A 72,089-nucleotide genomic window follows, 5' to 3' on the forward strand; every position below is an offset into this window, starting at 1 on the left:
CTATGGGGTGGAGTGTTGTGTTGGGGAACGTAGTAATTTCAAAAAAATTCCTACGCACACGCAAGATCATGGTGATGCATAGCAACGAGAGAGGAGAGTGTGTCCACGTACCCTTGTAGACCAAAAGCGGAAGCGTTAGCACAACGCGGTTGATGTAGTCATACGTCTTCATGATCTGACCGATCAAGCACCGAACGCATGGCAACTCTGAGTTCTGCACACGTTCAACTCGATGACGTCCCTCGAAATCCGATCCAGCCGAGCTTTGAGGGAGAGTTTCGTCAGCATGACGGCGTGGTGACAATGATGATGTTCTACCAATGCAGGGCTTCCCCTAAGCACCGCTATGATATGACCGAGGTGGATTATGGTGGAGGGGGGCACCGCACATGGCTAAAAGATCTAAGAGATCAATTGTTGTGTCTATGTGGTGCCCCCTCCTCCGTATATAAAGGGAGGAGGAGGAGGGGGCCGGCCAAGAGGAGGAGGCGTGCCCAAGGGGGGGGCAATCCTACTCCAAGTAGGTTTTGCCCCCTTTCCTATTCCAACTAGGAGAAGGGGGAAAGAGGAGGTGGAGAGAAGGAAGGAGAAGGGGGCCGCCGCCCCTTCCCTTTCCCAATTCGGATTGCGGCAAGGGGGGCCGCGCGCCATCTCCCGCTGCCTCTCCTCTTCCACCACTTTGGGCCCATGAGGCCCAATAACCCCCCCCCCCCCCCCCCCCCCCCCCCCCGAGGGGGGGGGGTTCCGGTAACTCCCACGGTACTCCAGCATATATCTGATAACCCCCGGAACCATTCCGGTGTCCGAATATAGTCGTCCAATATATCAATCTTCATGTCTCGACCATTTCGAGACTCCTTGTCATGTCCGTGATCACATCCGGGACTCCGAACTACCTTCGGTACATCAAAACACATAAACTCATAATATAACTGTCATCGAACTTTAAGCATGCGGACCCTATGGGTTCGAGAACTATGTAGTCATGACCGAGACACATGTCCGATCAATAACCAATAGCGGAACCTGGACGCTCATATTGGCTCCTACATATTCTACGAAGATCTTTATCGGTCAAACCGCATAACAACATACGTTGTTCCCTTTGTCATCGGTATGTTACTTGCCCGAGATTTGATCGTCGATATCTCAATTCCTAGTTCAATATCGTTACCGGCAAGTCTCTTTACTCGTTCTGTAATACATCATCCCGCAACTAACTCATTAGTTGCAATGCTTGCAAGGATTAAGTGATGTGTATTACCGAGTGGGCCCAGAGATACCTCTCCGACAATCGGAGTGACAAATCCTAATCTTGAAATACGTCAACCCAACAAGTACCTTTGGAGACACCTGTAGAGCACCTTTATAATCACCCAGTTACGTTGTGACATTTGGTAGCACACAAAGTGTTCCTCCGATAAATGGGAGTTGCATAATCTCATAGTCACAGGAACATGTATAAGTCATGAAGAAAGCAATAGCAACAAACTAAACGATCAAGTGCTAAGCTAACAGAATGGGTCAAGTCAATCACATCATTCTCCTAATGATGTGATCCCATTAATCAAATGACAACTCTTTGTCTCTGGTTAGGAAACATAACCATCTTTGATTCAACAAGCTAGTCAAGTAGAGGCATACTAGTGACACTCTGTTTTGTCTATGTATTCACACATGTATCATGTTTCCGGTTAATACAATCCTAGCATGAATAATAAACATTTATCATGATATAAGGAAATAAATAATAACTTTATTATTGCCTCTAGGGCATATTTCCTTCAGTCTCCCACCTGCACTAGAGTCAATAATCTAGATTACACAGTAATGATTCTAACACCCATGGAGCCTTGGTGCTGATCATGTTTTGCTCGTGGAAGAGGCTTAGTCAATGGGTCTGCAACATTTAGATCCGTATGTATCTTGCAAATCTCTATATCTCCCACCTGGACTTGATCCCGGATGGAGTTGAAGCGTCTCTTGATGTGCTTGGTTCTCTTGTGAATTCTGGATTCCTTTGCTAGAGCAATTGCACCAATATTGTCACAAAAGATTTTCATTGGACCCGATGCACTAGATATGACACCTAGATCAGATATGAACTCCTTCATCCAGACTCCTTCATTTGCTGCTTCCGAAGCAGCTATGTACTCCGCTTCACATGTAGATCCCACTACGACGCTTTGTTTAGAATTGCACCAACTGACAGTTGCTACTTCTTGAGCACTGCGTTGGTTTTCCCTTGAAGAGGAAAGGGTGATGCAGCAAAGTAGTGTAAGTATTTCCCTCAGTTTTGAGAACCAAGGTATTGATCCAGTAGGAGGCTACGCGCGAGTCCCTCGTACCCGCACAAAAAAAATAAATCCTCACAACCAACGCGATAGGGGTTGTCAATCCCTACACGGCCACTTACGAGAGTGAGATCAGATAGATATGATAAGATAATATTTTTGGTATTTTTATGATAAAGATGCAAAGTAAAATAAAAGCAAAGTAAAAAGCAAAGGAAATAACTAAGTATTGGAATATTAATATGATGAAGATAGACCCGTGGGCCATAGGTTTCACTAGTGGCTTCTCTCAAGAGCATAAGTATTTTACGGTGGGTGAACGAATTACTATTGAGCAATTGACAGAATTGAGCATAGCTATGAGAATATCTAGGTATGATCATGTATATAGGCATCACATCCGAGACAAGTAGACCGACTCTTGCCTGCATCTACTACTATTACTCCACTCATCGACCGCTATCCAACATGCATCTAGAGTATTAAGTTCATGAAAACAGAGTAACGCCTTAAGCAAGATGACATGATGTAGAGGGATAAACTCATGCAATATGATGAAAATCCCATCTTGTTATCCTTGATGGCAACAATACAACACGTGCCTTGCTGCCCCTACTATCACTGGGAAAGGACACCGCAAGATTGAATCCAAAGCTAAGCACTTCTCCCATTGCAAGAAAGATCAATCTAGTAGGCCAAACCAAACTGATAATTCGAAGAGACTTGCAAAGATAACCAATCATACATAAAATAATTCAGAGAAGATTCAAATATTGTTCATAGATCGACTTGATCATAAACCCACAATTCATCGGTCTCAACAAACACACCGCAAAAAGAAGATTACATCGAATAGATCTCCACAAGAGAGGGGGAGAACATTGTATTGAGATCCAGAAAGAGATAAGAAGCCATCTAGCTAATAACTATGGACCCGTAGGTCTGAGGTAAACTACTCACACTTCATCGGAGGGGCTATGGTGATGATGTAGAAGCCCTTTGTGATGGATACCCCCTCCAGCGGAGCTACGGAACAGGCTCCAAGATGGGATCTCGTGGATACAGAAAGTTACGGTGGTGGAATTAGGGTTTTGGCTCCGTATCTGGTCGTTTGGGGGTACGTATGTATATATAGGAGGAAGGAGTACGTCGGTGGAGCAACAGGGGGCCCACGAGGGTGGAGAGCGCGCCTGGGGGTGGGGGGGTAGGCGCGCCCCCTACCTCGTGGCCTCCTCCTTTGTTTCTTGACGTAGGGTCCAAGTCTCCTGGATCATGTTCGGTGATAAAATCACGTTCCCGAAGGTTTCATTCCGTTTGGACTCCGTTTGATATTCCTTTTCTTCGAAACCCTAAAATAGGCAAAAAAACAGCAATTCTAGGCTGGGCCTCTGGTTAATAGGTTAGTCCCAAAAATAATATAAAAGTGGATAATAAAGTCCAATAATGTCCAAAACATTAGATAATATAGCATGGAGCAACAAAAAATTATAGATACGTTGGAGACGTATCAAGCATCTCCAAGCTTAATTCCTGCTCGTCCTCGAGTAGGTAAATGATAAAAACATAATTTTTGATGCGGAGTGCTACTTGGCATAATTTTAATGTAATTCTTCTTAATTGTGGTATGAATATTCAGATCTGAAAGATTCAAGATAAAAGTTCATATTGACATAAAAATAATAATACTTCAAGCATACTAAGTAAGAAATTATGTCCTCTCAAAATAACATGGCCAAAGAAAGTTCATCCCTACAAAATCATATAGTTTAGTCATGCTCCATTTTCGTCACACAAGAATGCCCTCATCATGCACAACCCCGATGACAAGCCAAGCAATTGTTTCATACTTTAGTAATCTCAAACCTATAAACTTTCACGCAATATATGAGCGCGAGCCATGGATGTAGCACTATGGGTGGAATAGAATATGATGATGGGGGTTATGTGGAGAAGACAAAAAAGGAGAAAGTCTCACATCAACGAGGTTAATCAATGGGCTATGGAGATGCCCAACGATTGATGTTAATGCAAGGAGTAGGGATTGCCATGCAACAGATGCACTAGAGCTATAAATGTATGAAAGCTCAACAAAACAAACTAAGTGGGTGTGCATCCAACTTGCTTGCTCATGAAGACCTAGGGCACTTGAGGAGGCCCGTTGTTGGAATATACAAGCCAAGTTCTATAATGAAAAATTCCCACTAGTATATGAAAGTGACAAAACAAAAGACTCTCTATCATGAAGATTATGGTGCTACTTTGAAGCATAGTGTGGAAAAAGGATAGTAGCATTGTCCCTTCTTTATATTTTTTTATTTGACCTTTATTTTTCTTTTCTTTTTGGCCTTTCTATTTTTTTGGGACAATGCTCTATTAATGATAATCATCACACTTCTATTTATTTACAACTCAATGATTACAACTCGATACATAGAACAAGATATGACTCTATATGAATGCCTCCGGCGGTGTACCAGGTTATGCAATGAACCAAGAGTGACATGTATGAAAGAATTATGAATGGTGTCTTTGCCACAAATACTATGTCAACTACATGATCATGCTAAGCAATATGACAATGATGAATGTGTCATGATCAACGGAATGGAGGAAAGTTGCATGGCAATATATCTCGGAATGGCTATGGAAATGCCATAATAGGTAGGTATGGTGGCTGTTTTGAGGAAGATATAAGGAGGTATATGTGTGAAAGAGCATATCATATCACGGGGTTTGGATGCACCAGCGAAGTTTGCACCAACTCTCAATGTGAGAAAGGGCAATGCACGGTACCGAAGAGGCTAGCAATGATGGGAGGGTGAGAGTGCGTATAATCCATGGACTCAACATTAGTCATAAAGAACTCACATACTTATTGCAAAAATCTACAAGTCATCAAAAACCAAAGCACTACGCGCATGCTCCTAGGGGGATAGATTGGTAGGAAAAGACCATCGCTCGTCCCCGACTGCCACTCATAAGGAAGACAATCAAATAACACCTCATGTTTCAAATTTGTTACATAACGTTTACCATACGTGCATGCTACGGGACTTGCAAACTTCAACACAAGAATTTCTCAAATTCACAACTACTCAACTAGCATGACTTTTATATTATTACCTCCATATCTCAAAACAACCATCAAGCATCAAACTTCTCTTAGTATTCAAAACACTCATAAGATTTTTTTTACTAATCTTGAATACCTAGCATATTAGGATTATTTAAGCAAATTACCATGCTATTTAAGACTCCCAAAATAATATAAGTGAAGCATGAGAGATCAATAGTATCTATAAAACAAATCCACCACCGTGCTCTAAAATGATATAAGTGAAGCACTAGAGCAAAACTATATAACTCAAAAAGATATAAGTGAAGCACATACAGTATTCTAACAAATTCCAAATCATGTAGGGCTCTCTCAAAAGGTGTGTACAGAAAGGATGATTGTGGTAAACTAAAAAGCAAAGACTCAAGTCATACAAGACGCTCCAAGCAAAACACATATCATGTGGTGAATAAAAATATAGCTCCAAGTAAAGTTACCGATAGAAGTAGACGAAAAGAGGGGATGCCTTCCGGGGCATCCCCAAGCTTTGGCTTTTAGGTGCCATGGGCATACCCAAGCTTAGGCTCTTGCCACTCCTTATTCCATAATCCATCTAATCTTTACCCAAAACTTGAAAACTTCACAACACAAAACTTAAAGTAGAAAACTCGTGAGCTCCGTTAGCGAAAGAAAACAAAAGACCACTTCAAGTTACTGTAATGAACTCATTATTTATTTATATTGGTGTTAAACCTACTGTATTCCAACTTCTCTATGGTTTATAAACTATTTTACTAGCCATAGATTCATCAAAATAAGCAAACAACACACGAAAACAGAATCTGTCAAAAACAGAATAGTCTGTAGTAATCTGTAGCTAGCGCAATATATGGAACCCCAAAAATTCTAAAATAACTTGATTGACGTGATTAATTTATCTATTAATCGTCTGCAAAAAGAATTAACTAAATAGCACCTTCCAAATAAAAATGGCAGCAGTTCTCGTGAGCGCTAAAGTTTCTGTTTTTTATAGCAAGATATCAAGACTTTCCCCATGTCTTCCCAACGGTTCTACTTGGCACAAACACTAATTAAATAGAAAAAACACAACCTAAATAGAGGCTAGATAAATTATTTATTACTAAATAGGAGCAAAAAGCAAGGAATAAAAATAAAATTGGGTCGCCTCCCAACAAGCGCTATCATTTAACGCCCCTAGCTAGGCATAAAAAGCAAGGATAAATCTAGGTATTGCCATCTTTGGTTGGCAATTCTTCAATGAGGCATCTACCATATTTAGGAATTTCTTTCTTTTTATTTTTTTATCAAACTTTTAGGCACAAGATCGAAAAATTCATTTGTAACAAATGGTTCCTTAATGATAGCAAAAAGATTGGGATGAATACTTATAGATTTGAGATCCGCAGTTTTCTTACTAGAGGATTCACCCTTATTTTTAGGAACATACATAAGCTTGGAAATTTTAGTGGGAGGACTTGGAGTATTCTTTATGGAAGAAAAAGCAGTTCCCAAGTTGGTAATAATATCCTCAAGTTTATCAATCCTAGTGGAATCGTGATTTATTTTCTCATTAACTATGGGTTCCTTTTCTTCAATATTTTTCAAAGTGACTCCTAATAAATCCATATTGAGAGATTCGGTTGTGGATCTTTTTATCCAAATTTTCAATTAACTCTACGGTAGCAACCTTATTTTCAATAATTTCGATCCTTTGCATTACATGCTCCAAAGTTAATACAGTTCCATTAACCAAAAGAGGGGGTGAGCCAAACAAATCTATCATAGCATTATAGGAATCAAAAGTATGGCTACCCAAGAAGTTCCCTCCGATAATAGTATCAAGGACATATCTGTGCCAAGGAGTAGCGCCTACATAAAAATTGCGAAGAAGAACGGAAGTAGATTGCTTTCTAGTAGATCTATTTTGAGCATTGCAAATTCTATACCAAGCGTCTTTTAGATTTTCTCCCTCCCTTTGCTTAAAATTTAGAATTTCATTCTTGGGAGACAACGGAGAAGATGAGGGACTAGCCATAACGACAAGCAAACAGAAAAGAGGCGAACGAAAAAAGAGAGGGAGGATAGAGAGAGAGGGAGAATAAAACGGCAAGGGTGAAGTGGGGGAGAGGAAAACGAGAGGCAAATGGCAAATAATGTAATGCGGGAGATAAGGATTGTGATGGGTACTTGGTATATTGACTTTTGCGTAGACTCCCCGGCAACGGCGCCAGAAATCCTTCTTGCTACCTCTTGAGCACTGCGTTGGTTTTCCCTTGAAGAGGAAAGGGTGATGCAGCAAAGTAGCGTAAGTATTTCCCTCAGTTTTGAGAACCAAGGTATCAATCCAGTAGGAGGCTACGCGCGAGTCCCTCGTACCTGCACAAAACAAATAAATCCTCGCAACCAACATGATAAGGGGTTGTCAATCCCTACACGGCCACTTACGAGAGTGAGATCTAATAGATATGGTAAGATAATATTTTTGGTATTTTTATGATAAAGATGCAAAGTAAAATAAAAGCAAAGTAAAAAACAAAGGAAATAACTAAGTATTGGAAGATTAATATGATGAAGATAGACCCGGGGGCCATAGGTTTCACTAGTGGCTTCTCTCAAGAGCATAAGTATTTTACGGTGGGTGAACGAATTACCGTTGAGCAATTGACAGAATTGAGCATAATTATGAGAATATCTAGGTGTCGGCGTTCTGGGAACGGGGGTCCCCAGACTTGCCTGCCTGCGGCCTGCGGCGTGGCTCAAAAGGGGGCCCAGCACGGCCCATCTTCATCAACACAGACTCAAGACCCTCACGAGGGGCCAAGCCTCACGGGGCGGCCGACACGGAGCTTCCTCAGGCACGGCCTCATCAGGCTAGCTCGCGAGGAGGCGGAGAGATCAAGGCGGGGTACCTCACGAGGTGCCCGTGACGCAAGCCATGACGACCAAGGGCGCCAGTCTGCGCAGTGTCCTCCTTTCCTCTTTGGTGCAAAGGGAGCAAGCGCAGGCGGGAGCATCAAGCAAAGGCGCCCGTTTCGGTGCAATGAGACCAAGACCAGTCCAACGGCAGGGAGGAAGTCATTGTGGAGCCCAAGCCAGCGTCACCACCAGAGTCTTTGGCAGGCGAGGACCAACTTTAGTCAGGATAAGTGTACCAGATGTTCCCCTTCAAAATGGCCAATTGTTGGCGCCCTTCCCGCTCAATATTTGGGAAGAGGCCCAGGGCCATTGCCTATAAATAGGACTAGCCACCCCCAGGGTAGGGGGGATCTAGAATCGGCCAACCCTGAAACAAGCTAAGACCAAAATTGGAGAGAGAATCGAGAAGAGAGAGAGAGAGAGAGAGAGAGAGAGAGAGAGAAGGGTGACTGAACTCCTCCTAGCAGTTCATCCCCCCAGCCAAGAACAGACCCTCGCGAGGCTGTTCTTCCTTGTATTGTTCATCATCATTAGCCCAAGAGGCAATCCACCACACCACACACTGGAGTAGGGTATTACACCACAACGGTGGCCCGAACCAGTATAAACCCTGTGTCTCTTGTGTTGTTCTTTCCATAGCTTAGATCTTAGCGAGGCAGAGGGGTGCAGGTAGGTAGAAGGCGAAATCTCCGCGCGCACCCTAGTGTTCGAACCTCAAGGGTCTGCCAGAACCCGAAATCCGACATTTGGTGCGCCAGGTAGGGGTGCGCCGGAATTCGTCTTCCACCACCCCGTTCTCCTCCGACCATTGCGTCCATGTCTGACGCTCGTCGGGCCCACGCCGAGCGCCGGGCCGCTCTTGCTTCCCGCGTCGCCCAGACGGCTCCTGTCGGCGGGCGTCCTCGCCGTTCCCCGTCACCTGCCGTCAACGCCGCCACCAGCCCGGCGGGGGACGAGAAGCAAGCATCGTCTCAGCATCCGTCCGTGCGGCAGGACGGCTGCACCGCTACTCCCTCGCTCACCCCAGCTGGTTCTTCGTCCCGCGCGCTCCTCGCACCCATGGAGGCTCGAGCTGCGCTCATCGCGGCAAACGAGCTCCTGCGCTACCGTCCCGTCGACGACGTCTACGAAGAATGGCTCGACCGCGTCGCCGAGCTCGTCCGCGCCACAGGGGGCTCTCCTGCGCCGTCCCTTCCACTGCACCGCACCCCGCCCCGCGCGGGCGACGAAGCTCCGGTGGCGCCTCGGCCTCCTCCTCCTCAAGAAGGCACCATGGCTCCAAGGCGCGTGGCCCCTGGGCGGAACCCGCTCCGTGAGGTGCCAGCGCGGCAAGAGCAGAGCTGCCAAGAAGTCCCTCGCCCGCAAGAAGCTGCCCGGGCGCTCCCTGCTCCAGCACGTCACGACCATGCTCCTGCTCCTGCACGTCAAGACCCCGCGCTGCTCCCAGCTGCAGCGCGTGGGGACGTGCAAGACCAAGCTCTCCGTCACCCAAGGCCTCCCGTGGCCACAGCAGGCTGCCGTGCCTTCACCACCGAGCTACGCAGCATCGTGTGGCCCGGCAAGTTCAAGCCAGACCTGCCTCCTCGTTACGATGGCACGACCGACCCTACGGAGTTCCTCCAGCTCTATGAGCTGGGCATTGAAGCTGCCAACGGAGATGAGAAGGTCATGGCGAACTGGTTTCCCATGGCGCTCAAGGACGGGGCCCGCACCTGGCTCCTGAACCTGGCTCTAGGCATGATCTCCTCCTGGGACGAGATGCGCACCCGCTTCATCGCCAACTTCCAAGGTACTCGCGACCGGCCACCCGCCATGAGCGACATGCGCCGCATCAAGCAACAACCCGGAGAGACCCTGCAGAAGTACATCCAACGCTTCAACAGCGCACGCCTCAAGATTCCCAAGGTGACCGAGGAGGCCATCATCTCAACCTTCTCCGACGGCGTGCGCGATGTCAAGATGAAGGAGGAGCTGGCGATGCATGAAGACCTGTGCACTTCCTTGGAGCTGTTCAACTTGGCAACCAAGTGCGCCAGGGCTGAGGAAGGGCGTCTCTCCCTCCTCGAGCTGCCTGCCGTAGACCCAGAAGAAAAGAAGCCCAAGGCCAAGGATGTGAAGCGCAAGGGGGCTGCCGTGCTCGCGGCAGAACCAGACACCAAGCGGGGCAGAGATCAGCCCGAACCTTCCAAGGGCAGTCGGTACTGTGTGTACCACAACCTCCACACCCACAACACCAACGAATGTCAAGAGCTCCAAGCCGTGCGAGAAGGAAGGATCGGCCGTCGCCCCGACCGTGGTGACCGGGGCTACGGTCGAGGAGGAGGAAGGAATGCAGGACGCTGGGAAGACCACTGCCCGCGCCAAGGGTGGCGTGATCGACCTCGTGAGGATCGCTGGCAAGACCCACCTCGCGAGGGAGACTGGAGGGATCAGCCTCACGAGGATCGCCTGCAAGGCAACGCAGGCCTCCCTCCGCTGCCGCTGCAGCCAAGGAGAAATGAGGACTGCCATCAGGACGAGGGGGCTGGGGGCTTCCAGGAGCCGCGCGCGATCGCCTGCATCTTGGGCGGGGCTCAAGCCCCAGCCTCTCAACGCATCTTCAAGCAGTTCGCCCGCGAAGTGAATGTAGTCCTCCCCAAGCTCGAAGCCACGCGCCCTCTCAGGTGGTCGGCGTGCGCCATCACGTTCAGCTCAGCAGATCAGCTCAAGTGTGCGGCTACAGCCGGAGCCCTCCCGATGCTTTGTTCCCCAATCATCAACAATGTGGTGGTCACCAGGACCATCATCGATGGCGGGGCAGGGCTCAACGTCCTGTCGGTGGAAACATTCAACAATCTCCAAGTGCCCTACAGCCAGCTTCAGCCAACCAAGCCTTTCTCCGGAGTCACCGACGGTTCCACGGTCCCGATTGGGCAGGTCCGCCTCCCTGCCACCTTCGGGGCACGCGACAACTACCGCACCGAGCTCATCGACTTCGACGTCGCTCACATTCGCCTGCCGTACAATGCCATCCTTGGGTACCCAGCACTGGCCAAGTTCATGGCCGTAACTCACCACGGCTACAACGTCCTCAAGATGCCAGGAAGTGGCGGAGTCATCACGGTGCCCTGTGAAGAGAAGGACGCGGTGTGTTCCCTGGAACGAGCCTTTTAGGCCGCGTCACTGGAAGACCCGGATCGCGGAAGCAGGAGGCTTCCCGAGGCCGCCCCCAAGAAGAAGAAGACATCGTCAGGCGTGGCCCCTCAGGAGGCAGGCCCCTCAGGGCCCGCGCCTGCCCAGGGGGAACCTCCTTCCATTGCATAGGAAAGCGCGCCCGGCGCCCTCCTCAGGCAGGGCTCGGGGGCTCTCCCCTGGAGGGCCACCGACCTGGCTAAGGTCACGAGGGAAGCGCTTGGGCACCACAGGGAGGCGTGTTTCGAAGCACATTTCCCTCAAGAAGGAGCAAGGCAAGGAGATCCAGACCCTCAGGAGTTCATCAGCAAGGCCATTCAGGAGCTACAGGAGTCAAGAGTCATGAAAGGCGGCTGCCGCCTACCAGCTGTGGCTTCCCATCCAGGCGAGGATGGAGGGCTGCGCGTCTGCATTGACATACCAGGGCTCAATCGAGTCGCCTCTCTGGAGCGCCTCTGGCCCTCGCGAGTGGGGCGCTGCGAAGGTCCACCCCACAGCTACGTTCGCATGCCTCACGGCTTGCTGAACGCGGCTGCCACGTACCAGTGCCTCATGAGGGGCATCATGGAGGCACAAGAGGCCAGGCGTTTCGCAGCCCTGGCGGAGATGGAGATGGTCCGCGAGGAGCCACCAGCACCTCCGGAGCCTCCCGGGGCCCCTAGGCCTGGGGGCTCGTGAGGATCGGCTTCCGCAGCCCACCGAGTCTGCTACACCAACGCTCCTTCGTCCTCAACATCATCAGGTGACATCTTTCAAGTTTCATTTCCAGCTGGGAGCGCCCCCCCAGGGCTGCATTATTCCCAGGCTGCGTGGGTCCGTCCCTGCGGCATGTATCCCTTTTATTTCATGTTGTTAGCTTACCTTGTTGGGGGCGCCCCACGGGCTGTATCATCCCCAAGTCACTCGGGCCTGACCCAGTGATGTCCGCCTTCCCAGCATCTATTTGAATGAATCCACTCCTTCGCGGCTAATGTGTTTTACCTAGTTGCTCGCTCCACTGATGCCAACTGACGGAACTGCTCCCAAACGGCACGACGCTTGCGCATGGGTCCGTCCCTGCAACGCCGACAAACCTGAATGGCTGAGCTCTGGCCGCGGCAGCCCCGCATGGCGCCACCTCGTCAAGCCTTCACTGCCTCATCGCCCCTCGGAAGCAACCAACGGCTTACTGTCAATTTTCATGGCAACCCCTCGTTCTTTCTATGATGGGTCCACAGGATCTCCTAAAGGAGCTGCGTCAGGCGAGGCCCTTGCAGTGTCTCCTTCATTCTCATCCGCGCGAACCGCTTGCACGTTAAAGGGGGGTTCCTGAGCATCGCGACTCAGGGCTCCTACTGTCTCTCCAGCCCTCACCCTCTGGCCTTATCCACGGCATCACGACCTGGCATACCAGCGACGGCTGAGACTCGCTCGAGGGCCGGGACCCGAGGACGTAGAGCAGAAGGGGAGCAAAGGCGAGAGGGGAGGGACACGCGAGGACCTCGCCGAGCAACCTCACGCCTGCCGATGCACGGACCCGGCGGCACACCAGAGAGCGGCCCCTGATTCTCGAGATAAGTCACCACCTGGAAGCACCAGCTACCGTGGCACCATCCCTGCACCTAATGCAATCCTGTGTTAGCGACGCCGCTCTCCTTTCTCACCGAACGACGGCTGGTTGAGCGGCAAAGGGGACCTCCTAAGCATCGCTACTCAGGGGCTCTTACCGGACCCCAGGTCACTCACCTCCTGGCCTTGACCACGGCATCGCGACCTGGCATACCAGCGACGGCTGAAGCCGCCTTGGGACTGCGACCTGTCGGCGCAGAGCACCAAGCCCTCATGAGGTTCGAAAGGGAGAACTGAGCTAAGACGGAATGAGCAACTCGCACAGTTCTACGACAAGGGTTATATTAACAAAACAGGATCACATGCACCTTACAAGCCCCCACGGGACGTGTCTTTGATTCCTCACAGGGAACAGATCCTAAAAGGACGCTAACTACGCGCGCCCCTGCAAAAGACGCCATCATCAATAGTGGGGCGTCAAGCACTGGCGCCAACCCCATCCAGATCAGAGTCGACAACGGCCTGACGAGACCGCCCTGCTCCAGGAGCGGCACCGGCTCGGGGGCTCGTAGCTGTCGTCGCTCGTCTCTGGAGTCATGAAGAGCTCGCCGGAGTCGCTGGAACCTCCGCCGCCTAAGGAGCCGCCAAGGGAGCGGTCGGCGGGCCCAGTCCTCACCGTAGCAGGGTCCCGACCACCTCTCCCGGGGAAGAACTCCAGCCGGCGCCCGTTCGCATCGAAGACCTTGAAGAACATCACCGAAGCACCGTCGTACTCCAAGTGGATCACGAAGGCGCCTCTTGTCCTGCAAACCCGGGCGATTTCGCCCCAGCCTCGAGTCATGAAGACCTCGCCCGGGGCAACGACCGCGACCTCTGCCTCGGTCACGAGGGTGCTGCAGCCGGCGTGCTGCATCCAAAGCTCCAGGAGTTCTCCCTGCGGGATGACGGAGGCGAAGAAGGGAGGAAGGCGAATCCAAGACTGAGGAGGCATGGCAGCACGGAGCACGAACTCTCGGGAGGAGCCCTCGGTGTGGACCCCAGGGGGGACAACCCACACCTTCGTGACCCGTCGGCTCCGACGGCGGCGCCGCCCGTGGCGATCAGCATCGGCTCCTTCAGGGCCCTCGATGTGGGCGTACAAGGGAAGCGGGAACCCCGGCGGTGGCCGGTCGCACCAGGGCCTCGACACCACCTGATGGGCCCCCTCGTCCCGGCCGCAGAGGACGAGCCGTTTCTTCGGCGGGAGCGGGTCTAGTTCCTCTCGGGGAGCCTTTCCCTTCTCTGTCGCCGAGAACCAGCGGATTGGAGCCATCGCAGCAAGACGGAGCAAGGACCGGGAAGAAGGAGAAGCAAGAAGGGATGGACTGGAAGGGCGCGCGCCGTTCCGTACTTATGGCCGGCGAAGGCCAACCGCCGACCTCCACGATCGCAGGTAATCATGACCCGCTTTGCATGCAGGGACTTGTCCAATCCGTGCAGTTGCCGAGGCGCCATGGGGAAGTGGAGGCGCCCACGTCCAGTCAACCGCCATGCGGCGCCCAAGGCCGCAGGCTGTTAGGGTACGCGGCGCTTCGCGCTTGCCCTTTCGCCTCCCTGCACGGCCAAGTCCGGGCGCGCCTTGGGCCCGAGGGCTACTGTCGGCGTTCTGGGAATGGGGGTCCCCAGACTTGCCTACCTGTGGCCTGCGGCGTGGCTCAAAAGGGGGCCCTGCACGGCCCATCTTCATCAACACAGACTCAAGACCCTCGCGAGGGGCCAAGCCTCGCGGGGCGGATGACACGGAGCTTCCTCAGGCACGGCCTCATCAGGCTAGCTCACGAGGAGGCAGAGAGATCAAGGCGGGGTACCTCACGAGGTGCCTGTGATGCAAGCCATGACGACCAAGGGCGCCAGGCGGGCGCCAGCCCGCGCAGTGTCCTCCTTTCCTCTTTGGTGCAAAGGGAGCAAGCGCAGGCGGGAGCATCAAGCAAAGGCGTCCGTTTCGGTGCAACGAGACCAAGACCAGTCCAACGGCAGGGAGGAAGTCATTGTGGAGCCCAAGCAAGCGTCACCACCAGAGTCTTTGGCAGGCGAGGACCAACTTTAGTCAGGATAAGTGTACCAGATGTTCCCCTTCAAAATGGCCAATTGTTGGCGCCCTTCCCGCTCAATATTTGGGAAGAGGCCCAGGGCCATTGCCTATAAATAGGACTAGCCACCCCCAGGGTAGGGGGGATCTAGAATCGGCCAACCCTGAAACAAGCTGAGACCGAAATCGGAGAGAGAATCGAGAAGAGAGAGAGAGAGAGAGAAGGGTGACTGAACTCCTCCTAGAAGTTCATCACCCCAGCCAAGAACAGACCCTCGCGAGGCTGTTCTTCCTTGTATTGTTCATCATCATCAGCCCAAGAGGCAATCCACCACACCACACACTGGAGTAGGGTATTACACCACAACGGTGGCCCGAACCAGTATAAACCCTGTGTCTCTTGTGTTGTTCTTTCCATAGCTTAGATCTTAGCGAGGCGGAGGGGTGCAGGTAGGTAGAAGGCGAAATCTCCGCGCGCACCCTAGTGTTCGAACCTCAAGGGTTTGCCGAAACCCGAAATCCGACACTAGGTATGATCATGTATATAGGCATCACGTCCGAGACAAGTAGACCGACTCCTGCCTGCATCTACTACTATTACTCCACTCATCGACCTCTATCCATCATGCATCTAGAGTATTAAGTTCATGAAAACAGAGTAACACCTTAAGCAAGATGACATGATGTAGAGGGATAAACTCATGCAATATGATGAAAATCCCATCTTGTTATCCTCGATGGCAACAATACAAGACGTGCCTTGCGGCCCCTACTGTCACTGGGAAAGGACACCACAAGATTGAACCCAAAGCTAAGCACTTCTCCCATTGCAAGAAAGATCAATCTAGTAGGGCAAACCAAACTGATAATTCGAAGATACTTGCAAAGATAACCAATCATACATAAAAGAATTCAGAGAAGATTCAAATATTGTTCATAGATAGACTTGATCATAAACCCACAATTCATCGGTCTCAACAAACACACCGCAAAAAGAAGATTACATCGAATAGATCTCCACAAGAGAGGGGGAGAGCATTGTATTGAGATCCAAAAAGAGAGAAGAAGCCATCTAGCTAATAACTATGGACCCGTAGGTCTGAGGTAAACTACTCACACTTCATCGGAGGGGCTATGGTGATGATGTAGAAGCCCTGCAGGATGGATACCCCCTCCGGCGGAGCTCCGGAACAGGCCCCAAGATGGGATCTCGTGGATACAGAAAGTTACGGTAGTGGAATTAGGGTTTTGGCTCCGTATCTGATCGTTTGGGGGTATGTAGGTATATTTAGGAGGAAGGAGCATGTCGGCGGAGCAACAGGGGGCCCACGAGGGTGGAGGGTGCGCTTGGGGGGGGGGGGGTAGGCGCGCCCCCCTACCTCGTGGCCTCCTCCTTTGTTTCTTGACGTAGGGTCCAAGTCTCCTAGATCATGTTCGGTGAGAAAATCACGTTCTCGAAGGTTTCATTCCGTTTGGACTCCGTTTGATATTCCTTTTCTTCGAAACCCTAAAATAGGCAAAAAAACAACAATTCTGGGCTGGGCCTCTGGTTAATAGGTTAGTCCCAAAAATAATATATAAGTGGATAATAAATCCCAATAATGTCCATAACAGTAGATAATATAGCATGGAGCAATCAAAAATTATAGATACGTTGGAGACGTATGAACAACTCCACCGTTTAATAAAAACACGTATCTAGTTTGCGATTTAGAATCGTCCGGATCAGTGTCAAAGCTTGCATCGACTTAACCATTTACGACGAGCTCTTTGTCACCTCCATAAATGAGAAACATATCCTTCGTCCTTTTCAGGTATTTCAGGATGTTCTTGACCGCTGTCCAGTGATCCACTCCTGGATTACTTTGGTACCTCCCTGCTAAACTAATAGCAAGGCACACATCAGGTCTGGTACACAACCTTGCATACATGATAGAGCCTATGGCTAAAGCATAGGGAACATCTTTCATTTTCTCTCTATCTTCTGAAGTGGCCGGGCATTGAGTCTTACTCAACTTCACACCTTGTAACACAGGCAAGAACCCTTTCTTTGCTTGATCCATTTTGAACTTCTTCAAAACTTTGTCAAGGTATGTGCTCTGTGAAAGTCCAATTAAGCGTCTCGATCTATCTCTATAGATCTTGCTGCCCAATATATAAGCAGCTTCACCGAGGTCTTTCATTGAAAAACTCTTATTCAAATATCCTTTTATGCTATCCAGAAATTCTATATCATTTCCAATCAACAATATGTCATCCACATATAATATCAGAAATGCTACAGAGTTCCGACTCACTTTCTTGTAAATACAGGCTTCTCCAAAAGTTTGTATAAAACCATATGCTTTGATCACACTATCAAAATGTTTATTCCAACTCCGAGAGGCTTGCACCAATCCATAAATGGATCGCTGGAGCTTGCACACTTTGTTAGCTCCCTTTGGATCGACAACACTTTCCGGTTGCATCATATACAACTCTTCTTCCAGAAATCCATTTAGGAATGCAGTTTTGACATCCATTTGCCAAATTTCATAATCATAAAATGCAGCAATTGCTAAAATGATTCGGACAGACTTAAGCATCGCTATGGGTGAGAAAGTCTCATCGTAGTCAATCCCTTGAACTTGTCGAAAACCTTTTGCAACAAGTCAAGCTTTATAGACAGTAACATTACCGTCAGCGTCAGTCTTCTTCTTGAAGATCCATTTATTTTTAATGGCTTGCAGATCATCAGGCAAGTCAACCAAAGTCCACACTTTGTTCTCATACATGGATCCCATCTCAGATTTCATGGCCTCAAGCCATTTTGCGGAATCTGGGCTCACCATCGCTTCTTCATAGTTCGTAGGTTCGTCATGGTCTAGCAACATAACCTCCAGAACAGGATTACCGTACCACTCTGGTGCGGATCTCACTCTGGTTGACCTACGAGGTTCAGTAACAATTTGATCTGAAGTTTCATGATGATCATCATTAACTTCCTCACTAATTGGTGTAGGTGTCACAGGAACCGGTTTCTGTGATGTACTATTTTCCAATAAGGGAGCAGGTATAGTTACCTCGTCAAGTTCTACTTTCCTCCCACTCACTTCTTTCGAGATAAACTCCTTCTCTAGAAAGGATCCATTCTTAGCAACGAATGTCCTGCCTTCGGATCTGTGATAGAAGGTGTACCCAACAGTCTCCTTTGGGTATCCTATGAAGACACATTTCTCCGATTTGGGTTCGAGCTTATTAGGTTGAAGTTTTTTCACATAAGCATCGCAGCCCCAAACTTTTAGAAACGACAACTTTGGTTTCTTGCCAAACCATAGTTCATAAGGCGTCGTCTCAATGGATTTCGATGGTGCCCTATTTAACGTGAATGCAACCATCTCTAAAGCATAACCCCAAAATTATAGCGGTAAATCAGTAAGAGACATCATAGATCGCACTATACCTAGTAAAGTATGATTACGATGTGCGGACACACCATTATGCTGTGGTGTTCCGGGTGGCGTGAGTTGCGAAACTATTCCGTATTGTTTCAAATGAAGACCAAACTCATAACTCAAATATTCTTCTCCACGATCAGATCGTAGAAATTTTATTTTCTTGTTACGATGATTTTCAACTTCACTCTGAAATTCTTTGAACTTTTCAAATGTTTCAGATTTATGTTTCATTAAGTAGATATACCCATATCTTCTTAAGTCATTTGTGAAGGTGAGAAAATAACGATAGCCGCCGCGAGCCTCAACATTCATCGGATCACATACATCTGTATGTATTATTTCCAACAAATCTATTGCTCGCTCCATAGTTTCGAAGAACGGCATTTTAGTCATCTTGCCCATGAGGCACGGTTCGCAAGTACCAAGTGATTCATAATCAAGTGGTTCCAAAAGTCCACCAGTATGGAGTTTCTTCATGCGCTTTACACCAATATGACCTAAACGGCAGTGCCACAAATAAGTTGCACTATCATTATCAACTCTGCATCTTTTGGCTTCAATATTATGAATATGTGTATCACTACTATCGAGATTCAATAAGAATAGACCACTCTTCAAGGGTGCATGACCATAAAAGATATTACTCATATAAATAGAACAACCATTATTCTCCGATTTAAATGAATAACCGTCTCGCATCAAACAAGATCCAGATATAATGTTCATGCTTAACGCTGGCACCAAATAACAATTATTCGGGTCTAAAACTAATCCCGAAGGTAGATGTAGAGGTAGTGTGCCGACTGCGATCACATTGACTTTGGAACCATTTCCCACGCGCATCGTCACCTCGTCCTTAGCCAATCTTCGCTTAATCTATAGTCCCTGTTTCGAGTTACAAATATTAGCAACAGAACCAGTATCAAATACCCAGGTGCTACTGCGAGCATTAGTAAGGTACACATCAATAACATGTATATCACATATACCTTTGTTCACCTTGCCATCCTTCTTATCCACCAAATACTTGGGGCAGTTCCGCTTCCAGTGACCAGTCTGTTTGCAGTAGAAGCACTGAGTTTCAGGCTTAGGACCAGACTTGGGTTTCTTCTCTTGAGCAGCAACTTGTTTGCCGTTCTTCTTGAACTTCCCCTTCTTCTTCCCTTTACCCTTTTTCTTGAAACTAGTGGTCTTGTTGACCATCAACACTTGATGCTCCTTTTTGATTTCTACCTCCGCAGCCTTTAGCATTGCGAAGAGCTTGGGAATTGTCTTATCCATCCCTTGCATATTATAGTTCATCACGAAGCTTTTGTAGCTTTGTGGCAGTGATTGAAGAACTCTGTCAATGACACTATCAACAGGAAGATTAACTCCCAGTTGAGTCAAGTGATTATGATACCCAGACATTTTAAGTATGTGTTCACTGACAGAACTATTCTCCTCCATCTTGCAGCTATAGAACTTATTGGAGTATATGTTCCCAGTTGAGTCAAGTTCTAAGCCGTAAAGCACGGCACACTGAACTATCGAGTAGTCATCAGCTTTACTCTGCCAAACGTTCTTAATGTTGTCAGCAGCATCTACAGCAGGCCTGGCACCCAGCGGTGCTTCCAGGACGTAATTCTTTTGTGCAGCAATGAGGATAATCCTCAAGTTACGGACCCAGTCCGTGTAATTGCTACCATCATCTTTCAACTTTGCTTTCTCAAGGAACGCATTAAAATTCAACGGAACAACAACACAAGCCATCTATCTACAAACAACTTAGACAAGCAAAAACTATCAGGTACTAAGTTCATGATAAATTTAAGTTCAATTAATCATATTACTTAAGAACTCCCACTTAGATAGACATCCCTCTAATCCTCTAAGTGATCACATGATCCAAATCAACTAAACCATGTCTGATCATCATGTGAGATGGAGTAGTTTCACTGGTGAACATTACTATGTTGATCATATCTACTATATGATTCACGCTCGACCTTTCGGTCTCAGTGTTCCGAGGCCATATCTGCATATGCTAGGCTCGTCAAGTTTAACCTGAGCATTCCGCATGTGCAACTGTTTTGCATCCGTTGTATTTGAACGTAGAGCCTATCACACCCGATCATCACATGGTGTCTCAGCACGAAGAACTTTCACAATGGTGCATACTCAGGGAGAACACTTATACCTTGATAATATAGTGAGAGATCATCTTATAATGCTACCGTCAATCAAAGCAAGATAAGATGCATAAAAGATAAACATCACATGCGATCAATATAAGTGATATGATATGGCCATCATCGTCTTGTGCTTGTGATCTTCATCTCCGAAGCACCATCATGATCACCATTGTCACCGGCGCGACACTTTGATCTCCATCGTAGTATCGTTGTCGTCTCGCCAACTTATGCTTCTATGACTATCACTACCGCTTAGTGATAAAGTAAAGCATTACAGGGCGATTGCATTGCATACAATAAAGCGGCAACCATATGGCTCCTGCTAGTTGCCGATAACTCGGTTACAAAACATGATCATCTCATACAATAAAATATAGCATCATGCCTTGACCATATCACATCACAACATGCCCTGCAAAAACAAGTTAGACGTCCTCTACTTTGTTGTTGCAAGTTTGACGTGGCTGCTACGGGTTGAGCAAGAACCATTCTTACCTACGGATCAAAACCACAACGATAGTTTGTCAAGTTAGTGCCGTTTTAACCTTCTCAAAGACCGGGCGTAGCCACACTCGGTTCAACTAAAGTTGGAGAAACTGACACCCGCCAACCACCTATGTGCAAAGCACGTCGGTAGAACCAGTCTCGCATAAGCGTACGCGTAATGTCGGTCTGTGCCGCTTCATCCAACAATACCGCCGAACCAAAGTATGACATGCTGGTAAGCAGTATGACTTGTATCGCCCACAACTCACTTGTGTTCTACTCATGCATATAACATCAACGCATAAAACCTGGCTCGGATGCCACTGTTGGGGAACGTAGTAATTTCAAACAAATTCCTACGCACACGCAAGATCATGGTGATGCATAGCAACGAGAGAGGAGAATGTGTCCACGTACCCTCGTAGACCGAAAGCGGAAGCGTTAGTACAACGCAATTGATGTAGTCGTACGTCTTCACGATCCGACCGATCAAGCACCGAACGCACGGCACCTCCGAGTTCTGCACACGTTCAACTTGATGACGTCCCTCGAACTCTGATCCAGCCGAGCTTTGAGGGAGAGTTCCGTCAGCACGACGGCGTGGTGACGATGATGATGTTCTACCGATGCAGGGCTTCCCCTAAACACCGCTACGATATGACCGAGGTGGATTATGGTGTAGGGGGGCACCGCACACGGCTAAAAGATCTAAGAGATCAGTTGTTGTGTCTATGGGGTGCCCCCCTCCTCCTTATATAAAGGGGGGAGGAGGACGGGTGACAGTGTCCTGGACTAGGGGGTACTCACCACGTCGTCTCCCGATCTGTTAGATTGGGCCAAGGACCCCCATGGCCGTATACTCATGGGCCAGTTCGGACAGCTGCCGCATACATGGAAGATTCCACAAGACTTGGTGATCGAGACAAGGACTCCTCCCAACTGGCGTATTCGGCTAGGACTCTTGTTGTCCTAGGCCTCTGGTGCATCATATAAACCGAGGCCAGGCTAGTCGATAGATCATATACAACAATCATACCATAGGTTAACTTCTAGGGTTTAGCCTCTACGATCTCGTGGTAGATCAACTCTTGTACTACTCATATTATCAAGAATAATCAAGCAGGACGTAGGGTTTTTACCTCCATCAAGAGGGCCCGAACCTGGGTAAAACATCGTGTCCCCTGCCTCCTGTTACCATCGATCCTAGACGCACAGTTCGGGACCCCCTACCCGAGATCCGCCGGTTTTGACACCGACATTGGTGCTTTCATTGAGAGTTCCGCTGTGTGATCGGCAAAAAGATCGATGGCTCACCTGCAGATCAACTGCAACTTCGGCATCTTCGTCACCAGCTCGACTGGTCACCTTGGTTCGACCAAGAACTGCGCCCCGTGTTCGGATCACCATGTTCGGACGAGGGCCTTCATCAAACATCAACTCCGATCTCTATCAAGATCAGGAAGGAATCATCCATGGAGCTCGAGGGCTCAACGTCAACATTGCCCTCGGGCGGCCGTGCTGTTTTTATGGACAGCGAACTTGTATTCACCGTCACCGCCTCCTCGAGCGTCAGTTTGACGATTGCTTCAGTGGAATAATGCGGAATTACATCTACAACTACTATGCAAAATTTCGCCGAGTTCCGATGTTGGAATTTCCGACAATCTACGATATACCGGAGCCCTGTCAAATCTGGACGGGAATCTGGACGAGTTTAGGGCGTGGTGTCCAGAGCCCAACTCGGAGGTCCTTTGGAAGATCCAACCGTTCATCTACTGTGGAATTCCCTTATCTACCACCCCTCCAAATTTTAGCTTAATCCGACGGTTCAAACTCCGGGAACCTTTCGATGAGTGGACCAATTTTCGGATCCATTTTCTGCGCGAATACGGATCCGACCCGAATTCATGTTTCTTTATGAACGTGATATTGGACAACTTTTTTAGAGGAATTCTCTTCTAGGGTATTGTGCGTTGTTTTTAAACACGTGCCCGTAAATTTTTAAGCCTCCCCTGAGGTCATCTTCATCATCATGCTGGTGTCAAACCAGTCCGGCAATATTGCTCCAAGGCTGCCGACCTGCACTAGACACGTCGTCACTTTGTTGAGCCGAGCTCAACTTCTTCAGATCATCATCTCGGCAAGCCGAATAAGAGTCCGGCATCGCGAAGGATAAATCATCACCAACATCGCTGCCCCACGGATTACACGGAGCGGGCATACCGGCATCGCCGCACGGTCACTTCATCAAGCCGGCATCGACCACGTCACGACCTGCATCGGTAGGGCCGCACTGTTGCTTCTTCAAGCTGGTATCCATCACGCCGACCTACTTCGACTCATCGGCTGACATCGAGGCTTCGACATCTCTGCTGGACTGAGGGCTTCGTCGTCTCTTCATCAACCTACTCCGGAGACTTTGGCCTCACTAGCCAACCAGCTCCGTCACGTTAGCTGGACCGAGGGCTTTGCCTCGGCGAGCCAACCTTTGCCAGCATCGCCATACCGTCGCTTTATCGCCCATCAGGCAATGGGTGTGCGGATCGAGTCCCAATTTTCAGATTCATCTTTCTTTGGATTGCTACAACAAATAAACCAGGTGCTATTAATCCTAATATTTTTTGCTTGTTCGGGTTCATTTTTCCCAAGGAATTATTACTCTGATTTGTTCATCATATGTACACAGGTCTATCAAATGATGTCCGCATTAACGACGGTCGCATGGTGGTTCGGTCAGTTTCTGTACATGGTCCGGCGAACGCCGCATCCGGAACTCGGACCGGCCTGTGAATTCAGGCTTTGCCACGCCTTTACCGCATCACGCCGATGCCCTGCATCGACATTGACTTCGGTGCCAGGCCATATTTCTTTTATTACTCACTTTGCATAAATTATTTATTATGCAACGATTTTTTAATTATTATTATTACTATTATCTCTGGTTTGCACTATTTTTTGTGCACAGGTAAATGATCCGGGGGCTTCGGCGTCACTCTACCGGTCTGCATTGACCGTGCTATGTCACCACTTCGGCGTGTCGAGCTCTCCGCTCCGCCACCTCGGGACTGGCTTGGGGGATTGAACCTTGTCCCGCATCAAGCTCGGACCGCGTCATTAATGCCGAATACATTAACCAGCTAAGTTGCTTTCATGCTCAAAGTTTTAGTTTTTAACTTGTGTTCGGTTCGACCAAGCATTATACTTTTTTGGAAAAAAGTTGCTTGTAAAAAATCTCCTTATCAAAACTTTGTTTGTGACATGCAAATTCAAATACCCTGTTTACTTGGGGTCTTCTTTTATGAAGCTTTTCCTCTTGCATATGATTATACTTGTACGGCTTCGTTCGTTGTTCGTGTATTACGCCACAAAATGCACCATATTGACTTAAGCGATTTGCAAGCTGGGTTGCCTCGCTCCTGTGTTTACCCCTACGTTCCCGATTGTTCGGCTAGGGAGTAAAGGGAGCACCTCTGCGATTGTCACGATCGGGTCATCCGAGATGGACCTCAGACTGGGTGAAGCCGAAAGCTAGCGCTCTTATTGTTTTCAATTATGGTCGGCACACAATGGAACTCATGAGTACAAAAAATGTATTGCACAAGACTCATAGTAACAATGAGCACCGAAGAAAGGTATCTGTGGGGGTACTATTTTCTTCGAAGATGCTTCTTACACTTCGTCAGTAATATAACATAAGTTCCCTGAGGGCGCTTTGTCTGTTACAGCCTTATGGCCTGATTGCCTAGTTATCGGAAACACTGTCGATATTCTTGACAGGTGGAGTACATAACACTCTTCGGCCCTTGACCGAAGAGGGAGAAGCCGACGGTCGGTTAAGATGCGTATAAATTTCGGGTGAACACAGATATGATATAAGTACTTTGGTACATACAATCATTATACATAAAATTCTTACCCAAGTCACTTGGGGGCTCTTAAAATTTATATATGAGCTGTAAATGTGTTTTCTTCTTGGTCGTTGTCAAAACACGACAGAACCACAATTTTTTCTCTCTCTTCCAATTTTCGGATTGGCGCCGAACACTTGATCTTGTTCGGACGTCATGTTTTTACTGACGTTTTTTTGGTTTTCCAAGCTTTTTGGCACTTTTAAACTATTTGTGTGTTTCCAGCACAAGTCTCACAGTGCAATGCCGGACACCTTTATAGATTCGGCAAATTGTGCTTCCAGCTCACATGGTTAAGCACCTCAGTGGAGAAAGCCAAAAACTGACTGTCACAATAACCGTAAACTGGTCAGCGATCCGATGACGGTGTTAAATGACGGGCCATTCATAACAATGGCCGAAGTGTTTACGGCTTGACCTCGACTGTCACCGAACACTACCGGGGGCTATTAACTGGCCTCCCAAACTAAATCCTCGATATTTTGCTCTTACATTAGAGCTGAGGTTTCATGATCATGCTTAGCATGACAACCCAAAGAAAGGAACCGATAGCGGGACTATTTTCTTTGGAAGACATTTCTTATGTTAAACAGTAATATAACATATCTCTCTACGTACCTTTGTTTATAAAACCGTATGGCCAGATTGCCTTGTTTGTCGTAAATCTTTGCCCTCATAAAGGCTTTATAAAGTAGGACAAACACTCCTGGGCTACTAGCTGAGGAGGTGGAAGCCGATGGTCGGTCAACAAAGTTTTGTACAATGTGGATCCGAGCATTAATGACATAAAGTACTTGGATACATAGAGTCATTACACATAATTTGTGATTTTACTATGGATATCGATCCTTAATTCGGCCACCCGTGCCCGCATTAAGGCTCGGGGGTTACTGGGCTTCGGGTTTATTATTTACAAATATTAAAGGGGCACATCGATCCCCTGATCTGGTGTTGCCACCCGACCAGTGTCTCGGGGGCTACTGCATTGCCTGTTTAATGCAGAAAATTTTAAGTGCAATACTGTTGCCAAGGAGATTTTGATCCTCAGGTTGGTCGGCCTCACCCAACCTGAGTCTCGAGGACTGAGCACGCTGCTTTTTGTGTCCCGAAGTATTCTGCCGAGCTAGGACTTGATCCTTAGGCCGATTTTGCAAATCAACCTGAGTCTCAGCGGCTACTGGGATCAATGGTCTTACGTCATCCTTCAGGTGCATCTCGGGTTTTAGACTGATACACACCTTGAGGGCTACTGGCTATATATCTCGGCAGAGAATAAATTGCACCAATAAAAAATATTGACAAAAAATAGGCCCACAGTCGGGGTGATGCACCACCTCGGAAGCAGTCCAGCATAAAGCTCGGGCGCTAGTGTCTGGCTCCATAGAGGGCATTTCCAGCATTAAGCTTGGCTAAACTCCTTCAAATTTTTTGGACCAAGATGATCTATGACATCTTGGATATAGTCCGGCGTTGGAGCTTGGACACAGTCCGGCGTTGGAGCTCGGAAGCAGTCCGACATTGGTGCTCGGCTGCAAAAGATACCTCGAATGCAGTTTGGCGTTAGAGCTCAGACGCAAGAGGACACTACCTCCCGGGAACAACTTCAAACCCGAGGTGTGGCATAAAAATAACAAGGCAGTGATAAAGGCCAGAAACTTAAAGGGGCTCCTCGGATACCCGACGTGTAAACTCGTCGAATGCATTTCAGCGATCCTCAAGATCGAAGATGAGAAGATTTGTTGAACCAGTTTTCAAGACCGACAACCGAAGATGAAGAATAGTTCGGAAGAATTGAGGAGCATCCCTAACTTGAAGACCGATTCAGGGGGCTACTGACGGTGTCCTGGACTAGGGGGTACTCACCACGTCGTCTCCCAATCTGTTAGATTGGGCCGAGGACCCCCTTGGCCATATACTCATGGGCCAGTTCGGACAGCTGCCGCATACATGGAAGATTCCACAAGACTTGGTGATCAAGACAAGGACTCCTTCCCACCGGCGTATTCGGCTAGGACTCTTGTTATCCTAGGCCTCTGGTGCATCATATAAACTGAGGCCAGGCTAGTCGATAGATCATATACAACAATCATACCATAGGCTAACTTCTAGGGTTTAGCCTCTACGATCTTGTGGTAGATCAACTCTTGTACTACTCATATTATCAAGAATAATCAAGCAGGACATAGGGTTTTACCTCCATCAAGAGGGCCCGAACCAGGGTAAAACATCGTGTCCCCTACTTCCTGTTACCATCGATCCTAGATGCACAGTTCGGGACCCCCTACCCGAGATCCGCTGGTTTTGACACCGACAAGGGGGCCGGCCAAGAGGAGGAGGCGCACCCAAGGGGGGGCAATCCTAGTCCAAGTAGGTTTTGCCCCCCCCCCTTTCCTATTCCAACTTGGAGAAGGGGGAAGGAGGAGGTGGACAGAAGGAAGGAGAAGGGGGCCCGCCACCCCTTCCCTTTCCCAATTCAAATTGGGGCAAGGGGGGCTGCGCGCCACCTCCTGCCGCCTCTTCTCTTCCATCACTTTAGGCCCATGAGGCCCAATAACCCCCGGGGGGTTCCGGTAACCCCATGGTACTCCGGTATATATCTGATAACCCCCGGAACCATTCTGTTGTCCGAATATGGTCGCCCAATATATCAATCTTCATGTCTCGACCATTTCGAGACTCCTCGTCATGCCCGTGATCACATCCGGGACTCCGAACTACCTTCGGTACATCAAAACACATAAACTCATAATATAACCGTCATCGAACTTTAAGCGTGCGGACCCTACGGGTTCGAGAACTATGTAGTCATGACCGAGACACGTCTCCGGTCAATAACCAATAGCGGAACCTGGATGCTCATATTGGCTCCTACATATTCTACGAAGATCTTTATCGGTCAAACCGCATAACAACATACGTTGTTCCCTTTGTCATCGGTATGTTACTTGCCCGAGATTCGATCGTCGGTATCTCAATACCTAGTTCAATCTCGTTACCGGCAAGTCTCCTTACTCGTTCCGTAATACATCATCCCACTAATAACTCATTAGTTGCAATGCTTGCAAGGCTTAAGTGATGTGTATTACCGAGTGGGCCCAGAGATACCTCTCCGACAATCGGAGTGACAAATTCTAATCTCGAAATATGCCAACCCAACAAGTACCTTTGGAGACACCTGTAGAGCACCTTTATAATCACCCAGTTACGTTGTGTTGTTTGGTAGCACACAAAGTGTTCCTCCGATAAACAGGATTTGCATAATCTCATAGTCATAGGAACATGTATAAGTCATGAAGAAAGCAATAGCAACAAACTAAACGATCAAGTGCTAAGCTAACGGAATGGGTCAAGTCAATCACATCATTCTCCTAATGATGTGATCCCATTAATCAAATGACAACTCTTTGTCTATGGTTAGGAAACATAACCATCTTTGATTCAACGAGCTAGTCAAGTAGAGGCATACTAGTGACACTGTTTTGTCTATGTATTCACACATGTATCATGTTTCCAGTTAATACAATTCTAGCATGAATAATAAACATTTATCATGATATAAGGAAATAAATAATAACTTTATTATTGCCTCTAGGGCATATTTCCTTCATGGTGTTGGTGGTTGATGCTTGAAATCTCCATGCACCTAACAATCATAGAAGGATCATGATATTTTTATACAATCAACCATCATGCCTGGCCAATAGCTTCCTAAAAGCTTGATGTTATGATACATTCGTGAGCCACTTTGATGGCCACCACACACACCAGCATGCACTTATTTTAGGGCGATATTGGCCTCACTTCTAGAGAGGCAACAGAGTGGTAGTTCATGCCCAAAAGAACGCCTATACAAAACACATGCTTTAAAGATGTAGGAAGCAAGTCGTATTTGGAGTTGACGTATTGAGACAGGGTCATTCGAAAGTGTCCCATATTTAAAGTAATGAAGGAAAGGCTTACGCCAATCTTCCTCACCAACATCATTGGTTACCACACTATTGACCTCATACTTCTCAGGCACAAGCTCTAACACTGTAGGTAAGAGCCATCTTTCTTCTATTCTAATGTCTGCTTTACCATATGGCAAGACAAGGGACGAGGCCAATTTGGCAAGTGCATCTGCAGATGCATTTTTACTACGTGGGACATGGTCGATTTGAATGTATTCAAACCTTTCCATGAGCTTCTGGGTAGCTTCACAATATGGTACTAACTCGGGTTTACGAACCTCGTATATGCCATTAACCCGCCTCACAATTAACTATGAATCCCCATATGCATGGAGGATGCGCACATCCATGGAGAGTGCAAGCAAGAGGCCAAAGATGAGTGACTCATACTCGGCTTTGTTATTTGAGCATTCTTCTTTGAGTAGTGAGAAAGAATGATAAAATGTCTCACCCTGGGGGTTCTTAAAAAGTAAACCTGCACCCGCTCTTCTTCTAGGGGTGCCATCGGGGTCATATTTAGCTCGGGAGGCCCCATCAAAGAACAACTCCCAAGGAGCCTCTGTACTCACAGTGAATACTTCCTCATCTGGGAGGTCGGTAACTAATGGTGAGTCCTCTAGTAAAGGGTGGGCTGTGAGAAAATCAGCTAACGCTTGACCCTTAACTGCCTTTTGAGGGACATATGTGATATCATGCTCCATCATGAGTAATGCCCATTTACCTATCCTCCCAGCAAGAACGGGCTGGTTAAGCACATACTTTATAGGGTTTGCTCTTGCGACAAGTTGCACATCATGTGCTAGGAGATAGTGTCGTAGCTTCTTGAGAGAAAGTATCAATTCCAGACATAACTTCTCAATAGAGGAATAGTTGCATTCAACCCCTACCATGGTGCGACTAAGATAATAGCATGCCGCCTCTTTTCCTTGATCATTCTGCTGAGCAAGGAGAGCTCCGACAGAGGTAGGTTGCACTGCAATGTAAGGGATGAGGGGACGGCCTTGAACAGGCACCATCAAGACTAGGGGGGGGGTTAGCAAATATTTCTTGATGCTATCAAAGGCATCTTGACACTGTTCATCCCACATAAACGGTGCTCCTTTCTTCCTGAGCTTTGAGAATGGTTGAATGCGCCCTGAGAGATTAGAGATGAAGCGCCTTATGTACGCTAACTTGCCCTGTAAAGACTTCAACTTAGTCATATTATGTGGTGCTGGCATATCAAGGATAGCCTTTATGTTCTTCGGTTGAATTTCAATTCCACGATGGTGCACAATAAAACCTATGAAAACGCCCGACTTCACAACAAAAGCGCACTTTAGTGGATTCATTTTAAGATGATATTTGTGTAATCTCTCAAACACCACATGAAGATGTTCTTGGTGATGCGCCCGCTCTCGGGATTTGAAAGCAAAGTCATCAATGTAACATTCTACCAAATAATGGATAAGGTCACCAGAAATGATCCTCATGGCTCGCTGATATGTGGCTCCTGCATTTTTAAGCCAAATGGCGTAACTATATAATAGTAATTCCCTTTTGGAGTTTTGAATGCTGTGTCGATGGCGTCCTTCTCATCCATCTTGATCTGGTTGTAACCTAAAAAACCATCCATAAAGGAAAGCGCACCATAACCTGTAACAGAATCAACTACCATTTTGGTCATGGGAGTAGGAAAATCATCTTTAGGGCAAGTGCGATTCACGTCACGGAAATCTACACAGACCCTAACTTGCCCATTCTTTTTCATTACCGAAACAATATTAGCAAGCCATCGAGGATATTGCACTAGGGCTGGACCAAAAGCTTCTAACTCGTGATCTTAATGAGCGCTCAATAGTTCGGCACATTAAACTCGTAGCTCGCTTCTTAATGAACAGAGCCAATCATTGATTTCAGCTCGTTAAGCTTAACGAGCTTAACGAGCGAGCTAATTAGTTTCACGAGTAACTCGTTAAGCTCGTTAGTAACAACACAACACATATTCTGATCTTACGTGACAAATTTTTATAGAACCTTAGCGCATCTATTCAATCTAATCGACATATGAGGCAACAAACTACTGCATTTCTTTTTGTAGTCACCATATTTCATCTTGAAAACCACACCTAGACATTCATCCTGTATATCGTAACACGTTATAATCTATTAACGAGTGCTCGCGAGCGCTCACGAGCTTAATGAGCTTCAAATGAGCCGAGCCGAGCAGGGTTTTCTGCTCGTTAATCTTAACGAGCATAACGAGCACGAGCTTAGCGAGTACGAGCTTAATGAGCCAAGCTGCTCGTTAGTCCACCCCTATATTGCACCTCTTTTATGAACCCGGCCTTAATAAGCTTGTGTACTTCTGTGATGATATCATCCTCCAACTCCGGTCTGAAACGACGCGGTGATTGCTTGATGGGCCTGTATTGAGGGTCTATTGCTAACTTATGAGAAGCAACACTTGGGTCTAGACCAGACATTTCCTTATAGGACCATGCAAAATAGTCCATGTATTCCCTTAAGAAATTCCTATAATCTTCACGTTCCTCAAGTGTGAGGGTGGTGCTAACAAAGGTGGGGCGAGGATCATCCTCGCTCCCAAGATTAATCTCTACAAGCTCAACAGTAGTTTGTTGCCCTCCATCCTCAAGCTGCGGTGGAGCAGGAGCAGGATTAAGGACCTATCCATGGTGAACTGTCATTACTTGATGCATTCTAGCAAGGAGGTATTGCTCATCATGCCAGAGTTCTTGGGTATCAGAAGTACCACAGAAGGAATATGGTTCAGAGGGGACATCACTCAAGTGCACCAAGTCCTCCTCATCGGATGTAACTTCTTCCATATCTTCCTGCCCCGAATCATGGAGTACGTGCGTTACATTACACAAAATATGATCATCAGAATCATACTCATCATCACTATCAGATAGGTTAAGAGGATGTAACCAAGACCATACCTGGGCTGTGACATGCTCCCTTTCCTGATGAGCCGCTCTGATCGACTCCACCATTCCTCACATATGCTCGGTGGTGCTGGCAGACGTCGATTTCTTCGCATCTCGATGCCAGCTTTTTCAAGCAAGGGGACCATTTTTGGTTCAACCCTCATCATGACCAGGATTTCCTCCGCATCCGTTTTAGCATATGAAAAGTTTAGCAAGACATCATAAGGTTGTGTTTGCGGTACTTTATAAAAGAGTGTCGTAAAATTATGCCCATGTGAGTCAGGGATGGCCCAGACTTCTAGAGGCATTGCTACAGATGTATACAATGAGGAGGGTTGCATGAGCGGAGAATTTAGCGACACCTTTTCTAATTTTGCCACCATCTTTTTCACTTTTCCTTCCTCTTGAGTTGGGGGAGTAGAAGTAACCTCCTCATCAGTGGGCTGTGTGGAAGTAGCGTCAGCTTGATGTGCTGGCGGAGTAGCTGAAGTGGGGCGACCAAGGCCCTCATTGTCTGCTATAAGAGACTTATTACTATGAAGATTGTATTCAAATAATGCAGAAGAATTTGTTTCTCCTCCATGCTTAACATAAGAGGCTCCTATCAAGGGCTCAGATTCTAACCTCGATGTTGGAGGTGCTGGGGAACATGAAGCCTTTACCAATTCCGAAGATAAAGGTGTCTTTGATGGTCCTGGCTGGAGGTTCCAAGTCCAAAATGACGAACTATCCTCCTTTGCTGACTCCTGATGTGCACATTCACGACTCGTATTATACCTAGGTCGCCCTCTATCTCTACCTCCACGTATCTGTGGGAATGCATTTCTCCTTGAAGAGGATGAGCATGGCGTGATTAAAAATTCCATCTCGGATGATGATGGAGCCGTTGTCGGCGTGACAAGGACATCAATTGCTGGGGTAGAACGGCCCAACCGTCTTTCTGCCCCCACGCTTGGAAAGAAATATTTGGCATCTGCATGATGAACTTCCTGGACTGTATAGGGATTAAGATTCCCAACAATCCTTTGTTGCTCCCCCTTGTTATCAAAAAACTTCATGCACTGGTGAAGAGTTGAAGGAACTACTTGATACTTATGTATCCATGGTCTACCCAATAAGGCGGAGTAGGAGGTAACAAATTCGATCACAAAGAACTTGACTTTGAAGCTGAAAGTTGACATCTGGAGCTTCAAAGTGATTGAACCCAAAGCTGGGTTACCATTACTATCATAGCCACATATCACCACACTCGTGGGCTCAAGGTCCTCTAATGAGTAACCTGCTCGTGTCGAGCTACAGATAGGCAAAATTTTCACAGCTGAGCCAGGGTCTATAAGGACCCTACGGAGGCGGGCATTGCCAATGCTCCCTTCAATATAAAGCAGAAGGTTATGATTGTTACTATCCACTATCTTATCTTCTTCTGAGAATGTAACTTCATTGGACTCGTGTAGGTTGCTGAGGAGGCGATGCTTAGCCATTGCTGTTTCATAGAGATGAGGTTTTTTCAAAGCCTTTGCTAGTGCATCTCGAAGATCGGGCATTAACATCAGCGCATCATACACGCTCAACATAGCATGTATGCATTTCAAATTAGCAATGATATTATACTCCACTTCATCATCTTTAGTTTGCTTACTAGGAGCAGAAAGTTGATGCTCTTGAGTGGGAGTTTCACGCTGTTGCAACACTTTGGTCCTATCAACTCTATGTTGTCGAGATCTTACCGGTTCAGGCGGTTCTTTACCGCCACACACATTCATATTAACCTCTTCTATATCCAAGGTTTCACGCTCTTCTGGGGTAAGAGCGATTTCGAATTCTGACTCATCCTCAACACTAACAACATTGCATGGTGTGACATCTGAGTTCATGGTGTGGTCACCATTAAGCTCTTCCGATTTTTTTTCGCCTACCCTCTCCCAATGCCTCGGAAAGTACTGGACTAAGGTTGACCAAGTAAGCATCACACGGGGAAAAGGTTCATCACCTTCTGACTCAGGTACAAACCATGGTGGCATGCGTCGTTGGCTTGGGTTGAACCTCCTCGTGTAAACAGGAGCCGTCCTCGGAGGAGCCCTCCTAACAGGGGCCAGAAAAGGCATATGTCGTGGTTGGTAATTTTCTATTATGGGTTGCCTTCGGCGTACCACATCCCAGGGTTGGCACCTCATGTCGGGCCTTACTTGTGTGAGGCCCGACCTCTGAAACTGATGCTCTACTTCAAAAAGGGGTACCCAATACTCTTCTTTGTCCTATAGGACTTGTGGTGATTCATCATTTTTTACTGACACCATGTGTGTTGCATCATAGTTTGGATTCATTGCTTCAGGTTCAAGGCCAGCCTATTTTCATCAACGGCTCTTTGCAGCCATTCTTTGAAAGCAATGCAATCTTCAATTACATGCCGAACGTACCTATCGTATGGGCAATAAAGAGGGTTGTCAGTCATAGCCACCTGCTCAGGCCTAGTGGGATTAGGCAAGTTTAGAAGGTGTTGCTCATTCATCTGTTCGAAGAGATTTTTGAGAGATCCCTACGGAATACAAATTGTTTATTGAGGAGCTCTCTGATGTTAGGGCACCCAACTGGACTTTGCCTCTCATTTCTTAGACATAACACTGGTATTGTATTGGTCACATTGAACTCGGTCGAAGATTTTGGCTTGTTACCATTGCCCATAGGCTTGGTTGCCGAGTTGAACCTCCTTGTATTATCAGTGGAGCCTACATTTTTATACATTTCCATAATTTGTGGAACCTTTTCAAACTCTAATTTTGTTGCTGCAACTGCATCTCTAAGTGCATTGAATGTTTTGGGGTCACGCCTTGACACTCCAACAAGCCAGTGTTGTTGCATCCCATGGATGCACATTTGTATGGCATCCTCTGAGTGCATCTCTCTCGCAAGGCGCACATAATTGTTATGAAAATGAACAATGTAATCTTCAATTTTATCACGCCGTCTTTGCTTGATTTGTGATAGTTCCAAAATGGATATATCTTTTCTCATGCTAATGAAATGGGACTTGAAGAGGTCCTTCATGGCTGTCCAATTGGGTACAGATCCAGTCGGGAGACGACTGTACCAGTGGAAGGCAGCCCCTGTCAAAGACGCTAAGAACTGACGTAGCAACAATGATGATGTGTTTGCTGTGTCACCACAAACTGACTGAAAATATGCAAGATATTCCATCAAACTTAAAATGATGATGTGTTTGCTGTCCCGTCAAACTGGCGGAACTTTGGTGGATGCCATCCAGCGGGGAATGGAACCTTATCATGACATGCATCATATGGCTTGTCAAGCTCACACTCAGATATTTTCGGGGCTTGTTCAGCCGCCAATTGCTTCATCCTTCTTTCAAAAATATTCTCTATGATATCATTGTAGTCTCTCAGTGTCCCCACTGTGGCATTAGCCGTACCTGGATTCACGGGGTCAATCAACACACGCAGTGCGGTAGAAGTGCTTGGCATGTGTCCTTGATTCCCTCTCACTACTGGAGGAGCACTAGGTTGCAAAGAGGCCTCTAGTTCAGCAAATTGAGAATCACTATGCGACTGTAGTGGTACTGGCGCACACATACCTCCTGCTGTCAAGCTCGCCATCATGGTGAACAATTGATCTAACCGTGCTGCCATGTCATTTACCTTGCGATCCAACAACCCTATGTCATTTGCTGCACCAGAACCAGATGCTCGCAATTGCGCTGCCATAGCAGCCTCACTTTGTTCTTGGGGTACTGCCAAATTATTGAGCGGAGATTTTCCTGCCAAATCGTGAGATACTTCATTTTCACCAGCCATGTTTACAGGGGCAATGTCATCGCCCACAATAATGTTTTCTGCCTCTGATGCTAATGAAGGTGCCAATACCAAAAAATTGGGAGATCGAGAATGCATCTCAAGCGAGTCTGCGGAGTCACCCCTCGAGCCCTCGCTGTATTCACTTTGTTGCTCGTCGTCAAAAACTTCTGGACTACCTATTACATGATGGCGAGCACTTACTTTCAAACGTGTGCCTATTCCAGGACGCGCGACCATCCTTTCAAGATGGAGTGGGTCACTTGGAAGACGCGAACTGATGTTCTTGTATGGACGATCATAAGGTGTTCCTTTTCTTTTTGAGGATTGACTCCTCCCAGTTACAGGAAAACAAGGAACCGAAGTGATCCCTTCACCTGAACATATTTTCAGTTGCAACTTGTTTGAATGAGTTCGACCAAAGAAGGGCTTGGGATTTGGGAGAATTTCCTCTTCTGAAGAATATGCCAAGTCCTGCGTGATGGGAAGCGGTTCCCATTCCGAATCTGGATCTCTTCTCAAAGCCACGTCAACCACCCCACACATCGAAGTGTTGGTGTCTACCACTCCTTTACCTGAGCCCTCAGAAGGGGTCTCATAACCTGTCGAAGTACTCATGTCCGTGCCTCCAGGGCTTTGGGTGACACCATATTTCTGCTCATTCTCCCTAGAAGCATTCACTAATGGCCCATTATCGTGAGTAGTGGTAGAAGGCACATTTGATGCTTGAGGAACCAATGGGGGTGTCACCCCTTGATCATGACTTATAACATTCGGAACCAAAGTAGGCTCAGAAGGGGCATCCCTACGAGCTCGTGGGGCCAAACGACCAACTAGATAGTTGTATCTTGGTTTTTGTTCAAGGTTTGGTGCAACCCAAACACTCACGCTTCCATTGTTAGGATCAATCTGTCCATCGGCCCGTACACTGACTTGTACATGTCTCAAAACCATATTTTGAAGTTCTTCATACATTGCTTGGCGATTCCTTCTACGCCTTTCTTGCCTTTGTTGGTTCATGTTTGCCACATATTGTGCTCTTTGTCTCATTAGCGGGTGTTGCGGAACTGGTGCAACATGTTCCGCTGCTATCACCTCACGCCTTGGGATCCATGCTTGAGTAGGGCCCTGGGCATTCCTCAGAGGTGTATATTGTCTCTGCGGAGGTGAATACTCAGGGCGACGTGGCCCTTGGTTCCATCGGGGTTGATACTGACTTTGCCTCTGTTTATACACAAAAGTTGGCGGATCTCTCTGACGGGGTGCAAAAGTACGACGGTAATGTTGAGGACGAAGTATCGGAGGCCTCTCCCCGCCCCTTGAATTCGAGGATCCGACCAAGTCATTGGCTTGAAGCTGCCTTTCAAGTCCATTCATCTGAGCTCTCAACTGCTGAAGTTGTTGTTGCAATTCGTTGGCGTTGGGTGCCTGCACCTCATTCCACAGAACGGCAAACTGATTGCCATTGTTAGAAGAGGACGGGTTGCCCCTGCACTTGTATGGAAGCATGATACTGCATTACTCATCTGGAAGCAGTCTTTGCTCCTGTTAATGGCACTGCACTGAGCATGAATTGGTACTCTGCCAAACTGGCGCTTGTAAAATTCATCCATAATTACTTGTTGAAGTGGAGACTCAGCACTTGTAGCCCCACATGCCCACTCTATTGGGGTTAACTCAAAAGGTTCCGTGACAAGACTCGGTCACTTGTGTACCTTGTCTTTTTTCTGACTTGCATTCGAGTGACTACCTTCCTTTGTACTCGCACCCTGACCAATGCGAAAGGTAATCCGTTCTCGGAGCTTTCGTGCCTTAACACACTTCCTACGGTATTCCTTCGTAGGTGAGAGTTGCATGGAGCATGGGCTACCACCATGTGATGATGCAAGTTGTAACAAACTGCATCCAGAGTCACCATTAGCTTAGTCTCGGTTCGCTCCACTACTGGCACCTCAGACTTGGGCGATTTCTTCAATAATTCACGAGCCTCATGCATTACAGCACTATACTCTGTCCTTGCTTCTGCAGCTGCTCGCTTCTGAGCCCTTTTCAATTCTGTGGCTTGGAGTTGAGCTAAGCCCTGTGTTGGGGTGAGCATACACCTCATCGTTATGCTTAAGGATTGCAACGGGTGGTATGGAACCAAACTGGAGCATGAACGAGACCGGGTTGTCTGCAGGGGCGAGTCCACCTGTGAGAGTAACATCCCAGGTCAGTCATTCCTTCAAGGAATTTATAGTCATAGCAAACAATGTGTTTTGCACTTTGGAGAACATAAGAGGCGAATGTGACGACCATCAACGCGCAACAAAGATAGGAGGGGAACCTGGTCCCACCGGACATGCCAATTTGTTTCGTGAAAAAGAAACGTCCCCCGGGCAGGGGTATTTCCTAATGTGTAACGGCGATAAAATAAAATGCGGGCGTGCCAGTATACATTTGTATACAAATAAATAAAATAGACACACGAGATCAGGGAACTCTATATTTCATTAATTCTTTTGGAGAATTACATCAAATGGTTCCCACACAAGTACATCATGTTTCTCTATGCAATATGACTAAGTCTAGCGACTGTGTAGCTTCAGATTCCCGGAGCCTCGAAGAACGATCCGGTTAATTACATCCACAAGACGCATCTTGTAGAAAAACTCCAATTAAGCTGCTCTTGATGGTCGTCGTCTTCAAGCCTGTGTGAAGTGTTCTCTAAATGTGCATGAACAATGCAAACATATATTCTACCAAAACCTCATCAGTCAATGGTGAATGTCATCCAACCACCGGTGGCAGGATTTTTGATGAAGTCTATGAGCGAGAAATGTTCGGCCTCGTCGGCACCATACAAATAAAAGTCCAACCTCGTCGGCTTGGACCATTTTCCGGCCTCGTCGGTCACAGAATGCAATTGATACTTCATGGCAAATCACGAGCACCATACTCGGTTATGGATTAATTTGTAATTGTCAACTACAAGTGCCATGTTGCTGCACCATGCATGCATACGTCGTATGGCAGGGCTTCTGCCCTCGAGGCAAACCATCAATCAAGACGATGGTGAGTGGTCGTACTAATGCAGACTGATTTTTATTGGAGCTCCTCCACATGACCAATTACTACTCTGAATTTTACTAATTCAAGTACTAGATTGCTGCACTTAATTCTCCGGACGCAACTTATAGAAATTGCCGTCCTATGTAGCTTGGAGCATTTGATCCCAAACTTTTACAGATACTTCTTTTGTGAGTTAACTTGCTCGCACAAAAATGTCAGGCTCTATCTCCTTACAAATCAACCTACAGAAAATCATCCGTCGGGCGTATTAGCCTGCTTGGCCCGACATTAAGATCTGACTTGTGCGGACTGCTGCATCTATTCTCTTGGCTAAAAAATTCTGAAAAAAATACTGAACATATCTGGGCGTTTCTAGTTCGCCTCAGAAAATTTTTAGATCAAAACTCTTTCAGATTTGGCCGGCGTGATTTTCTAAAGCTGATTGTACCACCAGGCACGTATTCTGTTTTCTGCAATTTTTTGTCTGGACTTCCTGTTGTCCGAATGACCTGAAATTTTAACACGGCCTCAACGCATGTGTCTTCTGCACCTGTAAAATTTTTGAGTTTAAAACTCGTTGTGATCTGCCCGTGGCAAATTTCTTCGTGGTCTGCTGTAATTCCTGTAATTATGCACAAAATTTCTTCAGCAAGCAAACTATTGCTCTACCGGTAATTCCCGGAGTGCACGGCTCTACCGATTCGCATATATGCTCATTTATATCTTCTTCTCCATGCAAAACCTTTTCGCCATTTTGCATGAGACCTGTTCGGCGTTTGTACCTGTTTCAATGGGCGAACCAATCTATATTTCTGGAAAATTAATTGGTCGATAATCGGCCTTTTCCCAGACAATATGAGTGGAGCGAACCAATCTTAAATCTGACCATCACACGGACAATGTATGCCCACCAAATTCTTCAGGTCAATCTGTTGATCGGTGTGAACCAATCTAGTTTTGGAGGCAATGCAAAACAAGATGGCAGAGGATAGATATGTGCTATCAACAACAAATATTCTCACCATTCTCACAATTGTAGGCAGCCATGGATGGATGCACTCGCCGTGTGCGTATGGGGATCAGAGGATGGAAAAGCCTTGCGGCGTGGTGTGTATGCGTGTGATGGGCGGCAGCCTTGCGGCGTAGCTGTCGGCGTTCTGGGAACGGGGGTTTTCAGACTTGTCTGCCTGCGGCCCACGGCGTGGCTCTGCAAGTGGGCCCGTACGACCCATCTTCACCAACAAGCATTCAAGACCCTCGCGAGGGGCCAAGCCTCGCGAGGCGGGCGACACAAGGCCTCCTCGGGAGCGGCCTCACCAGGCTGGCTCGCGAGGGGCGGAGAGATCAAGGCAAGGCAAACCTCGCGAGGTTCTAATGATGTGAGCCATGACAATCGAGATCAGGCGGGCGCTAGCGCGCACACTGTCCTTGTTTCCTCTTTGGTGCTAAGGAGGCAAGCATAGACGAAGAGTACCGAGGCGTCAAGCAAAGGTTTCCATATCGGTGCAACAAGACCAAGACCAGCATGACGGCAAGACGGAGGTCACCATAGAGCCCAAGGCGGCGTGGCCACCAGAGCGTTTGGCAGGTGAAGACTGCTTTTATCAGGATAACTTGTACTAGCTGTTCCCTTTCAAATTGGCCGTTGTTGGCTCCCACCCCGCTTAATATTCGAGGAGAGGACCAGAGCCTCTATAAATAGGATTAGCCACAAAAGTAGGCAGGGGAGAGACGAGAACCTCAGCCATCTCAACTTGGACTAGATCCAACCCATCCCCACACCCACCAAGCATAAGAACACCTCACCTCAGGAGGTTGTTCTTCCCCTTGTACTGTTCATCCTCAGCCCAAGAGGTGATACGTCTCCGTCGTATCTATAATTTTTGATTGTTCCATGCCAATATTCTACAACTTTCATATACTTTTGGCAACTTTTTATATTATTTTTGGGACTAACATATTGATCCAGTGCTCAGTGTCAGTTCCTGTTTGTAGCATGTTTTTTGTTTCGCAGTAAATCCATATCAAACGGAGTCCAAACAGGATAAAAACTGACGGCAATTTTTTTGGAATATAAGTGATTTTTGGGAAGAAAAATCAACGCGAGACGATGCCCGAGGGGCCACGAGGCAGGGGGGCGCGCCCCAGGGGGCAGGCGTGCCCCGGGCCCTCGTGGCCACCCCGTAAGGCGGTTGATGCCCTTCTTTAGCCGCAAGAAAGCTAATATCCGGATAGAGACCGTGTTAAAATTTCAGCCATATCGGAGTTACGGATCTCCGGGAATATAAGAAACGGTGAAAGGGCAGAATTTGAGAACGCAGAAATAGAGGGAGACAGAGAGACAGATCCAATCTCGGAGGGGCTCTCGCCCCTCCGCCTCCACGGAGTCCATGGACCAGAGGGGAAACCCTTCTCCCACCTAGGGAGAAGGTCAAGTAAGAAGAAGGAGGGGGGCTTCCTCCCCCTCGCTTCCGGTGGCGCCGGAACATCGCCGAGGGCCATCATCACCACCGCGATCTTCACCAACACCTCCGCCATCTTCACCAACATCTCCATCACCTTCCCCCATGTATCTATAGTGGTACACTCTCCCGCAACCCGTTGTACCATCTACTTGAACATGGTGCTTTATGCTTCATACTATTATCCAGTGATGTGTTGCCATCCTATGACGTCTGAGTAGATTTTCGTTGTCCTGTCGGTGGTTGATGAATTGCTATGATTGATTTAATTTGCTTGTGGTTATGTTGTTGTCCTTTGGTGCCCATCATATGAGCGCGCGTGTGGATCACACCATAGGGTTAGCTGTATGTTGATAGGACTATGTATTGGAGGGCAAGAGTGATAGAAACTTCAGCCTAGCATAGAAATTGATGCATACGGGATTGAAGGGGGACCAATATATCTTAATGCTATGGTTGGGTTTTACCTTAATGAACGTTAGTAGTTGCGGATGCTTGCTAATAGTTCCAATCATAAGTGCATAGAATTCCAAGTCAGGGATGACATGCTAGCAGTGGCCTCTCCCACATAAAACTTGCTATCGGTCTAGTAACGTAGTCAATTGCTTAGGGACAATTTCGCAACTCCTACCACCACTTTTCCACACTTTCTATACTGACTTTATTGTTTCTTTATCTAAACAGCGCCTACTTTTTATTTACATACTCTTTTTTATCTTGCAAACCTATCCAAAAACACCTACAAAGTACTTCTAGTTTCATACTTGTTCTAGGTAAAGCGAACGTTAAGCGTGCGTAGAGTTGTATCGGTGGTCGATAGAACTTGAGGGAATATTTGTTCTACCTTTAGCTCCTCGTTGGGTTCGACACTCTTACTTATCGAAAGAGGCTACAATTGACCCCCTATACTTGTGGGTTATCAAGACCTTTTTCTGGCGCCGTTGCCAGGGAGTCATAGCGTAGGGTGAATATTCTCGTGTGTGCTTGTTTACTTTATCACTAAGTAATTTTTATTTGCTGTTCTAAGTTGTTCTCTATCTTTAGTTATGGATATGGAACACGAAATACCAAAAAAATTAGGTGTACCTGCTACTCATGGAGATGGGGAACCTCCTAAAACCCTCGATGCTGGTTATGTGAAAGAGATTATGTACTACTTTGATAATCCTGAGAAAACCCCATTTAATTATGTTATGGGAGACACGTTGGATCAACGTGAATACTTTAGGTATTATCGCTTGACTCAAAAAGGGAAACTATTATGGGATCAAATTCATATGTTGCATTGGTATGCTCGGGAACTATGCTTGAGATATGACTATACTTGTTGCTCTAGGATGAAGGCTCCACACCTTCCTTTTTCATGCAAATTTATTGATGATAAAACCTTGGCTTCTTATGCTAATGGTATATATGATTACTATGATGTGTAACAAATAGAAGAATTTGTTGCTTTATGTGTGCTTATGAAATTGAATCTTTGTTTAAAGAGTGTAAATTTTTTGATGATTCAGTTTATAGACCTGAAAATTTAGCTATCCTTAGATATTGCTATGAGAATTATGAATACAATGCCGACATTGATGCGTTTATTGAGAAAGTCTCCACTATCCAAGAAGAGACTAATATTTTGCAGGAGTCTATGGAAGAAGAAACTAATGACATTGTGAGCTCATTGGATGAAAAATATGAGGAGGAGGGCGAAGAACAAAAGGAGGAAGAGCGGATTGATCACCTGTGCCCACCTTCTAATGAGAGTAACTCTTCAACTCATACATTGTTTAATTTCCCTTCGTGCTTATCGAAGGATGATTGCTATGATGACTGTTATGATCCCGTTGATTCTCTTGAAATATCCCTTTTTGATGATGTTTGCTATGCTTGTGGCCAAGATGCCAACATGAATTATGCTTATGGAGATGAACTTGCTATAGTTCCTTATGTTAAACATGAAATTGTTGCTATTGCACCCACGCATGATAGTCCTATTATCTTTTTGAATTCTCCCAACTGCACTATATCGGAGAAGTTTACCCTTCTTAAGGATTATATTGATGGGTTGTGTTTTACTATTACACATGATGATTTTGATAGATATAATATGCATGTGCTTGCTGCTCCTACTTGCAATTATTATAAGAGAGGAACTACATCTCCGCCTCTTTATGTTTCCAACACGAAAAAATTGCAAGAAACTGTTTATATTATGCATTTGCCTTTACTTTGTGTGCATGAATTGTTCTTTTATGACATGCCAATGCATAGGAAGAGAGTTAGAATTCGTCATTACATGATATATGTTACCTTGTGCTCACTACTAAATTACAAATCATTGTTAATTAAAATTGGCTTTGATATACCTTGGGATCTGGGTGGATCCATTACTTGAGCACTATATGCCTGGCTTAATGGCTTTAAAGAAAGCGCTGCCGGGGAGACAACCCGAAAGTTTTAGAGAGTCATTTATTTCTGTTGTGTACTTTTATAAAGTTTTAAAAGAAAAAAATAAAGAGGAGAACCCAAAACTTTTTCAAAAAGGAAAGTGAAAGTGAGAGAGACAAGCATGGTTAAAGTGGGGGAGCTCCTTGAACTTTGTTCATGCTCACGAAAACTTTATGAATCTTGATTATAGAAACTTTTCAACAAAAATAATTATCCCCTTGTACAATTCCATTGTATTATAAAAATAATGTGCCAAGGTTTGCCTTTAGGATGTTTTAGATGCTTGTTGGTTTGTACGGTGCAGGACAGAAATTTTGGCTGTATCGCATGATTTTACATTTTTTGCTGGAACGTCAAATGGTTTTGAAACTTTTTGAAATGTATTTCTATACAAATTTTTTATTTTTCCTAATTTTGGTAGAATTTTTGGAGTACCTGAGGTATGGTGAATGTTCAGATTATTCCAGACTGTTCTATTTTAGACAGTGAGGGAGTCCTGGATTAAGGGGTTTACGGACAGCCGGACTATATCCTTTGGCCGGACTGTTGGACTATGAAGATACAAGATTGAAGACTTCGTCCCGTGTCCGGATGGGACTCTACTTGGTGTGGAAGGCAAGCTAGGCAATACGGATATGGATATCTCCTCCTTTGTAACCGACCTTGTGTAACCCTAGCCCCCTCCGGTGTCTATATAAACCGGAGGGTTTTAGTCCGTAGGACAACATACAACATACCATATGCTAGCTTCTAGGGTTTAGCCTCTCTGATCTTGTGGTAGATCTACTCTTGTAATACTCATATCATCAAGAACAATCAAGCAGGACGTAGGGTTTTACCTCTATCAAGAGGGCCCGAACCTGGGTAAACATCGTGTCCCCTGCCTCCTGTTACCATCCGCCTTAGACGCACAGTTCGGGACCCCCTATCCGAGATCCGCCGGTTTTGACATCGGCATTGGTGCTTTCATTGAGAGTTCCACTGTGTCTTCACCATAAGGCTTGATGGCTCCTTCGATCATCGCTAGCGATGCGGTCCAGGGTGAGGCTTTCCTCCCCGGACAGATCTTCATATTCGGCGGATTTCCACTGCGGGCCAATTCGCTTGGCCATCTGGAGCAGATTGAGAGATACGCCCCTGGCCATCAGGTCAGATTTGGAAACTTGAACTACACGGCCGACATCCGCGGAGACTTGATCTTCGACATTCGTGCCCAGGTCGGACGCGCCGTGCAGTCTTGACGAGCATGACGTAACTCTGCCGTCGGACAGTGTTCGGGAGATCGCATCCGCAGCTACTCTTCCCAACAATGCGGAGCAAGTCGCGCCATCCGAGAGCGGAGGGATGGATCCCGCCATGGAGGCCGCACTCTCAGTGGCGATAGAGCCGGATACTGACTTCACCCCTTACGAGAGTCGTGTCGCCAAACCACTGGATTCATCTCCGGCCACGGACTCCAGTCGCTCATATCCATGCCCATCGAGTCCGACTGGGCGCCGATCATGGAGTTCACCTCTGTGGACATCTTTCAGCACTCACCCTTCGGGGATGTGCTAAATTCATTAAGGTCTCTCTCCCTGTCAGGAGAACCTTGGCCGAACTATGTCCGGCTAGAATGGGGTGCGGACGACGAAGAAATTCGCTGCCCACCCACCACCCACTTAGTAGCCACTGTCGATGACTTAACCGACATGCTCGACTTCGGCTCCGAAGACTTCGACGGTATGGACGACGAAGCCGGAGACGAACAGGATCCCCCGCCCTCGGGGCACTGGACCGCCACCTCCTCATATGATATATACATGGTGGACACCCCCAAAGAAGCCAATGGCGATGAGAAAGCGAAGGATGACCCCTCCAAGAAGCAACCCAAGCGCCAACGTCAGCGGCACCGCTCTAAGTCCCGCCACAGCAAGAGCAGTGATACCAGCATAGGAGATAATAACACTCCGGATAGCGCCGAAGACAACAACATTCCCCTCCAGCACGGTGCAGAGCTAGAGGACGAACAAGCTAGCCCCCCAGAGCAGGCAGCAGATGGAGAACCGGAGGAGGACAATTACATGCCTCTCTCCGAAGACTAGGCGAGCCTTGGCGACGACGAGTGTATCGTGCCTGAGGACCCCGTCGAGCAAGAGCGCTTCAAGCGCCGGCTTATGGCCACGGCAAGTAGCCTAAAGAAGAAACAACAACATCTTCAAGCTGATCAAGAGTTGCTAGCAGGCAGATGGACCGAAGTCCTTGCGGCCAAGGAGCATGAACTCGAGCGCCCGTCCAAGAGTCACCCAAAACGCAGGTTGCTACCTCACCTCGAGGAGGAACCATTGAAACCTCATTCACCAAGTGTACGATGCGGCTGACCGGCCACTACGCGGCCGAGCCAGAGAGGCGTTTCAGCCTAAAGTTCAGACCGCACCCCGTCGCCACTCAGTCAAAAATACTAAGGCCTGGGGCAACACAGAGGACCTGTGAGACATCTTGGACAGTAAGGCAAAAATCGCAAGGTCAATATACGGGACACGAGCACGTGCGCCCACACAGGACGATGATCGTCGCGTCGGATACACCAAGAGTAAATCCGGCCGGGCCGAATACAGCAGAAAAGACTCATACGAACTACGTCGGGATATAGCCCGGCACAGAGGCGCCGCACACCCCCTATGCTTCACTAATGAAGTTATGAATCATGAATTCCCGGAGGGCTTCAAACCCGTAAATATCGAATCATACGACGGCACAACAGATCCCGCTGTATGGATTGAGGATTTTCTCCTTCACATCCACATGGCTCGCGGTGGCGATCTACATGCCATCAAGTACCTCCCACTAAAACTCAAAGGACCAGCCCGACATTGGCTGAATAGCTTGCCAGCAGATTCAGTTGGCAGTTTGGAGGATTTGGAAGATGCATTTCTTGACAACTTCCAGGGCACTTATGTGCGGCCACCGGATGCTGATGACCTGAGCCACATAACCCAGCAGCCAGGGGAATCGGCCAGACAATTCTGGACATGGTACCTGACTAAGAAAAATCAAATTGTAGACTGTTCGGATGCAGAAGCCCTAGCGGCATTCAAGCACAACATCCGCGACGAGTGGCTCGCCCGCCACGTCGGCCAGGAGAAGCCGAAATCTATGGCAGCCCTCACAACACTCATGACCCGCTTTTGCGCGGGCGAGGATAGCTGGCTGGCTTGCAGCAACAACACATCAAGGAATCCGGATACCTTGGATACCAAAGACGTTAACGGTAGGCAGCGTCGTAATAGACCAAAGCGCCGCAATAACGGCGATAACACCGAAGATACGGCAATCAATGCCGGATTCAGAGGCTCTAAATCCGGTCAGCGGAAAAAGCCATTTAAAAGAAATACTCCAGCTTCGTCCAGTCTGGATCGCATACTGGATCGCTCGTGTCAAATCCACGGCACCCCTGACAAGCCAGCCAATCACACCAATAGAGAATGATGGGTGTTCAAGCAGGCCGGCAAGTTAAATGCCGAAAACAAGGACAAGGGGATGCATAGCGATGCCAAGGAGGAGCCCCGGCCGCCGAACCCAGGAGGACAGAAGGGGTTTCCCCCACAAGTGAAGACAGTGAACATGATATACGCAACCCACATTCCCAAGAGGGAGTGGAAGCGTGCACTAAGGGACGTCTACGCGATGGAGCCCGTCGCCCCAAAGTTTAACCCATGGTCCGCTTGTCCGATCACCTTCGATCGCAGGGACCACCCCACTAGCATCTGTCATGGCGGATCCGCCGCACTGGTCCTAGGCCCCATCATTGACGGATTTCACCTCACTCGAGTCCTTATGGACGGCGACAGCAGCCTGAACCTGCTTTATCATGATACAATGCGAAAAATGGGTATCGACCCCTCAAGGGTCAAACCCAGCAAAACCACCTTTAAAGGTGTCATCCCAGGTGTAGAGGCTCATTGCATAGGCTCAATCACACTGGAAGTGGTCTTCGGATCACCGGATAACTTCCAAAGCGAAGAGTTAATCTTCGACATCGTCCCGTTTTGCAGTGGCTATCATGCACTGGTCGGACGGACAACATTTGCAAAATTCAACGCAGTGCCACATTACGCATACCTCAATATCAAGATGCCAGGACCCCACGGGGTCATAACAGTAAATGGAAACACAGAACGCTCGCTCCGTACAGAAGAGCACACTTCAGCCCTTGCAGGAGAGGCACAAAGCAGCCTGTTCAGGCAGACCACTCATTCCGTGTTACATCCCCCGGAAACCTTCAAGCGAGTCCGGAACAATCTGTAACAGGATCGCCTGGCATGATCAACTCTCGCCTAGCAATCCGGCCCCTGTCCCATTCCCAGTGCAGCGACGAAATTCGTGCCGCGCGTACATAACTACGCATTGAAAATACCATGGACATAGGTGGGGGCACAATCAGGACACGCCCCGCATTGTGGCTTAACCACACCAGGGCCTGTATACCTTTGACATTCCTTTTCTCTTTCAAGGCCTAACTCTTCGGAAGCCCTTTCCGGCAGTCCAATTGTCGGACACATTCCGGAAGCAACAACCAAGGCGGCAAGAAGCTGGGATGAACACGGGAACCGCCAGGTGGTCTCTAGTAATATTTGATATACCCGCTTTTCACTATTTATGCGTAGCTTGCCTTGGGATAGGACATTTAGAATTGTCCTACTTTATGCTTATTGCACTACTTGTACCAGTACGCTTCAACGTATTATTCAAATAATAATGCATATTATTAATGTGTCATTGCATTATTTAAGTTTTTCTATTTCTCTTATATGTCCATTTACGGCATTCTGCACCTGCACGGACGGGTGCGGTCAGTACGCCAGGGGCTCTCGTTTACCCCATAATACGGCGCAAGAAGTCCGAACACTTTCGACAGTGCGGCACCCCGAACTTATAGCATTATATGCATCAGCTCCGAATCATGTCTTGGGTCAAATGTTGGGTTGCCCGGCTCCCATGCTTTGGTACCTTACATTCTGCTATATCGGCTAAGGTAGCGGTGGGAGAACTACTGCGATTGTGTCTCGGTTCTTCTGGACGAGCACCTCAGCAGAGAAAGCCAAAAACTGACTGTCATGATAAGGCGAGAGACTGGTCGCTGTTCGAGAGGTCTCAAGTCCTTAAAGACTTTTTCCGCTTCGGGCGAGGAGTCGGCCTTGTCCGGCTTAGGCGTGTATAGAGCCCCAAATTTGGCCCTCCGAATACCAGGGGCTTCGCCAAAAATTTAAAATCATAGACTTCTATGGCTAAGTGAGAGTGATAAAGCATTATAGTCCGATTGCCTAGTTCGTTGCGCTGAGCACCTCCCTTGAAGGACCCAAAATTGGGGTAAAGAGTGTTCAGATTTACCCCGAACACCCCAGTACTAGTTACATGGGGGCAGAAGGCGACGACTGGCCAACTCTCAGATTTTATAAATGGCCACACAGAAGGTAATATTTTAAATTAAGAAAGCGTCGCATGGCGCAAAAGAATTCGTTTCATATTACAGGATCACATGGGCATGTTCATTCAAAGATTACATCCTTGGCACACTCATCTGCCACTAAGTGGGAACCCTTCAGGATGCTCTCATAGTAATTCTCGGGGCAGTGATGCTCCTTGCCCTTCGGCGGCCCCTCCTTCACAAGCTTCACGGCATCCAGCTTCGCCCAGTGCACCTTCGCCCGGGCAAATGCCCTGCGTGCACCTTCGATGCAGACGGACCGCTTGATGACCTCAAGCCGTGGGCAGGCTTCCACCAGCCGCCTCACCAGACCGAAGTAGCTGCCGGCAGGGGCTCGCCAGGCCACATCCGGACTATAAGGCCCCTCATGGCCTATTCGGCTGCCTTGTGAAGTTCGACCAACTGCTTCAGTTGGTCGCTTAAGGACATGGGGTGTTCGGTCCCAGTATACTGAGACCAGAACAACTTCTCCATTGAGCTCCCCTCCTCAGCCCAGTAAAACTCCACAGCATCCAGCACACTGCGGGGAAGATCTGCAAATGCTCCTGGAGAGCTCCGAACCCGGGTAAGAAAAAGGAAAGTCTCCTTCACATGCTTGCTTTGCATATTGAATGCCTTACCCACTGCTATCCTCTTTGCCGCATCAATCTCCTAGAGGGCCTTGTGGGCTTTGGCCTTGGCGCTCCGGACGCTTTTGAGCGCCTGCGCGAGCTCGGACTCTCGCGTCTTGGAGTCAAGCTCCAAGGACTCGTACTTTTTGGTGAGAGCCTTGAGCTCTTGCTGCACCTCGCCCACTCGGGCTTCTTGTTTCTCCCGTTCAATGCGTTCTTTGGCCGCATTGTCTTCGGCCGTGGACAATGCCTTCCTCAGGGTCTCCACCTCGGTCGTGGCCCCTGACAAATTCATGACGATCCTATTAATTTACACCGAACTTCTTTTTAACTATATAAACTGGGGTATATCTTACCTTTGCTCTCTTCGAGCTGTGATAACCCACAAGTATAGGGGATCGCAACAGCTTTCGAGGGTAGAGTATTCAACCCAAATTTATTGATTCGACACAAGGGGACCCAAAGAATATTCTCAAGTATTAGCAGCTGAGTTGTCAATTCAACAACACCTGGAAACTTAGTATCTGCAGCAAAGTGTTTAGTAGCAAAGTAATATGATAGTGGTGGTAGCGGCAACAAAAGTAAAGACAACAAAAGTAATATTTTTGGTATTTTGTAGTCATTGTAACAGTACCAGCAGGAAAGTAAATAAGCGAGAACCAGTATATGGAAAACTCGTAGGCACCGGATCAGTGATGGATAATTATGCCGGATGCGGTTCATCATGTAACAGTCATAACATAGGGTGACACAGAACTAGCTCCAATTCATCAATGTAATGTAGGCATGTATTCCATATATAGTGATACGTGATTATGGAAAAGAACTTGCATGACATCTTTTGTCCTACCCTCCCGTGGCAGCGGGGTCCTATTGGAAACTAAGGGATATTAAGGCCTCAATTAATAGAGAACCGGAACAAAGCATTAGCACATAGTGAATACATGAACTCCTCAAACTACGATCATCACCGGGAGTGGTCCCGATTATTGTCACTTCGGGGTTACCGGATCACAACACATAGTAGGTGACTATTGACTTGCAAAATAGGATCGAGTGCTCACATATATTCATGGAAACATAATAGGTTTAGATCTAAAATCATGGCACTCGGGCCCTAGTGACAAGCATTAAGCATAGCAAAGTCATAGCAACATCAATCTCAGAACATAATGGATACTAGGGATCAAACCCTAACAAAACTAACTCGATTACATGATAAATCTCATCCAACCCATCACCGTCCAGCAAGCCTACGATGGAATTACTCACGCACGGCGGTGAGCATCATGAAATTGATGATGGGGGATGGTTGATGATGACGACGGCGACAAATCCCCCTCTCCGGAGCCCCGAACGGACTCTAGATCAGCCCTCCCGAGAGGTTTTAGGGCTTGGCGGCAGCTCCGTATCATAAAACACGATGATTTCTTCTCTCTGATTTTTTGCTCCCCGAAAGCAAATATATAGAGTTGGAGTTGGCGTTGGAGGGTTTCCAGGGGGCCCATGAGGTAGGGGGCGCCCCCCACCCTCGTGAGAAGGGTGTGGCCCCCCTGGTCTTCATCTTTGGCGAGGATTTTTTATTGCTTTTTTAAGATGTTCCGTGGAGTTTCAGGTCATTCCGAGAATATTTGTTTTCTGCACATAAAACAACACCATGGCAATTCTGCTGAAAACAGCGTCAGTCTGGGTTAGTTCCATTCAAATCATACAAGTTAGAGTCCAAAACAAGGGCAAAAGTGTTTGGAAAAGTAGATACGACGGAGACATATCAACTCCCCCAAGCTTAAACCCTTGGTTGTCCTCAAGTAATTGAGTTGACAAACTGAAAGAAAGAAAAACTTTTACAAACTCTGTTTGCTCTTGTTGTTGTAACTATGTCAAGCCAATATTCAAGTTTTCAGCATAGATCATAACTAACCACATTTGCAATAATTCTCAGGTCTCACAATTACTCACATCAATAGCATAATCAACTAGCAAGCCATAATAATAAATCTCGCATGACAACACTTTCTCAAAACAATCATAATATGATATAACAAGATGGTATCTCGCTAGCCCTTTCTGAGACCGCAAAACATAAATGCAGAGCACCTTTAAAGATCAAGGGCTGACTAGACATTGCAATTCATGGTAAAAGAGATCCAATCATAGTCATACCCAATATAAATTAACAGTGATGAATGCAAATGACAGCTGTGCTCTCCAGCTAGTGCTTTTTAATAAGAGGGTGATGACTCAACATAAAAGTAAATGGATAGGCCCTGCGCAGAGGGAAGCAGGGATTTGTAGAGGTGCCAGAGCTCGGTTTTGAAATAGAGATAAATTTCATTTTGAGCGGTATACTTTCATTATCAACATAACAACTAAGAGATGGCGATATCTTCCATGCTAAACAAATTATAGGCGGTTCCCAAACAGAATGGTAAAGTTTATACTCCCCCTCCACCAACAAACATCAATCCATGGCTTGCTCGAAACAACGAGTGCCTCCAACATACATCAGGTCCCAGGGGGAGTTTTGTTTGCAATTAATTTTGATTTAGTTTGCATAAAGCATGGGACTGGGCATCCTGGTGACTAGCCATTTTCTCGTGAGTGAGGAGCGGAGTCCACCCCTCTTGAGAATAACCCGCCTAACATGGAAGATAAGGATAGCCTTGGTTGATACATGAGCTATTCGAGCATACAAAATAGAATGTTTATTTGAAGGTTTAGAGTTTGGCACATACAAATTTACTTGGAACGGCAGGTAGATACCGCATATAGGAAGGTATGGTGGACTCATCTGGAATAACTTTGGGGTTTAAGGGATTGGATGCACAAGTAGTATCCCCGCTTAGTACAAGTGAAGGCTAGCAAAAGACTGGGAAGCGACACCCTAGAGAGCGACAACAGCCATGTACATGCATTAAAATTAATAAACATTGGATGCAAGCATGAGTAGGATATAATCCACCATGAACATAAATATCGTGAAGGCTATGTTGATTTGTTTCCACTACATGCGTGAACATGTGCCAAGTCAAGTCACTTAAATCATTCAAGGGAGGATACCACCCCATCATACCACATCATAACCATCTCAATAGCATGTTCGCACATAAGGTAAACCATTATAACTCATAGCTAATCAAGCATGGCACAAGCAACTATGATCTCTAATTGTCATTGCAAACATGTTTATTCATAATAAGCTGAATCAAGAATGAGGGACTCATCATATTTACAAAAACAAAAGAGGTCGAGTTCATACCAGCTTTTCTCATCTCAGTCAGTCCATCATATATCATCATAATTTCCTTTCACTTGCACGACCGAACGGTGTGAATAATAATAAGAGTGTACGTGCATTGGACTAAGCTGGAATCTGCGAGCATTCAATAAACAGGAGAAGACAAGGCAATATGGGCTCTGGGTTAATTCAACAAAGATGCATATAAGAGCCACTTCAACAATTTAATTATGGTCTTCTCCTACTGACCCCCAAAGAAAAGAAAAGAAATAAAACTATTTACACGGGAAAGCTCCCAACAAGCAAAAGAAGAAGGGGAAATATTTTTGGGTTTTCTTTTTAATTATTACTACTACAGCAGAAAATAAACTACTACTAAATTTTTTGGTTTTTCTTAAGGTTTAACAAACACACAAGAAGAAAGCAGGAAAAAGAAAATAAACTAGCATGGATATTATAGTGAAAAAGTATGAGCACCGGCATCTAGCAATGAGTGTGTGTGAACATAAATGTAATGTCGGTGAGAAATACGTACTCCCCTAAGCTTAGGCTTTTGGCCTAAGTTGGTTTATGGCCACGGCTGGCCTGGCGGATATCCATAATAATAATTGTTGGGGTCGTACTGTGATGAGGAAGAATAGTTGGGATCATACTGTGATGAAGAAGAAGACTCTGACTACCACTGGCTGACAGTCATCTCTGGATCCCAAGAATAAACAGATTGTTGTGGAGGTTCATCTTGTGGTTCCTGTTCCGGGGCTGGTGCAGGATTCTTGTAAGCTTGGACGACAGCCCACGTAATGAGGTAGGGTCCTACAAAATTAAACAAAGAAGGAGCAGGCAGGATAATAGTCTCAGGATGATGTTTATTAAAGAACAATTGATATTTAAGCTCTCCTTCCCTATTCTTAACAATAAAATCATGTGGCACCATACTTTTATGATCTAGATAAACACGGGGCAACACCTTTTCTTCCTTCTCAGCATGCCTAATAGGTATGTTAAAATGTGCAGCTAGGCGTGTGGCATAGACGCCTCCAAAGATGGGACCCTTAGTACGGTTCATACTTAACCGTCTAGCAATAATACCGCCCATACTAAAAGTGTTATCATTGTATAAACCGTGGTGCAGAATAATTATATCAGGGATACTAAGGTTTCCACTGTTTCCGCGTCCAATTAAACAACGGCTAGCAAATAATGCAAAGTAGCGTAAAACAGGAAAATGTATGCTAGTGATTCATGCATCGGAAACCTTTCTAGTTTCTCCTACAGTGATAGTATCAATAACCCAGCCACATCATCATGATGTGGTTCTTCTGTCTTCCCCTCAAAAGGGATTAAACAAATCGGACAGAAATCATAAAGTGACATCTCCTTATGCTCATCATATAAATGAAACTCCACCGTAGGTGGTGAGTTCCTAGAATGAAAATGAAAGTTTTGCACAAAAGTATTTGTGAGTAAGAGATACTGATCGCATTGGTCGTGGAGGAAAGCGGCGAGGCCTGCATTGTGAGCCAATTCATGAAAATCTTCATAGATACCGGCTGCTCTCAAGAAATCTTCAGAAGGCCATTCACACGCCAGAATCTCCGCGGTGCGCGGCAAATTATACTTAGGCTTCGGTGCCTTTTCCTTCGAGCTTTGGCTCGATGAGCCCCTCAAAAATCTCCTCATAATTTTTCTGAAATAATCTGAAATTTTTAGTAACTTCAAATAAAAGTGAACCAACTTCAATAAAACTGATAGCAACTACTCCTACAAGTGCCTAGGGCCTAAATCAAGCATTAGAACTACTTGGGACCATATAAATTTGACATGCAAGCTCAAGAACATGGTCAGCTATGCAGCACAAATTTGCAAAGAATAAAGCACTAGAACAAAAACTAATTGGACCAATGGAGGAGTCACATACCAAGGAACAATCTCCCCAAGCAGTTTTGCGAGAGGTGCTTTGAGCAAGGAGATCGAAAATCACAACAAAAGTGGCTGGAACTCGTGCTTGAGTTGGTTTTTCGGGTTTGTGTGAGATAGAGGAAGAAGATGGGTGCTGGGATAAGTGGAGGAGGGCCACCATGGGCCCACAAGGTAGGAGGCGTGCCCTATAGGGGGGGGCGCCCACCACCCTCGTGGCCAGGTGGCAGCTCCTCCCGCGGTAATTTTTGCACAGTAAATCCTCAAATATTCCCGAAAAAATCATATTAAATTGGCATGTCATTCTGAGGACTTTTATTTTCGGGATATTTTTATATTGCACGGATAAGTCAGGAAACAGACAGAAAATACTGTTTTTACTTTATTTAATATCAATAACAGAAAGTAAAAGTGGGGTACAGAAGTTTGTGCTTCTAGTTTCATCCGTCTCATGCTCATCAAAAAGAATCCACTAACAAGGTTGATCAAGTCTTGTTAACAAATTCATTCCGATAATCATGAAACTAGAGAAATTTCAAATAACACTAGGTTACCTCAACGGGGATATGCACATCCCCAATAATAAGTATATCATATTTCTTTTTGACAGTAGGAAGAGGAAATTCAAAACCTCCAAATATAATCGATGGAATTTTTCCAATAGAGTTGATACTATGAACTTGAGGTTGTTTCCTCGGAAAGTGTACCATATGCTCATTACTATTAACATGAAAAGTGACATTGCCTTTGTTGCAATCAATAACAGCCCCTGCAGTATTAAGAAAAGGTCTTCCAAGAATAATAGACATACTATCATCCTCGGGAATATCAAGTATAACAAAGTCCTTTAATAGTAACGTTTGCAACCACAACAGGCACATCCTCACAGATACCGACAGGTATAACAGTTGATTTATCAGCGATTTGCAAAGATATTTCAGTATGTGTCAGCTTATTCAAGTCAAGTCTACGATATAAAGAGAGATGCATAACACTAACACCGGCTCCAAGATCACATAAAGCACTTTTAATATAATTTCTTTTAATGGAGCAAGGTATAGTAGGTACTCCGGGGTCTCCGAGTTTCTTTGGTATTCCACCCTTAAAAGTATAATTAGCAAGCATGGTGGAAATTTCAGCTTCCGGTATCTTTCTTTTATTAGTAATGATATCCTTCATATATTTAGCATAAGGATTTGTTTTGAGCACATCAGTTAATCACATACGCAAAAAGATAGGCCTAATCATTTCAGCAAAGCGCTCAAAATCCTCATCATCCTTTTTCTTGGATGGTTTCGGAGGAAAAGGCTTGGGTTTCTGAACCCAAGGTTCCCTTTCTTTACCATGTTTCCTAGCAACAAAGTCTCTTTTATCATAATGTTGATTCTTTGACTGTGGGTTATCAAGATCAACAGCAGGTTCAATTTCTACATCATTATCATTACTAGGTTGAGCATCATCATGAACATCATCATTAATATTTTCATTAGGTTCATGTTCATTACCAGATTGTGTTTCAGCATCAGACATAGAGATATCATTTGGATTATCAGGTGGTTCAGCAATAGGTTCACTAGAAGTTTGCACAGTTCTATCATTTTTCTTCTTCTTCTTTTTAGAAGAACTAGGAACATCAATATTATTTCTTTGAGAATCTTGCTTGATTCTCTTAGGGTGGCCTTCAGGATACAAAGGTTCCTGAGTCATTCTACCAGTTCTAGTAGCCACTCTAACAACATAATCATTTTTCTTACTATTCCTTTCATCAAGCACTTCTTTTTGAGCCTTAAGTACTTGTTCTACTTGAGTGGTAACCATAGAAGCATGTTTGCTAACAAGTTTAAGTTCACCTTTAATATCAGCCATATAATCACCCAAGCGTCTAATCATATAAGCATTTTCTTTTAATTGTCTACCAAAATAAGCATTGAAGTCGTCTTGCTTAAACATAAAGTTATCAAAATCATCCAAGCACTGACTAGTAATTTTAGTAGGAGGGACTTCAGCTTTATCATATCTATAGAGAGAATTTACCTTTACTACCTGTGTCGGGATATCGGGATCAGGAGGTTCTTCAGTAAATAAAGAATTGAGATCATATGTTTCTTCAACAGGCGGTATATTAAGACCATGTATTTCTTCAATTGGAGGTAAATTCTTAACGTATTCAGCTTTAATACCTTTTTCTTTCATAGATTTCTTTGCCTCTTGCATATCTTCGGGACTGAGAAATAGAACACCTCTCTTCTTCAGAGTTGGTTTAGGAATAGGCTCAGTAGTTGGAGCAGGAGCTGGCTCAGGAGGTGCCCAATTATTTACATTTGTCAACATATTATTCAATAGAATTTCAGCTTCATCCGGCGTTCTTTCCCTGAAAAAAGAACCAGCACAACTATCCAGGTAATCTCTGGAAGCATCAGTTAGTCCATTATAAAAGATATCAAGTATTTCGGGTTTCTTAAGAGGATGATCATGCAAAGCATTAAGTAGCTTGAGAAGCCTCCCCCAAGCTTGTGGGAGACTCTCTTCTTTAATTTGCACGAAGTTGTATATTTCCCTCAAAGCAGCTTGTTTCTTATGAGCAGAGAAATATTTAGCAGAGAAGTAACAAATCATATCCTGGGGACTACGCACACAACCAGGATCAAGAGAATTAAACCATATCTTAGCATCACCCTTTAATGAGAACGGAAATATTTTGAGTATATAAAAGTAACGCAATCTCTCATCATTAGTGAACAGGGCAACTATATCATTTAACTTAGTAAGATGTGCCACAAAAGTTTCAGATTCGTAGCCATAAAACAGATCAGATTCAACCAAAGTAATTATATCAGGATCAACAGAGAATTCATAATCCTTATCAAGAACACAAATAGGTGAAGTAGCAAAAGCAGGGTCAGGTTTCATCTTATCTCAAAGTGATTCTTTGTTCCATTTAATTAATAACCTCTTAAGCTCATATCTATCTTTGCAAGCTAAAATAGCGGCAGAAGATTCCATATCAAAAAGATAGCCCTCAGGGATAACAGGCATATTTTCATCATTATTATCATCATCGTATTCAGATTCAATAATGTCTTTTTCTATAGCCCTAGAAATTTTTTCATCAAGAAATTCACTAAGGGACACAGTAGTATCAGGCATAGAAGCAGTTTCATCATAAGTATCATGCATAGCAGAAGTGGCATCATCAATAACATGCGACATATCAGAACGAATAGCAGAAGCAGGTGTAGGTGTCGCAAACTTACTCATAACAGAAGGTGAATCAAGTGCAGAGCTAGATGGCAGTTCCTTACCTCCCCTCGTAGTTGAGGGATAGATATTGGTTTTTGGATCTCTCAAGTTCTTCATAGTGTCCAGCAGATATAAATCCCAAGTGACTCAAAGAATAGAGCTATGCTTCCCGGCAACGGCGCCAGAAATTAGTCTTGATAACCCACAAGTATAGGGGATCGCAACAGCTTTCGAGGGTAGATTATTCAACCCGAATTTATTGATTCGACACAAGGGGAGCCAAAGAATATTCTCAAGTATTAGCAGTTGAGTTGTCAACTCAACCTGTCAGGACCCCGATTCCAAGTCACATCGATCTAGCCGGCAACACCTCATATCACATTGCGGCCTCACGCACGATATCCCCACGGATGTCGCCTGACCATGGCCCGGGACCGTTTGCGCCTTTTGGCTCACGTATATGATAGTGTCGCTAGCATCCATATGACAGAGAACCCGGGCCGACATGGCTAGTCATGAACCCAAAGCGGAGCAGACCTATGGAGACAGGCATACATGAATCACATCGAGCATGTCGGTCATTAGCGAGTGAATCCGGGCTGTAACACTGGGCTAACAGGACTCCGGGGAACCCGGGATGTAGCAGGCTAGGCAGGACTCCGGATGTCACCGCGTGGCATTTCCCCGAAGGGACAGACATAGGAACGAAGTGAAACACATGCCGGCCAGTCAAGTGTCCTGAGCAGTAGTGTTGGGCTAGCAGGACTCCGGTGAACCGGGCTGTAGCGGACTACTATGGTTTGAGGAACACTAGACTACATTCCCCCATAAGAAAGGCTGCCAAGGATAAACAACTAGATTGTCGGATCCCACTCATACCAAGCATTTCAATCATACACACAATATGCCCGATATGAGTACATACAACATGGCATCACAACAAAACTCTACAACTCAAGTACTTTATTTAAAGGCTCCAGAGAGCCATACATAACATATTCATACAGATAGGGGTCACATGACCCGACACTCAAGTCATACAATCATACAAGCACATGCGGAAGCAACTAGTCTGAGTACAGACACTAGAAAGAAAGAAGGCTTCTCGAAGCCTGTCTATCTACATAGGGCCCTCCATGGCCAGGATCACCACCTGGGTGGCTAGTCACTCGTCGACGTCAAGGTCTACGTAGAACCCATCGGAGGGGCGGTGTTGTCGTCTGAAAACAGTAATTAAGCAAAACATGAGTACAAAGGTACTCAGCAAGTCTTACATCAGAACCTACTATACATGCTCATTCTCAAGAAGGTGGTGGAGTTATTGCAACAAGCCAGCTTTGACTCTTGGCTAAGCTATCCTACGAGACTGCACTAGTAAAATAGTTTTCGCACACGAGTCCACTACTCACCAACACAATACTCCACCGTGGATCCTCCCTCATCATCCTACGAGAGGGCCATCCTCGGTACTCACACTTATCTTGAGTCTTTTAGTAGTATCCATTAACTTGTCTATGAACTGTATAGGCAACCAAGTAGTCCTTTCCCGTGGACGCGTTTTATACCCTGAGGGGTGTACTTCATCACACATGTTTACACCACTTAGCGTCTGCACACGACATGTGCTCGGCAGACTTCAAGCGAAAACCGACGTGGGTGTAGACCACGACCTGACTAATCGCACAAGTCTCTAGTCCAGGTTTATCGCCTATTCAGGTTCCATCCGACCGGGGTGTCCTCAATGGCCCCAAACGATGTGTACAGGGTCCCGAGACGCCAACAGGCGCCCGGCATACCCGGCCACAGTGTATCTACCGCATCATAGCCCACCCCTAGGGTCAGCGCTACGCACGGCCGCCAACACATAACCTACAAACACAAGAAACTAGTTGCAACTCCTGGACAGATGGTGAGAGGGGTTACTAAGTCGAGCGGGGTCATATTTCAGGGCCCAATGTGTGGTAGTAGCTGAATCTTAAATCACGCATACAGATCTCAGTTCTTACGGACGGCCTCAATGAAACAACCCACCATGTACTCCTACATGGCCTCTCATCGATACCTTTACCAAAACATGTTCAACACATCCCTCACATTACCAACATAATCATTTCACTCTAGCCCATCACCTAGATGAACCAGACCTGACACAACTCTAAGCATAGCAGGCATAGCAAGGTAGGAATCACATACATGGCTCAATCAACTCCTACACATGCTAGTGGGTTTCATCTAGTTACTGTGGCAATGACAGGTCATGCAGAGGATAAGGGTCCAACTATCGTAGCACACAGCAGTTTGAATCGCGTTGTCTTAATGCAGTAAACAAGAGTAGAAGCGAGAACATGGGTTTGTATCGGAATGATCAATGGGTTGCTTGCCTGATGTAGTGGCAGTAGGGTACTGCCCTTCAGACGGATACTCAAGGTTATCCTCGGAGGCAGAACCTACCACGAAAGACACACCGAACATAATCAACACATGACAATATGCAACAATGTGATGCATGCTATGACATGGCAAAATGAATGTGTCTTGGCCTAATGCAAGCTAAAACAAAAAGGAATGAACTCATTTGAATCAAAGATTCAAATGTTAGTTCATTTAACATAGCCTTATTAGTGCATTATCTTATTTTGCTTAAACAGCAAGGTTATCTTGTTTTGTCATGCATGAAACCATTACAGATGGATAGATTGAATTTTTCTGATCATTTTTCATATATAAATTGTTTGATTTGGAGCTATGGTTGATTTTCTATGATTTTTAGAAGTTTTGGCTATTTTCTGCAATTTCCTATTAAAGAATAAATCTAGAAAAGGATTTACTGCGTCAGCATTCCGTCAGAGTGACGTCAGGGGTCAACGGGCCGGTCTAGGTCAAACCTGACCAGTGGGACCCGCGTGTCAGTAGTTAATTAACTAACTAATTTTTTATTAGTGCTAATCTAAGTTAATTAGCTGGGCGGTCCCATGTGTCAGAGACTCAGGGGAGGTCAACCTGGGCCCACACGGGGTCAAACAGGGTCAAACTCGCCAGCGTTTAGCCGTCGGTGAGGCCAGACGCGGCGGAGCAGCGCGGGTTTTGCACTCCGGTGACCAAAAGGACGACGGAGACCATCTACGTGATGCGGGGAGTGAGCCGCGTCGAGTGGTGGCAGTGGGTGGAGCTGGGGTGGCCGGAAACGCCGGCGGCGACGAGCGTTGCTGCTGCCGGAGTTCGGGCGAGGTCGAACCAGTCGCTAGCAGGCACGGCGAGGGGCGTGTGGGGGTGCTACGGGCTCCTGCGAGTGCGTTGAAGATGATGGCGTGCTCGGTTGCTACCCAACATGGCTGTGGCCACGACGGCGACGTGCGGTGGCGGCGGTGGGTGCGGCCGAACTTGGTGCGGTCGCTGCGGTGCTCGAGAAGTTAAATGGAGAGGATGGGGAGGTGGCTGAGCTCACGGGGGTCACGTCGAGGCAGTCGGAGAGGTCGGGGACGAGCTGATGCGGCAGGGACGGCGAAGGGGATCTCCGGTGGCCGGAGTTGGGGAAGACGGGTTCAGGGCGATTCCAGAGCGGGCGAGCACTCAGGGCTCGGCCTGCTCGATGTAGTCGACGACGGCGGAGCTCTTGGACATGATGGCGCGGCGCGAGGACGACGGAGGGCGTGGCTACGACGACGGTGTGGCGGCAGGGGCGTCGGCCATGGTGGGGAACGGCGAGGGAGAGGCATTGGGGACGAATGGAGGGGTCTAGGGAGTCGGGCGATGACGTGGAGGTCGCCCAGACGTCCAGGGGCGCCGGCGGCAAGCAGGTGGCGCCGTGGAGAGCTTAGGCATGCCGGCGTCACCTCCCTGCCTGCCTGGCAGGGAAGAAGCAGCTGGCTGGCACGGGCCAGCACAGTGCTGGGCCGCCAGGTGGGCCGGCTGGTGACTTGCCAGGTTAGTTTCTTTCTCTCTCTTTTTCTGTTTTTTTATTTATTATATTATTTCTGTAACTTCAGGGCTTTATTAAAAATGCCAGGGCATTTCCAAAAATCATAAAAATTAATCATGGCTACTGCTTAGAATATATCCAATAGCAAACATTTTAGTTTATGATTATTTGAGAATTTAAAATATTTTATAGCATTTAAATGCCCAAATGCAAATACTATAAGAATTAATCCAATGACCTTAAGATGTCCTAGAAAAATGTGCACCATTTTTGTCAAAGGTTTTAACCCAAAACAAAAAGGGTGGGCTTTTTAGAAGGGCATTTCAGGTGCATTGAAAAAGTTTTTAGTAAACCCTAGTTGTTCCAGGGGGGGTGCTGGGGGTTCTGTCATCCCCATTTCAGTTTTCTCGGAATTTAAACATGATGCACATGTTCAACCAATCCTAATGCATGACTCAAAACAGGGATGTGACACAACCACACCTGGAAACTTAGTATCTGCAGCAAAGTGTTTAGTAGCAAAGTAATATGATAGTGGTGGTAGCGGCAACAAAAGTAAAGACAACAAAAGTAGTATTTTTGGTATCTTGTAGTGATTGTAACAGTAGCAGCGGGAAAGTAAATAAGCGAGAACCAGTATATGGAAAACTCGTAGGCACCGGATCAGTGATGGATAATTATGACGGATGCGGTTCATCATGTAATTGTCATAACATAGGGTGACACAGAACTAGCTCCAATTCATCGATGTAATGTAGGCATGTATTCCGTATATAGTCATACGTGCTTATGGAAAAGAACTTGCATGACATCTTTTGTCCTACCCTCCCGTGGCAGCGGGGTCCTATTGGAAACTAAGGGATATTAAGGCCTCCTCTTAATAGAGAACCGGAACAAAGCATTAGCACATAGTGAATACATGAACTCCTCATACTATGGTCATCACCGGGAGTGGTCCCGATTATTGTCACTTCTGGGTTGCCGGATCATAACACATAGTAGGTGACTATAGACTTGCAAGATAGGATCAAGAACTCACATATATTCATGAAAACATAATAGGTTCATATCTGAAATCATGGCACTCGGGCCCTAGTGACAAGCATTAAGCATAGCAAAGTCATAGCAACATCAATGTCAGAACATAATGGATACTAGGGATCAAACTCTAACAAAACTAACTCGATTACATGATAAATCTCATCCAACCCATCACCGTCCAGCAAGCCTACGATTGAATTACTCACGCACGGCGGTGAGCATCATGAAATTGGTTATGGAGGATGGTTGATGATGACGACGACGATGAATCCCCCTCTCCGGAGCCCCGAACGGACTCCAGATCAGCCCTCTCGAGAGGTTTTAGGGCTTGGCGGCGGCGCCATATCGTAAAACGCGATGATTTCTTCTCTCTGATTTTTTTCTCTCTGAAAGCAATTATGTAGAGTTGGAGTTGGCGTCGGAGGGTTTCCAGGGGGGCGCGCCCCCACCCTCATGAGAAGGGTGTGGGCCCCCTGGTCTTCATCTTTGGCGAGGATTTTTTATTGTTTTTCTAAGATGTTCCGTGGAGTTTCAGGTCATTCCGAGAATATTTGTTTTCTGCACATAAAACAACACCATGGCAATTCTGCTGAAAATAGCGTCAGTCCGGGTTAGTTCCATTCAAATCATACAAGTTAGAGTCCAAAACAAGGGCAAAAATGTTTGGAAAAGTAGATACGACGGAGACGTATCAAGCTGCCCCTTAGTAAGGCCGAGCTCGTCCTCGGACCGCTTCAAGGCCTGCTTCAGCGCAGAGACCTCCGCAGTACGTGCGGCAGCGGCCAGCAGGGAAGCCTGCACATACACATAGACATACTCTAATTAGACTCCTGAGTTATCATTTGATATTCTATTCGGCTTTTCTTCGCGAACGCCGAACAGAGCATCAGGGGCTACTATCTATGCGGTAATATTTTTATATTTTGAATGCTTACCTCAAAGCCTATTAGGAGGCTGGCGCAAGCTTTGGTCAGTCCGTTTTTGGCGGACTGAACCTTCTTGACCACCGCACTCATGATAGTGCGGTGTTCTTCATCGATGGAAGGACCGTGAAGCGCTTCCAGCAAGTTGTCCGGTGCCTCTGTTTGGACAGAGGACACCGGCACAGATGGTTGGCCCCCCTTAATGGGGGACCGCCTGCCAGAGTCCGGAACCATCGAAGGTTCCGGTGTAGTGTCCTACTGGGGCCCGAACTCGAAGCCCGTAGGAGCCTCGCTCCCTTGGTACTCAGGGTCCGGGAGGTCGCCGTGAGGCGCCCCCAGGATCACCTCCCCATGGGTCGGTGCCTTTTGAGACTCCACCTCGGTGTTGTCCGTAGGGCGAGGGGTGGAAGACGTCGGAGGAGAACCGATATTCATATCCGACGAGCCCAAAGAGCCGCTCGACGAGGGTACATCGAGATGAGCTCGGGCCGGACTGCATAATCATGTTCGGCATGAGAAAAGGCAGTACAATAAAATATACCATGAAGTACTATGGTGTCCGGACACTTACGACTTCGCCAGGGGCTTGTCCCTGGGTAGCCACTCGTCGCCGCTGTCGGCAGCTGTCGTGGCACAGTCCGGAGGGAGGGTCTTCCCCTTCTTGGACCCTTCGGCCTCCCCGGATGAGTCGGCCTTCCTTTTCTTGTCTCCCCGGCTGGGGGGGAGAACTTTTCTCCTCCTCCTCATTTTCGCGGGAGGAGTGCGTGTCGGACTCATCGGACGATGAGTCCGACAGAACCACCCTGCGTCGGAGACCCTTTCGGGTCCCCGCGGCCTTCTTCTTGGCCGTCTTTTCCGGCACCTCGTAAGGTGCCGGAGTCAGCATCTTCGTTAGAAGAGCGTTTGCAGGATCTTCGGGCAGGGGGGCTGGGCAATCAAGCTGCTCCACTGTCTTTATCCAGTCCTGTTAATGACATGAAAGCTTAGATCCAGCACATAACCAAACCAGGGCACATAAATACCCTGAGAGATATAAAATCCTACTGGATGGGCGCGATGCTTTGCGCTGAGTCCGCGGTCCTCGGTGAGGGAGGGAGGCATCTCAGCGCCCTTGAACAACACCCTCCAGACGTCCTCGTGTGTCGTGTCGTAGAGCTCTCGCAGCATCTGGTGCTGGGCCGAGTCGAACTCCCACAAAACAAATGCCCGTCGTTGGCACGAAAGGATCCGGCGGAAGAGCATAACCTGGACCACGTTGACGAGCTTAATTTTCTTGTTCGTCATGTTCTGGATGCAGGTCTGGAGTCCGGTCAGCTCTAACGAAGAACCCCAGGACAGGCCCTTCTTTTTCCAGGAGGTGAGCCACGTGGGGATTCTGGATCGAAATTTGCGGGCTGCCACCCAGTTGGAGTCGCGCGGCTCGGTGATGTAGAACCACCCCGATTGCCACCCCTTTATGTTATCCACGTAGGTACCCTCGAGCCAGGTGACATTAGGCATCTTGCCCACCATGGCACCTCCGCACTCTGCTTGCTGGCCACCCACCACCTTCGGTTTGACATTGAAGGTTTTCAGCCATAGGCCAAAGTGGGGCCTGATGCGGAGGAAGGCCTTGCACACAACGATAAACGCCGAGATGTTTAGGATGAAGTTGGGGGCCAGATCATGAAAATTCAGCCCGTAGTAGAACATGAGTCCGCGGACAAACGGGTGGAGAGGAAATCCCAGTCCACGGACGAAATGGGTAAGAAAAACTACCCTCTCATGGGGTTCGGGCGTGGGGACGATCTGCCCCTCATTCGGCAGCCGGTGCGTGATATTCGCTGCTAGGTATCCGGCTTCCCATAACTTTTTGATGTTTTCCTCCGTGACGAAGGAAACCATCCACTTGCCTCCTGCTCCAGACATGCTTGGAGTGGTTTGATAAGAAGAATGCGAGCTTGGGTGCTAGAGCTCGAGTGTGCGGGAATGGGTAAGCGAGAGGGAAGAAGGCGTGGGTGTAAAAAGTAAATCTTTGTTCCTTTATAAGGGCGGAGGAGGCGATGAGTCTCCCCACTTGCCTGGCAAAACCGCTTATTCCCCAGGCGCTGCAATTGATGGCGCGGTTGGGTTACCCACGTCCGTATTGATGAGAATCCCATGATAAGGGGAACACGATCTCTGCTTTGACAAGACGTATCAAGAAAACCGCCTCGCGACATGTGCGGAGCTGGTTGAGAAAAGCAGTTCGAATAATAACTGGGCCATGAAGTGATGTCATACTATCAAAATGTGTCAGCAGATTAGATTTGTGGAAGTATTATTCTCTCTACGATGGTATGTGGAACTTATTTTGCAGGGTTGGACATTATCCTTGCATTCAAAATCTTCCATGGTGTATTCGGAGGAGGAACCCGCCTTGCAATGCCGAAGACAACACTTCGCGCCGGACTCATTGTAATTGAAGCCTGGTTCATGGGCTACAGAGGGAGTCCTGGATTAGGGGGTCTCCGGACAGCTGGACTATATCCTTTGGCCGGACTGTTGGACTATGAAGATACAAGATTGAAGACTCCGTCCCATGTCCGGATGGGACTCTACTTGGCGTGGAAGGCAAGCTAGGCAATACGCATATGGATATCTCCTCCTTTGTAACTGACCTTGTGTAACCCTATCCCCCTCCGGTGTCTATATAAACCGGAGGGTTTTAGTCCGTAGGACAACATACAATCATACCATAGGCTAGCTTCTAGGGTTTAGTCTCTCTAATCTCATGGTAGATCTACTCTTGTAGTACTCGTATCATCAAGAACAAGCAAGCAGGACATAGGGTTTTACCAATATCAAGAGGGCCCGAACCTGGGTAAACATCGTGTCCCCTGCCTCCTGTTACCATCCGCCTTAGACGCACAGTTCGGGAACCCCTACCCGAGATCCGCCGGTTTTGACACCGACAGACAGATTCTGTTTGTTGATGCATAGTTTGCTTGTTTTGATGAAACTATCGATTTATATCAGTGGATTAAGACATGGAAAAGTTACATTACAATAGCTACAATGCAAAAACAAAATATGAATTGGTTTGGAACAGTACTTAGAGTAGTGATTTTCTTTATTATAATAACGTATCTTACCAAGCTTTCTGTTGAGTTTTGTGTGGATGAAGTGTTCGAAGATTGAGGAGGTCTCGATGTGAGAAGAAGGAAGAGAGGCAAGAGATCAAGATTGGGGATTCCCTAGGCACCCCAAGTAAATATTCAAGGAGACTCAAGCATCTAAGCTTGGGGATGCCCCAGAAGGCATCCCATCTTTCTTCAACAAGTATCGACATGTTTTCAGATTCGTTTCATTCATGCGATATGTGCAATCTTGGAGCGTCTTTTGCATTTAGTTTTCACTTTTCTTTTATGCACCATGCTGGTATGAGATAGTCCTTGGTTTATTTATAGAATGCTCAGTGCACTTCACTTATATATTTTGAGTATGGCTTTATAGAATGCTTCATGTGCTTCGCTTATATCATTTGAAGTTTGGACTGCCTGTTTCTCTTCACATAGAAAACCGCCATTTGTAGATTGCTCTTTTGCTTCACTTATATTTTTTAGAGTGTGGGAATATCTTTTGTATAAAAAATTAAACTCTCTTGCTTCACTTATATCTATTTATAGAGATGACAGGAATTGGTCATTCACATGGTTAGTCATAAAATCCTACATAAAACTTGTAGATCACTGAATATGATATGTTTGATTCCTTGCAATAGTTTTGCGATATAAAGATGGTGATATTAGAGTCATGCTAGTGGGTAGTTGTGGATTGTAGAAATACTTGTGTTGAAGTTTGTGATTCCCGTAGCATGCACGTATGGTGAACCGTTATGTGATGAAGTCGGAGCATTGTCTTCCTTATGAGTGGCGGTCGGGGACGAGCGATGGTCTTTTCCTACCAATCTATCCCCCTAGGAGCATGCGTGTAGTAATTTTTTTTGATGACTAATAGATTTTTGCAATAAGTATGTGAGTTATTTATGACTAATGTTGATTCCATGGATTATACGCACTCTCACCCTTCCATCATTGCTAGCCTCTTCGGTACCGTGCATTGCCCTTTCTCACCCCGAGAGTTGGTGCAAACTTCGCCAGTGCATCCAAACCCCGTGATACGATACGCTCTATCACACATAAGCCTCCTTATATCCTCCTCAAAATAGCCACAATACCTACCTATCATGTCATTTCCATAGCCATTCCGAGATATATTGCCATGCAACTTCCATCATCATCATATACATGACTTGAGAATTCATTGTCATATTTCTTTGCATGATCATAAGATAGCTAGCATGATGTTTTCATGCCTTGTCCGTTTTTTGATGTCATTTGTATGCTAGATCATTGCACATCCCGGTACACCGTCAGAGGCATTCATATAGAGTCATATTTTGTTCTAGTATCGAGTTGTAATATTGAGTTGTAAGTAAATAAAAGTGTGATGATCATCATTATTAGAGCATTGTCCCATGTGAGGAAAGGATGATGGAAGCTATGATTCCCTCATAAGTTGGGATGAGTCTCCGGACTTTACAAAAAATAAAAGAGGCCAAAGAAGCCCACTAAAAAAAGAGAAAAAAATGAGAGAGAAGAGAGAAGGGACAATGTTACTATCCTTTTACCACACTTGTGTTCCAGAATATCACCATGTTCTTCATATAGAGAGTGTATTGAGTTATCACTTTCATATACTAGTGGGAATTTTCATTATAGAACTTGGCTTGTATATTCCGATGATGGGCTTCCTCAAATGCTCGAGGTCTTCATGAGCAAGCAAGTTGGATGAACACCCACTTAGTTTCTAGTTTGAGCTTTCATACACTTATAGCTCTTAGTGCATCCGTTGCATGGCAATCCCTACTCCTCACATTGACATCAATTGATGGGCATCTCCATAGCCCGTTGATTAGCCGCGTCGATGTGAGACTTTCTCCCTTTTCGTCTTCTCCACACAACCTCCACCATCATATTCTATTCCATCTTTAGTGCTATATCCATGGCTCACGCTCATGTATTGCGTGAAAGTTGAGAAGGTTTAAGAACATCAAAAGTATGACACAATTGCTTGGCTTGTCATCAGGGTTGTGCATGATTTGAATATTTTGTGTGGTGAAGATGGAGCATAGCCAGACTATATGATTTTGTAGGGATAACTTTCTTTGGCCATGTTATTTTGAAAATACATGATTGCTTTATTAGTATGCTTGAAGTATTATTATCTTAATGTCAAATGATAGACTATTGCTTTGAATCACTCGTGTCTTAATATTCTTGCCATGATTAGATTACATGATCAAGATTATGCTAGGTAGCATTCCACATCAAAAATTATCTTTTTTATCATTTACCTACTAGAGGACGAGCAGGAATTAAGCTTGGGGATGCTGATACGTCTCCGTCGTATCTATAATTTTTGATTGTTCCATGCCAATATTCTACAACTTTCATATACTTTTGGCAACTTTTTATACTATTTTTGGGACTAACATATTGATCCAGTGCCCAGTGCCAGGTCCTGTTTGTAGCATGTTTTTTTGTTTCGCAGTAAATCCATATCAAACGGAGTCCAAACTCGATAAAAACTGACGGAGATTTTTTTGGAATATATGTGATTTTTGGGAAGAAAAATCAACGCGAGACGATGCCCGAGGGGGCCACGAGGTAGGGGGCGCGCCTTGGGACCTCGTGGCCACCTCGTAAGGCGGTTGATGCCCTTCTTTCGCCGCAAGAAAGCTAATATCTGGATAGAGATCGTGTTAAAATTTCAGCCCAATCTGAGTTACGGATCTCCGGGAATATAAGAAACGGTGAAAGGGCAGAATCTGAGAACGCAGAAACAGAGGGAGACAGAGAGACATATCCAATCTCGGAGGGGCTCTCGCCCCTCCGCCTCCATGGAGGCCATGGACCAGAGGGAAAACCCTTCTCCCACCTAGGGAGAAGGTCAAGGAAGAAGAAGGAGGAGGGGGCTCCCTCCCCCTCGCTTCCGGTGGTGCCGGAACGTCGTCGGGGGCCATCATCACCACCGCGATCTTCACCAACACCTCCGCCATCTTCACCAACATCTGCATCACCTTCCCCCATCTATCTATAGCGGTCCACTCTCCCGCAACCGATTGTACCCTCTACTTGAACATGGTGCTTTATGCTTCATATTATTATCTAATGATGTGTTGCCATCCTATGATGTCTCAGTAGATTTTCGTTGTCCTGTCGGTGGTTGATGAATTGCAATGATTGATTTAATTTGCTTGTGGTTATGTTGCTGTCCTTTGGTGCCCATCATATGAGCGCGCGCGTGGATCACACCATAGGGTTAGTTGTATGTTGATAGGACTATGTATTGGAGGGCAAGAGTGATAGAAACTTCAGCCTAACATAGAAATTGATGCATACGGTATTGAAGGGGGACCAATATATCTTAATGCTATGGTTGAGTTTTACCTTAATGAACGTTAGTAGTTGCGGATGCTTGCTAATAGTTCCAATCATAAGTGCATAGAATTCCAAGTCAGGGATGACATGCTAGCAGTGGCCTCTCCCACATAAAACTTGCTATCGGTCTAGTAACGTAGTCAATTGCTTAGGGACAATTTCGCAACTCCTACCACCACTTTTCCACACTCGCTATACTAACTTTATTGTTTCTTTATCTAAACAGCCCCTAATTTTTATTTACATGCTCTTTATTATCTTGCAAACCTATCCAAAAACACCTAGAAAGTACTTCTAGTTCATACTTGTTCTAGGTAAAGCGAACGTTAAGCGTGCGTAGAGTTGTATTGGTGGTCGATAGAACTTGAGGGAATATTTGTTCTACCTTTAGCTCCTCGTTGGTTTCGACACTCTTACTTATCGAAAGAGGCTACAATTGATCCCCTATACTTGTGGGTTATCAAGAGGCAGTCCACCACACCACACTGGATTAGGGTATTACACCACAACGGTGGCTCGAACCAGTATAAATCTTGTGTCCCTTGTGTTGAGGGTTCGTCGAGCTTGCCTTTGAAATAGTGGTGAGGTTGAGGGCGTGAGTTGGTAGGCGAGACCTTCGTGCACACCCCAATGTTCGAACCTTAAGGGTTTTGCCGGAACCCGAGATCCGACATTTGGCGCGCCAGGTAGGGGTGCGCCGGGGTGTTCCTCCCATCGATTCACGCTCCACCATATTCACGCCCATTCTCCACGGCTGGCGCTGCCCTCTTTTCTGGATCTACGGGTGCCCACAGTGACACTTGGGGGCTCCGAGCCCTTGCTCCCGCCTTGCGGCAGGTGCAGTGGCCACCCAAGTTCAAGCCGGAGATGCCGCCGCGCTACGACGGCGCGACGGACCCATCGGCTTTCCTACTGGCGTATGAGGAGGCCATTCTTAAGGCCGGGGGTGACGACAAGGTCATGGCCAACTGGCATCCCATGGTACTCACTGGCGCACTGCGCGCCTGGCTGCTCAACCTCCCCGCACCACGGTGGCATCATCGGAAGAGTTGTGCGGCCTCTTCGCTGCGCGCTATGCGGCGCCGGTGCACCACACGGTTGCGGCCCTCCTCGGCGGCTCACAAGCACCACCTTCGGATCGTGACGTCAAGCCGTTCTTTCACCAGATCGGCGCCACTTCCAAGAACCCGGGGCTCCACCGGGCTGGGCCACGCCCGAGGCCGACCTCACCTTCGACTCAGGGGATCATCCCGTTGCTACCTCTTGAGCACTGCGTTGGTTTTCCCTTAAAGAGGAAAGGGTGATGCATCAAAGTAGCGTAAGTATCTCCCTTAGTTTTTGAGAACCAAGGTATCAATCCAGTAGGAGATCATGCTCGAGTCCCATGCACCTACACAAACAAATAAGGACCTCGCAACCAACATGATAAAGGGGTTGTCAATCCTTTCATGGTCACTTACGAGAGTGAGATCTGATAAGATAATATTTTTGGTATTTTTATGATAAAGAGAAATAAAGATGCAAAGTAAAATAAACGGCAAAGGAAATAA

The sequence above is a fragment of the Triticum urartu genome, chromosome 1 (genome assembly GCF_003073215.2).
Source record: "Triticum urartu cultivar G1812 chromosome 1, Tu2.1, whole genome shotgun sequence".
In the NCBI taxonomy this organism is placed as follows: domain Eukaryota; kingdom Viridiplantae; phylum Streptophyta; class Magnoliopsida; order Poales; family Poaceae; genus Triticum; species Triticum urartu.